This window comes from Ictalurus furcatus, chromosome 24, assembly GCF_023375685.1.
Source record: "Ictalurus furcatus strain D&B chromosome 24, Billie_1.0, whole genome shotgun sequence".
Classification (NCBI taxonomy): domain Eukaryota; kingdom Metazoa; phylum Chordata; class Actinopteri; order Siluriformes; family Ictaluridae; genus Ictalurus; species Ictalurus furcatus.
The window spans coordinates 5,916,405-5,988,493 of record NC_071278.1 but is presented as its reverse complement, the minus strand read 5'-3'; positions in this window follow the sequence as shown (position 1 = coordinate 5,988,493).

Here is a 72,089-nt window from a genome sequence, read left to right as displayed (position 1 = left end):
TTTTCATTTTTAGACAGACACTTTAGCCTCCACAAAAGAATAACTCAGATGGTCGTAAATGTAATTGTATTTATTTCAGTAAAAGAACACAAGTGTTATCATACTGTGCTGTGTGTAAAATTTCTACACTCCCTTGATGATGTGTTTCTCAACCATATATGCAATAAATGTATAGATTATTTCACAGACAACAGTCTGCTCATTTCTTGACAGAAGGATTACACATAGAATTGTAGACATTTTATGTATGTGTACATATGTGCATGATTTAACACGTCTGCCACATTCAGTCACAAGATCTAGTATTTTTGTGATAGAAGCCCAAATCGGATCGTGTGCATTAATACACATAGGCAACAAAGCTCACCAATCGCACACCGTACCTCGCACAAGACACATCTGATTCACGAGATTTGTTACACGCGTTTTCCCATCTCAAATGACTAGTGCGATCCCCTTCCAGCTGTCCCCGGCGTCATAGACAATCTGCTCGCTGCTGACCTCCAGAAGTTTCTCTGACTGCATGAAGCCTTCACACAATGTACACTTTGTTGCGTAGCTCGTGCAGAATGGCGTCCACCAATCCTTGAATCCTCTGAGGCTGAATCCTCAAGCCACACTGACTCAGTGATACAGTGATGAAATGTTTAAGTCTGGGTTTGAGCAGATCACGCGATAGTTCCTCAAAGTATTTCTCAAAGAAATACACATCAGGTTCGAACAGACACGAGTGTCTAAATTGACTCGGGTGATTCACTTCACACCACAAACAGAGCTCTTTTAGCTTTTTGATAAGATGTTCCAGAAGGACCACGACTGTCGCTTTTATAATCTTGAATGAGTCAGACCGAATAGAGCCGTCTGTAATATCAATACCGGTGTAGACAGATGCACCAGTTACCGGTGGTTCCGTACAGAGTTTTGAGGAAACTTAGGTTGTGATATCCTAATTCCTTGCAGAAATTATCTAGCCAACTGTTGTCACATGTTTGTGGGAGGGTTTCTAGCATTGTTCTCAGGCAAAGCGGTGCTGTTTCCAGGTTGTTGCTGTAGCAGGCATATGCAGAATCTTGAGACATCTTTTTAATATTTGTCCACTGTAACACTGTCCACCCTGTTTTAATCATCGCAGCATGAGGGTGGTCTTAAGCGAGGTTTTCCGGAGTTGGTAAGGCCCTGCTCAGGGTTAAACATCAGCTCCTTTACAATGTCATTCTCACGAAGAATTTTTGACAAAGTACCAGTTTTTTCTCTTGGAGCAAAAGTTAACTCCTCAAGCTTTTCCTCAGAGTCTCTTATAGGTATGATGCAGGACAGTCTTCTAGGGATATTAGGAGTTCTCGGAGTAGCCATTGTATCAGATAGTTGCAGACTGTCTTCTGTGTTTTAACCATAATGTCTTAAGATGATATTTAAAAGCAATTTACACCCCCAGACACTAACTCATTATCATAAACTGATAGGATTACTCCAGACCCTGGTAATAAAAGCACTGTCACCCCCAAAAACTGTGGTAAACTGAATTAAAACACATCTCATAAATTAGATGCGCATAGCCTACAGAAACCGTCTGCCGGTGAAACACGTGTATGGGCAGGGTTTAGAGAGAGAGACAGAGAGGTGAATGGTTTTAACATTACTGCTTTACCCCAGCGAATGGAAGACATCTCGTGAAAAGTTCTCTTCTAGTTTAAACAAAACGGGCGATTCTTTTAGCAAACACTAAAAAGAATGGTGCGTATTACATGACTTCTAAACAAAAGATTCTTATGAGGTAAAAATGTTAAACAGATTCTTTTATATATATATATATATAAAAAAAAGAAGAAGTTTTACCTCCTAAACTTTTTATTCAAAGGCAAACCGGGCTCCCAAAAAACATAAATCAACATTAATTTATTTCACAAACAAATATTCTACTCACATCAGGTACACATTCAAACATCATGCTTTTTCTAACAATGTGGTTACACAAATGAAATACCCCTCACATAGTAACACAAACGCATACTTAATATTAACCATTGACACGCTTTTTCAGATGTATTTTGGCCCCCCAAAAACCAGACTCAACACATAAATACCTTTTGTTCGTGGCTACTCACTCACACACCCCCTCCACCACAGCCCAGACACACAGGGGCCAGACTGACCCACTGATACAGTCGATAGGGTTACCCCCACCCCGGTCATAAATTAGGTTACCTACAGAAATGGCGGCCATGGAAGCACAAAAGGGCCATAAATCAACACACACTACTTTGATTAACATTTTATTTGTTTGACAAAGTGTACGATATAACTACTGTCTGGTAATGGACGCGCAGTGGGGTTGTGAAGTGCCACCAGCTGAAGTGCATGATTTTCGGGTAAAATGAGCAAGTTCCAAACGGATCTCCACTGTTATAATTTCAGGAACTTTTTCGGAAAACTTGCCGGTTTTAAGTGCTCTGTTGGTGGGCATGCGTGTTATATGAGCCAGCCTCTATTTTTCTGGGACTTTTCCAGGAAAACTTGCCCGTCTTAAGGACTCTCCTCGTGGATAGAGATTTCATGTAGGGCTGGGTATAATTTTGGGCACTTTTCTGAATTTTCTCCCCACCTGAAGTGCTCTGCTCTTAAGTATACACAAGTATAGGAACATCCCTCATAGCAAAAGCACACAGCTGAAACATTAGGTCATCTTTTAATGTTGTATAGTACATCCTAGTAGTTTTTTGGAGCACATCTTGAAGTGTGCAAATGTATAGGAACATCCCTAATAGCAACCGCACGCAACTGGGCATTCCTCCATGGTCCACTGTGTATGCTTCCACCCCAGGCCAAACGCTCTATTTATGGGCATGATTTTAATCAAAATAGTGCTTTTTTAGTCCCCAGGGCTTCAATATTCCTTCCCCCCCCACACACACACAGGAGGGCTCTTTTTCCCAGCCTGCATGGATTTAATGGGTTGCTATTTAAGAGCATTTTAAGAGCATAAAAATTAAAAAATGAATTATGTTTTAATGACATCCCCCTGTGCCCTACACATGAACGTTTAGCGGGGAATTGTTTATTTTTAAAGTGCCTGCCCTTAATTGGAACGTGCGGCTCATCGTGATTGGCTATGTAGAGCGCGATAAACTCTGCATCATAATGTGCAAAATTAATTGGGTTTTTATTGCACGATCCGCTGAATGCATCGCTGTCTACCATCCCAAAGATAATGATTTTAAGTAAGGGTCCTAGGAAAAGGTTCTCTTGTGAACAAATGTGGCTCCCTGCAGCTAGACTGAAGGTCTTCATACAAATTCTTTCGATCGGGTGCTTGGCTGTGGCACTGAGACGTGCTCTCCCATGACCGAGTTGTACAGACAGTGAGACGTTTACTTTCTTCACAAAAAGAGAAGCATTGAGTATTTTCTGAACGAAATTTGCATTTCCTTCCTTTATCAAGCAGAAATCATCTTTGCTGCAAACTATTTTAATCCTCAAATCGATACCGTTCAGTAAAAGTTTATCCTGAAAACATATATCCGAGTGAATGTGTCCAAAGGTGTTGCTTTCAGCATTGAAACTGGCCCTTTTTTGAGAACTTCGTTTCAACCGTCTGGGTCTGTGGCATCCTTCTGCCTCGCTGTGTAATTGTAGAATAGCCCGGGGCAAAATTGTGTTTCCAGGGTCTCTTTTCCATAGTTGAGAAGACTTTCAAAAGGTAGCACGGCATGGGTATGTACTGCTAGATTGTGAAATAAGACAATCCCCAAACATGACATCCATTTGTGAAAAAAAGTGAGGCTACAGAATAGTTAATTACCCCAACCGTTGCATCGTTAGCTATGTTGGAACTGTCGGGGTTCACCAGATGTAAAAAAAAAAAAAAAAAAAAAAAGTGTTCAAATAGAGGTAATCCTCCCCATTTCCAGCCACGTAGAACTCCAGAGGCCCGTAAGAGCAGGTATTTCGACATAAGTGTACTTTCAGATACTCGTTTGGGTATAAGGTAATGTGAAAATATCCAATTCTGTCTTGGTACATTCTGAGGATAGACTGTGTAAGAAAGCCATCATGTTAGAAAATGTTCAGGTGCTTTCTCTTGAGAGATGGAAGGATGTCTGTTGCCCATCTGCTCGGTCTTTTTCACACTGGTCTTGATTTTAGTAACCTTACGTCTTTTTTTTTCGGAATCACGTGTCGACACCCTGGGAGCCTTTTAGAATATTATTTATTTATTTATTTATTTACGCACAATCAATGCAAGGCCTGATCCGTCTTGCTCATAATGTTGCTCACTACGTCACTTACGAAACCTTTAGCTGCTGTTCTTAAATTTGGTTTTGCAATAGCAAACCCCCTTTTAGGGAACGGAACAGCCATTCTAAAAAAGACCCTTGAACAGACCTCCGAGTCCCGACCCATACATGGTGGGGGTGCCTTGAAATCCTGGAAGGCCATTTCCAGCCTGGTGGACATAATTCACATAGGACTGCGGATAAATGTAGCCCCATCCTTCATTTTTACATACGGAACGAATGTTTAGTGGGTCTAAAGTGTAGTTTAGCTATAAATTTCCCATAACTAAAAAAGGTATACTCTTATTCTGATCCATTTTGACTTCGATTACTATAATCGGTAATGTGGTTCTTGGTGAGAGGTACGTAATGCAGCTTATCATAAATAATTGTGATGACTGTTGTTTTCACCCGTTATATGTACCCATCTCAGTAACAGGATAGAACAGTCACCAACTCGTTGATGCTCAATAATGTCTGTATATACACATACATTGTGTAAAAGCCTGCATGAATATCAGCAGGGTTAGGCACTGGTTCTCGGGCTGTTAACAGACCACCGGGGTTCATACTGAACATATATGCTAAGGTTTCCATTAGCTTTGAACGTAATGTTTTTGGGACATGATGCGCATTTTATTTTTCATAGGGTTAAAGGTTCTCCATTCCAAGATCCATTTTCTTTATGTTTTTGTTGATTTCACTAACCAGTTCTTCAATACTTTTATAATATCCTGGAGTGATATTAAAGTAACTGTTGTGGTTTTTTTTTTCCATCCCTCAGGATATGACATGGACAGTCTTGCTCTGTTAATGAGTACCCACTCTGGATAAATTGAACCTCTGCGAGCGAGACTTTCCATAATCCGTTCAAATCAATTGGTTTGGCGAATTTAGTAGTGTAGTTTACGATATTATTAGGGTAAATATCCAACAACGCATTGCATGGAAGGGTCACAAAGAATCCACACTCTTCCATGGTTTAATGATTATAGATTTAAGGGGTTTTTTTTCACGACAGTCCTTTTGTTTTGTTAACTACGTCTTCGACTGAAACCCAGGAATTAAGTTTATCAGGCCACCCCACCCATTTCACCAGGCAGACTCTTTTCCAGTTTTGGGTCTTTTCAGATAATGCCTTGTCCTTCCTAATAATTATCTTTTGTAACTCTGGTTCATAAAAATGTTCCCTCAATTTTTTCACCATCATAGTCATGGACTATCCTGGACTACTGACACTTTTTGCCCCATACCCATACCAAACTGATCAATGTCATGTTTGAAAATTTGCTTTAAACAAAAAACAAAACAAACAAAAAAAAAAAACCACACACACACACACACACACACACACACACACCACCTTCCCTTGGTCAGTTTGTAGTTTTTTGGGGATTCTACCTTCCTTTAGAATGGAATCAAAGTCCGGTCTTGTTTTGTAACATACCCAGGCATATTTGGACAAAATCTTTATACACATGTTCATAAATTTTGTGTTCTTATTACTCTGACAGGTTGGTCATATGGACTAAATCAGCTTGCCATTGTTCATTGGTGTTCTTTACAAAAACCTTTTCCATTACTTTGTATACACTGGTTTATGTAGACTGCACGCATCCTGCTCTGCTAACCAGTTTATTTCATCATTAGCTCTTTTACCCATTTTCTCAATAGCTCTCTGCAAACTCTCAACGCCACCATATGAATCAGGTTCTGATGGGGTATAATATATATTCTTTAATCGTTCGGTCATTTTCGAGTGTCAATGCAAGAATGATCAAACGAAAGTGTAGATTAAGCATTTCATCTCAGAAACTGTGAGCATGGTATTACATATTCAACCAAAGTAACATTTTCCTTTCTAAACAATTTAAAATCACAGGTTTAGACATGATAAGTTTTACATTCAAACGTTTGAGCAAAACTTGATACAAATGTGTAAAATACACACATTACTTACAAATGTCTTCAGCATTTTTGTTCATGTGGCTTCAGGCTTTTCTCACAGTCAGAATAGACATGGCGTGTTTTGAAGTTTCCTGTGTATGCAGCTGTTCAATGGGTTCCACAGATGAGTGAAAGGTTCAGTAGTCCACAACGTCTTCATACAACTGTTCGTTGAAAATGTCTTTGGTTTTCTCTTTGACCGCGTTCAGCACGGTTTTGTTGCAAGGCTCGTCTCGCCATTCACACACGATGGCTTCAGCGATACCTTGAATTTTTTCCAGGGATGGAGTATGTTTGATACCACACAATTTCAGACCTCTTACCAAAGTGTATTTGAACCATGGTTTAAACAGTTTTTTTCAGCAATCTGTAGGTGTTTAGGTGCAGATAGTACTCATCAGGATCGAACAAACATGAATGTTGGAGTTGACTCGGTTGATCGATCGCGCACCCGCGGCAGTTGTCCTTCAGATCTTGTTCGATAATTCTGTCCAACAGTTCTCCCGTAGCTGCACATATGATGGCCATCATGGTGTTGGTTATACACCAGTCAGTTTCATCGATCGTTGTCATATAGGTCAGATTTCTTTTTCCTAGGTTTTCACCATCTTCAAAACCAAAACTGGTCATCACATCATCCAGGGTGGCATCAGAGTTGTAAAAAAATGGGACTGAGTTCATGAGCCATATGGCTTGTTGATGCTCAGAGCACGTTGACTCAATATGTACTTAGACTCATTTATATATTGTCATGGAAATTAGACAACACTCGAAGACTCGTCCTCTGAAGGTAAAAAGGCTTATTACAGAAAGATTGTTAATACAGGATAGAATAAAGCAGGATAGAATAATAAGAGTGCTCTGAAGCACTTGTGCTGAACCACTTATATATATATATATATATAAAATATATTTATATATATATATATATATATAAAATATATTTATATATATAATATATATATATATATAAAATATATTTATATTTATATATATATATAATATATATATATATTATATATATATATATATATATATATATATAAAATATATTTATATTTATATATATATATAAAATATATTTATATATATATATATATATATATATATATATATATATAAAATATATTTATATTTATATATATATATATATATATATATAAAATATATTTATATATATATATATATATATAAAATATTATATATATATATATATATAAAATATTATATATATATATAAAATATTATATATATATATATATATATATATATAAAATATTATATATATATATATATATATATATAAAATATTATATATATATATATAAAATATTATATATATATATATATATATATATAAAATATTATATATATATATAAAATATTATATATATATATATATATATAAAATATATATATATATATATATATATATATATATATATATATATATATATATATAAAGTGGTTCAGCACAAGTGCTTCAGAGCACTCTTATTATTCTATCCTGCTTTATTCTAGCAGAGCATGACACTTGTGTACTGATAAGAAGCAGTTTGAGGCAGTTCAAACAGGCTTTGTTTAAGGGTCTTGGAAGATATGCAGGTGAACCTTGAACAGAAGAACAAGTTTGTCTCTGTAAGCAGATAAACATTCTGTACTGATTTCAGTGACATGACATGGCCTTAAGCGTTATCCTCAGATGAACAGAAAAACAACAAGAACAAAACTATTACAAAGTGAAAATGAGTAATTTCCCTCACAATATCATGTGGGGAGGGGTCTTGGGGAAGGTGGAGTTTCTGCTCAAGAGTAGTATATTGATCTCAGAAGAGATCTTGTAGCCTTACTGTTATTTTTGGTGTTTTTGTTTCTTCCAAATTTTTGGAATAGTTCATTGATTTGTTGGAAGTAGCTTTCGTTCATACCTCACTTCACAGTTCTCTTTCTCAGGTGCATCGTCTCCGGTTAAGACAGCAACACAGTGCAGTAAAACCTGGTTCTTGGAGAAATTTGCTGGTCTGATGTGGTATTTGCATTGCTGACATGTACTGCTCCATTTACATGTGTACGCATCCAAGGAAAAGAAATCCGTTCTAACAATGTAGTCAAAATCCTTACACCATTTTCTGAACTTTTTCCAGTCACCTTCGCCAAAAGTTACGGTCTCTGTAGCACGGCTCCAGTGGATGTGACCCGGGACCAAGAACTTGGAAAGCACAACATCTCCTTTTCCTGCATTGAAAAAGAAAAAAAAAATCTGGCTGTACATCCATTTGACATTACCCAGTATTGAATCTTTTCATGCTCTAAAATTTTCTAATCTTCCCAAAAAAGAGAGCAAACTTTTTTCGGTGCATTAGGGCAAGCCCTGTTGAAAGCTCATACAAGTTGTTGTACATACAGAGTATTTAAAAATCAAGAGGGTGGGCGTGGTCTTCTGAAAACTTATGGAGTATATACTGCCACCTACTAGATGTAGCATTTTAATTTCTTTTGATCTGATTGGTCAGGGGGTATAGTCGCTCTGTATGTAGGCAACAGATTACAACAAACCTTTATTATATAAACCATTGTCCATTTTTAATTTTTACCTGTAAAGAAAATGACGGTTGGTGATGACCTTAGCGACAACTGTTAAGATAATGACATAAGTGCAGACCACATGTAACATTATCTTTGATCTACAACTCTCAATATAATGATTGATGACCTTTGACCTGCCAAGATAATTAAAATTGCTGATGAACTTTGGTTTTGACAGGTCTACGTCAATTAGTGATATGGACAATACAAACCAATCCTCTCTCTCATGACATTAATGGATGGTTTTCTATGGTTGATTCTCATGCCTGTAGTAGTTCTCCCTCACATACATATGTACATACACACACACGATACTTCCTGTAGCATTAAACTAAGAAGCTTTCACTGAATGAATGTTGGTGTGACTTGTTCCTGATACCAGATAAGAGGAATTCAGGGTTCACAGGGTCCAAATTCTGGTTCTGTGACTATTGGACAAAGAATTTAACAAGTAGAGATTGTAAATGTGAATACAGTGAGGCAAAATTGATAGTGGTTGTATCCAGAAAAACACAGTGACAATAAAAAAAATTACTGGTAATTCACTATTCTACAGTGCAGAATGTTAGTGTGCATATATATGCTTGTATATCTTACATGCACAGTTAAAGCATGAATAACCAGGACAATGTACTTTGCTTACTGCATAATGATGCACATGGCCAAATATGTTCAGTGGCATCTTAATACCTTAAATAATAATAAAAAATTTAAAATATATTGTTTTTAAATTTCATCAAAGCATCAAAAATGTGCATGCTCCACATAAGTCACGAGTTTGGGACCTTATAAGGAAGTAAATGATAAGAATTATGATTTTGGGTGAACTCTCCCATTAACAGAAATTCTAATCATGATGACTAAGTAGAATTGCATTTAGTTGTCTTCAACAGGTTGGTGAAATAATACTTAATAAATATTTCAAACTGCTTTTTGGAATAATTGTTTTACATTATTTTCAGTTTTTACTTTTACTGTAGCTTCCAATCTCAATGTAATATTACACAGTACCAATTTCTAAAGAATGTGTACTACACATTTAAGGAATGAAAATGCAAAAATATTTTATTAATATCCATGTTTAGTATTTAAAGTAAGCACAGCATGGCATGTTCATGGGCGTCATGTTAAAGGATAGTTCAATGTAGAACCAACTGTACAGTGAAAACCCTTGCTAGCTTATAAATACTAGAGCAAGCAGGGTTTATCTACATAAAGGTAATATGAAAGGTTAGGAGAAGGTTTGTGTATGCTTTGTGGACTTTGAAGAACATCCCCAGGTAGGACTCGAACCAGGGATGATCTTCTACCCTGCCACTAGGTGGACTTACTACTGATTGGACAGACATTAGTACAGTGCAGAGTGAGGGGAAGAAAGGTGGGGCACAGAAGTGGCATAATCAAAACAAAGCAGTCTTCATAATTACATAGGAACAAATAAAATCAAGAGTGTAATGTTTTCCACAACTTGGCGATGTTCAGGTTTCACAAATATTTATAATTCCAAAGATAAGAACTACATTAATTCACTCTTTTCAGTTGTCTTAGATGTTAAATTTTCATCTTCTTTATACTCCATTTTCCATTCGTTTCTTTTCTAATTTATATTTTCTTTCTCCTTTTACTCTTGCCTCAGGCACAGCCCTGACATATCATACCAGTCACCCCGCTACAAAGGTATGACAAAGATGAGTGTCAAAGTCTTGCCTTAAGTATCCTGCCTGGCACGTGCAGGCAATCCGGTTAATCAGCCTTTGAGAAATGTGGGTAACTGAGTTCCCCCACACGGCTACTCTTGCTGTGTGCCGCTGCTGCCCTCTACTGGCTGTGCGGGGTGTAGCACAGCCTCTTACACCTCACTTGTGCCACAATATGTCTTAAAATGCTACAAGCAACATATGGAGAAAAAGCATTTGTTTTAATCCTATGTGCAATGATATGACAATTCCATGGATGCAGCATTCCCTTTTATTGAAACATCATGAGTTTTAATGCAGTAAAAAGTTTTGTTGGAAAGAAACGGAATGGTAACGGAGGTGATTGGCCTACAGTGAGTGACATAGCATGTGTAAGTGAGTTCTTAAGAGCCCGACACTGCCAGTACCAGCAGTGTACTGGCAGAGCCAGTACACTGCCTGTATCATACAAGGCTTCAGAGTTATTAGCTAAAACAAAGTTATTTACTTGTTATAGTGCCGCCTTGTGGCCGATTTTCACAAAATTTGGTGCACATATTTGTTTTCACATGAATATATCAATTATTGTAACAGATATTCAATTCAGATGTCATTTTATTAGCCATTGAAATTTTATTGGCTGCTGGTGGCCATGTTTTTGAATGTATCCAAGTCATAAGAGGATACTTTAGGACATCCACTAAAGATGATGCATACCAATTTTCAACTTCCTGGATCATACAAGTTTTTTTAGTTGTAGCACCCTCTATTGGCGGAATTTGATAAAACTTGGCATGCATCCTCAGAATGTCCTGTTGTCTATGTTTGTCACCAAGTCTGGACTTTGTATTCTGGAAATAATAATAATAAACGTTATTTGTATATAGTGCCTTTATATAGGGCCTTTAAAGCAGCTTCTCAAGGCACAATAAGAAAATACCAAAAATAAATACACACAAAAACAAAACATACAAAAACAAGGAACAGACTTGAATACAAAATGGTTAAAACCATTAAGAAAAAGCTAACCTAAAAATATGGGTTTTTAGGTTAGACTTAAAAATGGTTAAATTCTGTGCATCTCTAATATGAGCAGGGAGTGCATTCCAGAGTCTATGAGCATAGGACGAGAAAGCCCTGTCCCCTACAGATCACAACCGTGTCAGTAGACCAGCTCAAGAGGAGCACAGATAACGCTCGGGAGTATATGGAGTTAAAAGGTGCAGACAGATACTGAGGGGCCAGACCATGCAGTGCCTTATATGTGAGCATAAGGATTTTAAAATCAAGGCGAAAACTGACCGGGAGCCAGTGCAAGGACTTCAGTACTGGAGGGATGTCAGGAGAAATGACCACACCACTTAGGATCCTAGCAGCAGAATTTTGCACACATTGCAATTAATTTAGTCTGACTTTAGCAACCCCAGCAAGAAGTACATTGCAGTAATCAATCCGAGAAAAAACAAAAATGTTGATTAGCCTTTCAGTCACAGGATAAGATAGCATAGGGAGAAGTCTAGCAAAATTTCTGAGATGAAAAAAGGAATTCTTTACAGTAGATTGTACATGTGGGTCAAGAGACAAACTCTAATCAAATATGACTCCTACATTTTTTTATTTTGTTTGGAACTCCAATGCAGAGCCGTTTACCTTCAACATTAGTGATCCAGCTTTTTGAAGCAGATGAGAAGAGACAATAAGCAAATCCTCAGACTTATCACTAGTAAGACACAAAGTTTTGGGTCATCCATGTTTTTATCTCAGAAATAAAATGTGAGAGAAAAGAAACATCCACATTTTGACCAGGCTTGGAGTGAATATAAATCTGAGTATCGTCTGCATAGAAGTGATAATTAAACCTGAGTGTTCTTAAGAGCAATCAAAGAGGATATATATAAATACTAAAAAGTAAGGGGCCTAAAATTGATCCCTGAGGGACACCAGTAGGAACAGAGCCTGTGTCAGACCTGAAACCACTCATAAAAACAAACTGGCAGTGATCAAAGAGTCAAGATCTAAACCAGGTTATAACAGTCTCAAACACCAGAGACATTTTCAAGTCAGTTGAGTAAGAGGTTGTGATTGACAGTGTCAAAAGCAGCTTTAAGATCAAGAAGAATAAGGATGGAAAGAGAGCCATAATCTGAGGCTATTAACAGATCATTGGTGACCACAGCTGTCTCTGTACTGTGACATTTACAAAAACCAGACTGAAAGGGCTTGAAAAGATTAACAGTAAGGTGATTGTGCAGTTGCAAAGCCATAACATGTTCTAAAATTTTGGCCAAAAAGGGAAGGTTTGGTATAGGACGATAATTATTTAAATTGTGCAAATCAATGTTATGCTTCATAACATTGTTATGCAACTATTCAATTGTTGAACTAGTCTCCATCCATCTTCTATACCGCTTTATCCTTTTCAGGGTCATGGGGAACCTGGAGCCTATCCCAGGGAGCATCGGGCACAAGGCAGGGTACACCCTGGACAGGGTGCCAGTCCATTGTGGGGCACAAGCACATACACACACCCATTCATACACTACGGACACTTTAGACATGCCAATCAGCTTACCATTCATGTCTTTGGACTGGGGAGGAAACCGGATTACCCGGAGGAAACCCCAACAGCACAGGGAGAACATGCAAACTCCGCACACACATGGCCCCAGTGGGACTCAAACCCCAGACCCTGGAGATGTGAGGCGACCATGCTAAACACTAAGCAATTGAATAGTATTTTATAGATACTATTTTAGTGACACATAACATAATATAAACTAGTTAGAAGCTGTTTTTATTTAGAACACAGATAAGGTAGTCTGACCTGGAATTTCAGCTCAGTCAGCTGGATCGCTGATAATTTTGACCCATTTCCTTGTTTTTGTAAAAAAAAAATAAAAATCACCTGTCTGAAACATACTAACATGTATTTATTTATTTTGTAAAAGAGGAAAATGGGTCAAAATTAATGCAATTGAATATTTTATACATACTATTTTAGTGACAACGTAATATAAACTTGTCAGAAGCTGTTTTTAGGGCTGGGCTGTGGGTGTGACTGTGGGCGTGACTGTGGGCTGGGCTCTCACTGTGAGTGAATATATAGGATGAGAATGCTATCCCCTTGTTACTCAAATTCTTTTTCAGCAGAAGGGTTGTCTGTCACTGAAGACTTTTGAGTGTGCTTCTGGCAACAGGCAGGGTGTTTAATTACGGCTGGCTGTGTCAGATTTTGGGCTCTGCTGACCCAATCAGCAGGTTGGTGAAAGATCTTTTCAGTCCTTTAAAAACTTCTGGTCTCCTTCTCCTTCCAGAGCCACACAGCCAACAGGGTTGGACAGCAAACCATCAGAGAGCTCCTCTGTCAGCAGTGGCAAAAGCAGCGGTGAGAGCAGTGGCGAGAATCAGTTTTATAGCTTTACCGATTGCGTTTCTTTTGAATAACTGCGTCAGACATATGCAGTTTTATAACCAAAACACCTTTTCCTCACAGCAGTTACCGTGTTGTGCAGTGGACCAACCCGGCAAGAAAGCTGATGACAGAGAAAGGGCTTTACAAGAAGCACTCCATCAACCATGCATTGCTGAAGGGTTTTTTTTTTTTCTCCCCCCCCCCCCCTTCATTTTTGCAGAGAGATCTTCAAAATGAGAACCCTAAACAGGAGGTGAGGACTACCAAAAAAACAGTTGTTTTGAGTTTGATATCCAAGAAAAATATTTTCACACTGCAAAATAGTTATGATGACAAGGTCATCTAACATGTCCTTTTTTCAGGTTGAAAACGTTGCACGTTTTCTTTTTGTTACATGGACCCATGGGCACCATCCCTGGAATTTGTCAGGGACAGGGAGAAGACTCAGCAGTTTTTCAGGGAGCTGACTGATGTGGGGCTTTCAAAGCAGACTCAACTTAACTACATGAAAAACCTGAAAAGGTTGGTAGAATTTGGTGTTTTCTTTTCCGTATTAAATCTTGTGCACACGTGAACTTAATTGTGCTTGAATACATATACATATTTTTACTTGCACTTTCTATACAAATTCCTCACCTACCAGACGATCACCAACCTGAAGCATGATGAAAAGGAACTCCATACAGACTGTAAGCAGTTCACAGAGTACCTCAGACTACTGCAGAAAAACTGCAGTAAGAAAGTGAGCAAGGAGATTACCCAAAAACAGTAAGTTTATTTTTTGCACCCATTTGACTGAATTACACCAAATATATGTGAGCAATGTGACAAATATTATGATTTGTTAATATGTTTGATCTTTTTCATAGGCACGAGAGGTTGACAGAAGATGCTGAACTGACAACGCATGACTGCACAGCTGTGCTCAGGGCCGCGCTGCGCTCAGAGAAACAGTTGGCCACCGACGAGTGCTTGGATTATATGTACTATCTCCAGGCACTGGTTATACTGAAGCACCTCTGACAACCAGGCGTGGTGAAGCACATGACTATGAGCACTATTGTTTCTCTTTTTTTTCTAAAATTTCATAGTGAATCATCTGATGTTTTTGCCATTACCAACATTAATCGTCGTGATATCCTTGTTTTGTGTAGGTTTGGGAGTGGCTGAACAAGAAGACCACTACGTCGGGATACACAGTTGTGGGTGTCAAGGAGCACAAGACAAGTGCTCAACAAGTGGCCACATTTGCCCTTTCCCAGGAAGAGGATACTATAAGTTGGAAATAAGTTTCCTGTCAGAAACAGGATGCATTAATTTATGTTAATGTTATTAATGAATGAATGTAATTACATAATATTTTCCTCTGCCAACAGTGGTTTGAGCTGTACTACACATGTGTGCGGCCACAACTCCAGTCCTGCATCAGGAAGCGGAATAAGGAAGATATGGATGAGACTGAAGAGAGATTCTTGATCTCATCCATGAGTGGACGAATATACAATCCCTCCAATGACTTGCAACGGGTGCACATAATGTAAGCTGACCATGATTAATTTCCCATACAATATGTACAGCGTCTGAGGGTAGATGTGTTATATATATATATATATATATATATATTAAAGAAAACAAAAAACAAACAAACAAAAAAAACATAAAATGAATATACTGTTTCAACTTACACTTTAGGTATGGCATCAAACCATGGGTGAACAGCCAGAGAACATGGCGGGCCTTCGAGACATTACCGCATGAAGCAGGTGGACAATGTAGTGAGGGCTAGTCAGCTCCTGGATTTGCTGGCTGGTCAGTCGAGGTAAGCATGTTTTATATTTGTTGACACAATTAATACAATCCACAATTTGTAAACAAATTATATTACACACACTTTGAACACTAGTCTTATACTCTTCTCCATATAAAATATATTTTTTTATTTAGCACTGATCCTTCAGAAGGGGAATCCGGCTGCGCTGCCTGTAGCATTGCTCGCGGTGCTGCCCAGCAGAAAGCAGACACGACAGATCTGCAAATGGATTTTGAGGCAGCATATAGCCGGCTTGATGAACAGCACCCGGTGATTCTGGAGGGTGAGGTGCCAAATAAGACTATGCGCCCTGAAATCGCACCCAACTTTAAGCGGAAGCGGTACGAGCGATGGTTGAAGGCACAGATGAAACTGCGCAAGTAGCATATTCACTGCAAGTATTTTTTAAAACTATATTTAAAAAGATATTTACCAAGTGAGATGCTATGTTTGAAGTTGTCAAGTATAGTCTTTAACAAAATCTTTCCATGTTTTCTTGACAACGCACTTTGGCCATCTTCTACCCAGTGAGGGAAAGGTCAGCAAGTGGATCTCTGATCTGGGTTGGAGGACCAACATACCCAGTGCAGCACAGTTCGTAAAAGAACGGAAGCCCCCTGGATCCGTGGACACAGCAATGGATGCTGAACAGATCCGGACACGCACCAGGACCCAGAAGTGGAAAGGACTCCTTGTGACGGAAGATGAAGGGAAGGGCGTCATTGCCACCCAAAGATTTCTGGCTGGTGAGGTGGTGTGTGACTACCACGGGCAGGTCGTCACAGCCTCAGAGGGACACAGCACTCACAGCACTGTAAGTGTGGAGGACGGTCTTCACATGTTTTTTTTTTCTCGAAAACATGAATGGACAGGCTATGTGCTTGTTGCACATTCGCCTTGCTGTGAGTGACATTCAGACCAACCGACTTTTGGGCAGTTGATCAATCACTCAAGGAAATGTTGCAACCTGAGGCCCAGAACATGCACTCTTCAAAACGGGGAGGACATTATTATTTTCCTGGTCACAAAGAACATTGCAGTAAATGAAGAACTTTTGTTTGATTACGGTGTTCAAAGAAAATCTTTTATAGGAAAGGGTTTAGACCCCCTTTGGTTATAAATATCTAAATACATGTGTAAATAAAATGTGCATGAGTGTATAAATACAATTTATAACAAGAATTTAAGTTTACACTGTAAAGATGTGCTCAAAGTTTATTATTGAAGTAGCATGGTCATTCCTTGTTGACTAATATAATGTATCTATCATGTATCTAATATCTATCATGCATCTTATGTATCATCTATCCAACATGTATCTAATTTCATGTATCATGTATGTAATATTGTGTATCAAACATCATGTATCTAATATGTATCTAATTTCCTGTATCTATTATAATCCATCATCTATCTATTATTAAGTAATAGATATCTAATATCATGCATCAACTATCATGTATACAATATCATGTAGCTAAAATCAAGACTCATGTATCTAATATGTATGTAATAGTGTATCTAATATCTTGTCTAAAATCATGTATCGATTATCATGTATCAAATGTCATGTATATGTATTTAATAACAAGTATCTAATATCGCATCATGTGTGTAATATGTATCTAAGTCTCATTTACATCCGCTGCTAATCTGGTGGTCTGTTCTTAGGATTTAAAGAGGTAAGAGATGCAATTCCACAATTGTCCACAAGATGGCAGTCCACTGTGCAGGCCTTTAGGTTTTAATTTGAGCTGGGGAGCACATAATTTCTGATAAGCTTTCTCCACTTTGGACAGGCATAGAGACACCATTCAAAAAGTTCCTGAAACTATAGAAAATGGGCTTTCCAACCATCCCAAACATGTCCAGTTTATTACATGAATTGCACTTAAAATGCAGGCGTCATAAGGCCTCTATGCTCTTTGCTGACTCTTAGCTGAGATTTTCACACTAACCAGACCCACCATTCCCCAGCACAAGGGCTAAATATATTGCTCTCCTTAATGGCTGTCTTTTGCTGACTGCTTCAAAAGGTGAAATAGTAAATCAACAATACTATAATATAGACATTGTGCATCACTGCATATAGTCACTTACTTTTAAACATGTTTACAGTGTTTAAATCACATTTACATCAGCTACTACTCTGTTGGTCTGTACTTATGATTTAAAGAGGTAAGAGATGCAATTCCAAAATTTTCCTCAAGATGGCATTCCAGTCTGCAGGCCTTTAAGTTTGGAGTGTACCAATAAATTCTGAACAATTACGCCCAAAAAGGTGTATGGCCTTCAGGCCTCAATAGCAGCTTAAGGAATTTTTGACTTTAATGCCTACTTTAACTGTATAAAAATAAATAAATAAGAAGTTCTGGATTGCTCTAAAAATTTTAAAAAGTCAAAAAAAATATTTATTTAGGATAATTTTTTCAAAGAAAATCTTTTAAAGGAAAGGGGTTAGACCTCCTTTGGTTATAAATGTGTAAATACATGTGTAAATAAAGTGCATGTGCATGAGTGTATAAATAAAACTTATAACAAGAATTTAAGTTTACCCTGTAATATAAATAAACTTTATTAATGATTGTTTGGTCATTCCTTGTTGACTTAATTCAAAACGGACAGATAATGAGTTGTGCAATACAAGTAAACTTGCTTTGGCCTGTGTTCTGACTAGTTCCACCGTAACCCGGGGGGAATAGTGCAGGCTAGTGATGACTTAGCAGATTAATTCGGCAAATTACGACCAAAATAAACGGTAAAACTTAATATAAAAGTTGGAAATTACCAAATCACCTGTCCGAAACATACTAACAAGATATAAACATATATACGAATTAGCAGTAATCTTATGCCGGTGTGCGTTGCTAATAACGGAATGTGCAGGAAACAATAATCAAACATTAGTTCCTAGGACAGACTTTCTGACCATTAACATATGAAGGCACCAATGATCAAAACGATCAGTCACATTTAATGTTTACACATTTATTTAGTCACACTGTTATTATCAAACAAGTTATTATATGTCTATCACAGAGAGCATCTCATCCCTTATCTCACCTAGCCCGACCCATTCCCCACACAGGGGATAAATCTATTGTTCTCCATAATGTATAAGTTGTCAAAAGGTTTAATGAAGACCTATGAAAATATGCTCTGGTGGAAGTCAGGATGAAATTAAAACATGGCAAAACTTAATTTCAGCTAGTCATAGCTGGCCAAATTCACTGGTCTATGCTCTGTGTGCAGAAGTCAGGATGTCAGAGAATAAACGCTCTGGTTGAAATAGGATGAAGAATTTGTTGTTTACCCTCTCCTATACAAGTTCTCTGTCTGTGTCTTGTTTCATGCGCAAGTCCTTCTGCCACCTACCCACCCCCATCCCCCACTCTTTTGTCTTCCTTAATGGCCCTCTGCTGCTGTTGATGGCACAGAAGATACAGGGTTTCCCCCAGGCTTTCAAGTTTGAATTTGAGTTAAATGACCTGAGTCAAAGATTGTGAGCAACAATGCTTATGTGTCTGCTTAATGGCCAACCTAAACTAGTACAAGTGAACAAAAAACACTCGTGTCACATTTTTATTTTGCTGCAAGAATCCTAAGTATGATGGGTTTGATAAGTGGGAGGAGAGGTTCTTCCTTTTAGGGTGGGATGCTATCCATCCTTTGCAAGGTACTGCTCTCACTTTTCAGCATCGCTCATGGTCTCAGAACAGGTTTAGTTATTTGTTTCCAATCCTGCACCGAGGCTTGGGAGCAGACAAGCAGGCTAATCTGATCATCTGTTTAATCAGAACAAAATAACGGTGGACACGCTCTTGACTTACTGGAGATGTAACCCTTTTTACAAGATGTAATATAAGTCTTGGGTGTCCCCAGAATGTGTCTGAAGTTTCAGCTCAAAATATCCCATGGGTCATTTATTCTATACCATGCTGAAAACTAATGGGATTAGTTTCGAGTTGACAAAACCAAACCAATCCAAATTAGGCTTGGCTTTGTCAACTCTAAACTAATCCCATAACCCTGAGCTTGTTTAACTACCTTCATGATACGGGCCCCTGGAAGGTTCCTGGGGATTTGGTAAACGTGCTCACCCAGGTTTGTTGACACTGGAGTGACCCTACAGGATAAGGGCATAGCTAATACTCTGCTCTGTCACTCCATGTTACTCCTGCTGTCTGATTGCTGCCTTCTGGTTCTGCCTGGCCCATCCTGATACTCTTCTTCTGCTTGGAACCTCATTCACCTGAGAAGCACTCACTGCTGCTGTGGATGGTACCACATGGATACCCTAAAAATGATTGTAGATTGTGAGAGAAATTCATTATTGTACTCATTCTGTATTAATATACTTGTTACACTCATAACTCTGTAGGCCAACATATTGTACATAAAGTGCTCTGCAAATAGCTACATACATAGTCGACAGATAAACCACAGGCATAGGGAGTAACCTGTTCCTTCCAAAGCTAGGCTTGACTTCTTACCAAGACGCACAGCTGCATGCTTATTCCCCCCCACACACACACACATATCCAGAAGGTCATTGTATAAATGGAGCTGTGAGAGAGACAGAGCACTCTTTTCTTTACCTCTCTTCTCATGCTGTTAATATGCTTCAATAAAGGACACTGTTTGCTTTCTTAAGGATTCCATTTGTTTTTCTAATTTCCATGACAGGATGTTCTCACTTCGAGAGTCTAATGGTTGCACCTGCTAATTGTGCTGAAGATTCATTCTACACTGAAAATCTTCACCTGGATATTATAGACTTAAATCTGAAACTCTACAATGAACCTGATGTTTGACAATATGGTATAAAATTGTAGAAGAGTAATGATTTATATTCTTATTATCCAGCGTCTCCCAGATGAGGATGGGTTCCCTTTTGTGTCTGGTTCCTCTCAAGGTTTCTTCATGTCAGAGTTGTGAAATATTTCAAGATTTTTTTTTTAATCTTGCTTATGACTCAGCACATGGAAATCAAAAATCCAGTATCAAAATATTAGAATAAAAAATTTAAAATACAGAAATGTCAACCTTCTGAAAAGTATGTTAATTTATGCACTCAATACTTTCTCGGGGCTCCTTTTACACAAATTACTGCATCAATGGGATTTGGCAGAGAGGCGATCAGCCTGTAGCACTGCTGAGGTGTTCTGGAAGCCCGTGTTGCTTTGATAGTGACTTTCAGCTCATCTGTATTGTTGGGTCTGGAGTCTCTCAGATTCTCTATGGTGTTCAGATCAGGCGAGTTAGCTGGCCAATCAAGCACAGTAATACCATGGTCAGCAAACCAGTTACTAGTAGTTTTGACACTGTGGGCAGGTGCCAAGTTCTGCTGGAAAAGGAAGTCAGCAACTCCATAAAGCTTGTCAGCAGATGGAAGCATGAAGTGCTCTAAAATCTCCTGGTAGACACTGCATCGACTCTCGACTTCAGAAAACACAGTGGACCAACACCAGCAGATGGCATGGCACCCCAAATCATCACTGACTGTGGAAACTTCACACTGGACTTCAAGCAACTTGGATTCTGTTCCTCTCCATTCTTCCTCCAGACTCTGGGACCTTGATTTCCAAATTATATGCAAACTTTACTTCCATCTTCCCCGTGATTGTGGTTGTGTGTACTGAACCAGACTGAGAGATTAAAGGCTCAGGAAACCTTTGCAGGTGTTTTGAGTTAATTAGCTGATTAAAGATCTTCTCAAGTCAACATTCTCTATTATGAAATCTTTATTCTAATATTTTGAGACTGCATTATTGATTTCCATGAGCTGTAAGCCCTAATTAAAATTAAACACATTTCAAGCCTTTTTTGTTTTATGTGTAATGAATTTAGACTATGAAAATAAAATGCACCCCTGCCTTAGAGGACTTGGAGGTTGCACACTTTCTTCCTCAGTCATGTGATGATTTTGCCTTCATCTGATGTCTGATGAGGACTGAGGTCTTGTTGGGAATAAAAGGTAACGTTGACAAACAGTAAACTGAAGAAAGTCATTGTTGGTGACTCTGGGTATCTGCTAAAGCTAGCGGCGTCGCATTACGTGCATATGATGTCACATGCCACTGATTAGGAAGCGGCTTATACTTCTAGTCAGTAAAAAACTAATGCGTTCCATTTGAGACTATATTACCTTTCTAAAATTCGTACACTAGACCAGTGGTTCGCGACCTTTTGTGAGCTCTGGACCCCTAGCATATTTCGAACAATCCACAAGGACCCCCTCATGCCACAACAATTATAGGCTATATATTTAACAGTCATTTCTATATATGTTGCTTTATTTTATTAATATTCAACATTAATATTAACATTGGACATTTATAATTGAATCAAAACATTTCAAGAATATTTTTTACATTTTATTGTTAGTGTCACATTAAATTTGGCTCTCTGAATTATCTTTTGTTTATTTTATCCGTCAGTGCAACACTTGAACTTCTCTACCACTCAGGTTTTTGAAAATAATCTTTTCATTTGTAAATAAATTTAAAATAAAATCCATCAATGAACCATTGTGATATTTGTGAATGCAGGCAAATAACCATCCATCCATCCATCCATCCATCCATCCATCCATCCATCTTCTACCACTTACTCCTTCTTCAGGGTCACAGGGAACCTGGAGCCTATCCCAGGAAGCGTTGGGCACAAGGTGGGGTACACCCTGGACAGGGTGCCAGTCCATCACAAGGCAACAATCACATACACACTCACACACCCATTCATACACTACGGACACTTTAGACATGCCAATCAGCCTACCATGCATGTCTGGACTGGGGGAGGAAACCGGAGTACCCGGAGGAAACCCCCGCAGCACGGGGAGAACATGCAAACTCCGCGCACACACAAGAGGAAGAGGAATGACTGTATAGCTGCTATAATGTAAGTGAGAACAGGAACTAAATTATTTAGCATGGAGACATGCTGTTAAAGGAAAATGATCAGCTTTGGGGTGGTAATCCTGCTTCATCACACCATCCTGTTGTGGATTATTTTTCAATAAAAGTGTTTTATTACTCATATATCCTACTAACTAATTATCAGAATACAGTCCTAAAGTCCATGAGCTGTCATGTAGGTGTCATGTAGGGCAGCCACAGTCGCAGCCTGCTACTAGGCCTGACCTGAGAATGGTCATAAAGGCCAAGCAGGCAAAGAGTGGTCCCGAGTGGCCATGGAGGGACGTATCAGGGGACATGAGGTTGTTAGGGCAGTTAGCCCCCAGTGCTACTGTAGGGCCTCCCCTAGCCAAGGTGGTCCCAAGTTTTCAGTGTTCTCTGGTCAGTGAGCTGTAACAGGGCAATGAAAATCTGATGCTTTCCCTCCAATAGAATGTGGAATAGTTAACATCACTAAAAGACCATCTGGCAATGTGGAAACTACTGCCAGATGTGTCTCTGTGGGTTCTGTCTACCATAGAAAAGGGTTACTGGGTCCAGACCCCCCTGGTTCAGAGGTGTGCTCACCACAGTAGTCAGTACAGATCAGAGCCAGACGTTAGCTCAGGAAGTAAGATCCCTCTTGGACAAATGGGCCATAGAACATGTACCCCATTCCCTGAGGGAGGGAGTTTTTTTTTTATTTATTTTTTTTAACAGCCATTATTTCCTGGTCTGTAAAAAATAGGAGTATGTGGCCAATTTTAGATCTGAGTCATCTGAACTGTACTCTGACATACAGGTTCAAGATGCTGAGGCCCAAACTTATCGTTCCACAGATTCAGTTTGAGGACTGGTTTGTGACAATAGATCTAAAGAGGTGCATATTTCCCCACATAGAAATATCGCTAGCTTTATCCCCTTGCACCTTCACAAAGTGCATGGATGTCACTCTGGCTCCATTGTGACTCCAGGGCATCCGTGTAATAAACTACCTGGACGACTGGTTAATTCTAGCATGATCCAGGGAACTGGCAGTTCAACATCGAGATGTTGCTCTCGCCCACATTAAGAGCTTGGGGCTCAGGTTGAACCTCAGAAAAGTATGCTTTCCCCAGTGCAGTGGACAACTTTTCTAGGGGTTATAAGGATTCTAGTATGATGAGGGCATTTCTATCCCCAACATGCATAGGGTCAATCCTATGCACACTGAGCAAGATAAAGTTGGATCTTGGAAGACTATTGGCACTTATGGACCCATTACACAGGAGACAGTTCAGTGGTGGCTGAGAAGTTGGGGGTTTCGTCCAAGGACGAAACTACTGAGAATAATCAGTGTCACGCGGCGATGCCTATGTGCTCTGAGAATTTGAGGGTCCCCGGTTTCTAGCCTTGGGTCTCACTCTAGGGGTGTCTCCTTAGCGCAAGATGGTAATGACTGCCACCTCCCTCACAGGCTGGAGCACGATCTTAGACAGCTGTCCAGTTCACCGTCTCTTGCCTAGAAACGTGGGCCATATTTCTACACTGAAATTCCTTCCTCAATTGAGAGGTCACCATGTGTTTACAGACAACACACCGGTGGTCTCATATTGACCACCAGGGAGGATTATGTCCGTGACCCCTGTTCAGGCAGGTGCAACTAATTCTTCTCTGGGCAGAAGGAAAGTTTGTCAGTGAGTGCAATGTACATTCTGGGAATATGGAGGCAGACATCCCATTGAGGCAGGGGCTGAGGCCCAGGAATTGGTGGCTCCATCCACAAGTGGTGGAGTCCATATGGCGTGGTTTGGCCAAGTGGGACTGCATGTGTTTGCCTCTGGGCAGACAACACATGGCCCGCTGTGGTTCGCCCTCACTCCTCCCGCACAATTAGGGCTGGACACCAATGGTGCACACGCCATGGTGTATGCTTCCCCCCCAATCGCTCTGCTCCCACAAGTTCGCCTAGACAGTCTATGTCTGCTTCTAGTAGCACCTTATTGGCCAGCTCAAATATGGTTCTCAGAGATATCCCTGCTAGATGGCACTCCTTGGGAGCTTCCCACCTGCAGGGATCCACTGTAGTCCCAGTGAACTGCACAATAGCTACAGTCCTGGAGTTCTTACAAGGACATTTCTCAACGGGGTGGACTCCTTCTACAATCAGGGTTTACGTGGCCACCATTTCGGCCAGCCACACCCCTGTTGATAGAGCCTCTGTGGGGCAACATCCTCTAACTTCGAGGTTCATGCGTGGTGTCAGGCGGCTGAGGCCAACCTGCAGGCTGCGCATGCCTTCCTGGGACCTTTCTGTGGTCCTGGAAGGTCTGTCAGGGGCCCCATTTGAGCCCTTAGAGTCAGCCTCTGAGAAGCTTCTGACTCTGAAGGTAGCTCTTCTGCTGACCCTGACATCTCTCAAGTGAGTAGGAGATCTACAAGCTCCTTGTTGCCCCTTCCTGCCTTGACTTTGCCCCTGGATTAACCAAGGCCTTCCTGTATCCTATGCCGGATTATATTCCTAAGGTGCGTACATCGGCTGCCCACCCTGTGGTGTTGCAAGCTTTCTGCCCTCCTCCATTCCCCACACCGGAACAAGAGAATGCACCTGCTGTGTCCAGTAAGGGCACTCTGTACTTACGTCCACTGTGCCGGCCAGTGGCGCAAGTTGGAGCAGCTGCTGGTCTGCTTTGGCGGTGACAGTAGAGGTGATGCTGTGTCAAAGCAGCGCATCTCTAATTGGATAGTGGAAGCAATCTCTTGCCTATGAGGCGCACGGTCTTGCTACACCTCTGGGGATAAGGGCTCATTCCAGGTAGGTGGTCACCTCCACGAAGGTTTTGTCCAAAGGGGTATCCTTACAGGATGTGTGTGCTGCTGCAGGGTGGTCTATGCCACATTCATTTGTTATTACAGCCTGGATATACATTCCACGCCGGGCTCGAGTGTCTTGCAGTGACCCTCGGGTTGGGGTCTTTTTGACAAGGCTGTACCCTCGGTATGATGGAATGGGTATTCTCGTTCCCATAGTGTTATGCTAAACGCAATGTCGAAGCTTCCTTTGAAAGGGAACGTCTGGGTTACGCATGCAACCCTGTTCCCTGAGAAGGGAACGAGACGTTGCATAGCTTTGTCATACCAGGGCAGGCCTGTGAATTGCATCTTCGCTTCAGATAATAGAGGCTGATGGCACGGTTCACAGGTGCCATATTTATATAATACGACGTGCTTAATTGCCATGTCACCTGACCATGGCAGGCCTATAAATAGGCATGATTTTACACAAGCTTCAGATGCCGGTCACATGCAAGAGGCGCTTCCATAGTGTTATGCTAAACACAACGTCTTGTTCCCTTGTAAGGGAACAGGGTTACATGCGTAACCCAGATGTTTTCTGACCTGTTATTGTGTTTTCTGTTATTGGTAGTTACATACCAAATCTACTACACTTTACATTTCTATCTATAATCATAGTTTGTCAAACACATCATCTCAGGCACAAAATGGAATAGGTTTTTAAATCCTGTAACTGTTTATGACCCTTCCTGAGTTTCAGAGTCATCAGCACATAGGGTGAAATTCTCACCAAGAGAAAATGCTAATTTAATCAGCAAAACCACTGAACAATGGATTTCAAGGCTGACTAATTAGGGCTGGGCTATGAGTGAATTACATGTGTACAGTATCTCACAAAACTGAGTACACCCCTCACATTTTTGTAAATATTTGATTATCTTTTCATGTGACAACACTGAAGAAATGACACTTTGCTACAATGTAAAGTAGTGAGTGTACAGCTTGTATAACAGTGTAAATTTGCGGCCCCCTCAAAATAACTCCACACACAGCTATTAATGACAAAACTGCTGGCAACAAAAGTGAGTACACCCCTAAGTGAAAATGTCCAAATTGGGCCCAAAGTGTCAATATTTTGTGTAGCCACCATTATTTTCCAGCACTGCCTTAACCCTCTTGGGCATGGAGTTCACCAGAGCTTCACAGGTTGCCACTGGAGTCCTCTTCCACTCCTCCATGATGACATCACGGAGCTGGTGGATGTTAGAGACCTTGTGCTCCTCCACCTTCCATTAGAGGATGCCCCACAGATGCTCAATAGGGTTTAGGTCTGGAGACCTGCTTGGCCAGTCCATCACCTTCACCCTCAGCTTCTTTAGCAAGGCAGTGGTCGTCTTGGAGGTGTGTTTGTGGTCGTTATCATGCTGGAATACTGCCCTGTGGCCCAGTCACCGAAGGGAGGGGATCATGCTCTGCTTCAGTATGTCAGAGTACATGTTGGCATTCATGGTTCCCTCAATGAACTGTATCTCCCCAGTGCCGGCAACACTCATGCAGCCCCAGACCATGACACTCCCACCACCATGCTTGACTGTAGGCAAGACACACTTGTCTTTGTACTCCTCACCTGGTTGCCACAACACACGCTTGACACCATCTGAACCAAATAAGTTTATCTTGGTCTCATCAGATCACAGGACATGGTTCCAGTAATCCATGTCCTTAGTCTGCTTGTCTTCAGAAAACTGTTTGCGGGCTTTCTTGTGCATCATCTTTAGAAGAGGCATTCTTCTGGGACGACAGCCATGCAGACCAATTTGATGCAGTGTGCAGCGTATGGTCTGAGCACTGACAGGCTGACCCCCCACCCCTTCAACCTCTGCAGCAATGCTGGCAGCACTCATGCGTCTATTTCCCCAAACACAACTTCCGGATATGACGCTGAGTACGTGCACTCAACAACTTTGGTCAACCATGGTGAAGCCTGTTCTGAGTGGAACCCGTCCTGTTAAACTGCTGTATGGTCTTGGCCCCACCATGCTGCAGCTCAGTGTCAGGGTCTTAGCAATCTTCTTAGAGCCTAGGCCATCTTTATGTAGAGCAACAATTCTTTTTTTCAGATCCTCACAGGAATTCTTTGCCATGAGGTGCCATGTTGAACTTCCAGTGACCAGTATGAGGGAGTGTGAGAGAAATTACACTAAATTTAACACCTGCTCCCCATTCACACCTGAGACCTTGTAACACTAACAAGTCACAAGACACCGGAGAGGGAAAATGGCTAATTGGGCCCAATTTGGACATTTTCACTTAGGGGTGTACTCACTTTTGGTATGGCATAAAACCATGGGTGACCAGCCAGAGAGCACGCCGGGTCTTCGAGACAGCCACCAAGAGACTGACTGACACAGATAAGTCTCTGGTGGCTGACTACCTGACACATTCGACTGATACAGCAGAGAAACATTACCCCATGAAGCAGGCCGACAACGTAGTGAGGGCTAGTCAGCTCCTGGATTTGCTGGCTGGTCAGTCGAGGTAAGGATGTTTTATATTTGTCGACACAATTAAGACAATCCACAATTTGTAAACAAATTATATTACACACACTTTGAACACTAGTCTTATACTCTTCTCCATATAAAATATAATTTTTTTTTTATTTAGCACTGATCCTTCAGAAGGGGAATCCAGCTGCGCTGCCCGTAGCATTGCTCGTAGTGCTGCCCAGCAGAAAGCATACATGACAGATCTGCAAATAGATTTTGAGGAAGCGTACAGCTGGCTTGTCGAACAGCACCCGGTGACTCTGGAGGGTGAGGCGCCAGATAAGACTCTGCGCGCTGAAGTCTCAGCTAGCTTTAAACGGAAGCTGTACGAGCTATAGTTGAAGGCATAGATGAAACTGTGCAAGCAGCATATTCACTGCAAGTATTTTTTTTAAAGCTATAGATATTTTCCAAGTAACATGCTATGTTCAAAGTTATCAAGTATAGTCTTAACTAACAAAATCTTCCCATGTTTTCTTGACAGTGTGCTTTGGCCCTAGTCTATCCAGTGAGGAAAAGGTCAGCAAGTGGATCTCTGATCGGGGTTGGAGGATCAACATACCCAGGGCAGCCTAGTTCATTAACCTCTTTTACCGGTAGCCGAAAAATAGCATTTTTGTCTGTTTTGGGGGTACCTGTGTTAAGCATTGATTTGTTTTGTGATCTTACACCACAGTAGTGGTTAATGGCTCATATGAAAGTGGATACTTAAGACTAAGAATTAACAGTTATTTCAAGTATTTCTTTTGACCTAACCTACCTGGGGCAATATATTCAGAATTAAGGGTTTTTTTTTACTTTTAACACAAATGTTATATCTGCACAGCAAATTATATGAACCCCATTCCTGGTCTCAAAGATGCACCAAGTACTTGTCCATGAACACCCAAAATATGAGGAAGTTATCTCTAACCACTAAAGTTGTGTGTAAGGTTATCCAAACACAGGTAAAAACCTCTCCAAAATGGCACCAAACGACTCTGAATGACATAAAACCTCTCTAACTGGCAAAAAGTCTGCGATATTTAAAGGCTTCTAGAAATAGTAAATTTTTTTTAAAGGCACAAAACCTCTCCAAATGGCACAAAATGAAAACAAATGGCAGTAGCATGAACTCTTACACAATCTGTTATTTCACACACACAAAAAAAGTCTGAAACATACTTATAAAAATATAATGTTTATTAAAAATAGTGCCAGAGCCCCCAGGTGAATGAGTACTTGCTCTTCGAAAGGCTCAAATCATACACACGAGTGACTTCTCTGGGGTGATAGAGCCCCTCAACTCAATCCACATAGTCTTCTCAAAAAAAAAAAAAAAAAAAAAAAATTAAAAAAATTTTTAAAAAGCGCCACTCGGTAATAACTGTTCCAGAAGCAGTGACGCATTCAGGCTTTTTTGGGAGTGCGCCGCCGCTATAAGACGCCTATAAATCGCACGCGGAGCAAGAACCAGAAGAAAAATAGCGATCAGAAAAAACTATCAAACATGCAAAAACCTGCTGTGTAAAGTTTTGCAGGAAGACCACTAGAGCGGAGCTGCCATTTCCTGATAGTTTCTCTGCACGGACCTGTACCGCTGACACACAACTCAAGATGCATGCATAAAATATTTGGTTGTGCTGATTACGCATTTGATTTTCTCAGCCTCTGAGTGGTCAATCATGTAGAGTTTGGGCTTGTTTCAAAGCTAGAAGTATCTACAATTGGTCCAATGGGTGTCAATCAAGTTAGACTGCCTGTTTATAATTTAGGAGGTGGATTGTTCAGCATTGCCAAAGCAGATTAGCTTTTTTTAGATGGTGTCTCAGTTTAGTTTATGGCTAATTACTAAATTCCAGAGGGGTGGGATACCAAAACACTTAATGTATTTTGAAGAGGACATTTGTGACCAAATATGGAACTTTGCATTTGTTTTCGTCAATAAAGCTGATGGACTTTATACCGATGGAAATGTGCATGATTTTTAAAACTGCGAGCGAACTGGATTTTCATCTATGTAGGTAATGTAAGGTAGTAAATGTTTATACAAGTCCGATCTTTGGTTTAAATGTTATAATTTTATTGTGGCAGTTGTATACAGTGTTTTACTATCAGAAAATCTTTAATTGTGCTCTGATTTATCTCTGTCTCAATGTTTTCGTGGAGAGGTGTGAATTGTTTGCCCAGCAGGGAGCTTAAACTCTGTGCCTTTCCCATCCCCCTGCTCACCAGCAGTTAAGCACACAGACAATACTGTACACACAGAAAGCCACAAGTGTCCTGACTAATCTTGTACCAGAACTGCAGTGATACAATAATTCATTTGTTTATACTAATTGAAAGTGTCCGATAAGTCGTTTTCCATTCCGCCGGCGGAATGAACGCTAGTGTCAGGGCGAAAGGGGTTAAAGAATGGAAGCCCCCTGGATCCGTGAACACAGCAATGGATGCTGAATAAATAAAGGACTTCTTGTGACGGAAGTTGCAGGGAAGGGCAAGGGTGTCATTGCAATGCGAAGATTTCTGGCTGGTGAGGGGGTGTGTGACTACCACGGGCAGATCGTCACAGCCTCAGAGGGATACAGCACTCAGTGTGGAGGTTGGTGTTCACATGTTTTTTTAAAAAACATGAATGGACAGTCCATGTGCATTGATGCACATTCACCTTGCCGTGAGTGCAATCCTAACCAACAGACTTTTGGGCGTTTGATCAATCACTCAAGGAAACGTTGTGACCTGAGGCCCAGAGCATACACATGCCAAAACGGGGAGGAAAAGAACAATTATTTTCCTGGCCACAAGAGACATTGGGGTCAATGAAGAACTTTTTTTCATTATGGTGAAATCTTTTATAGCAAAGGGTTATGTCCTCCTTTGGTTATAAGTGTGTAAATGTGTGCAAATACTCCTCTGTAAATAATTTGTTTATGTGCATGAGTGCATAAATGATTTGAATTGCATTCAATATTTTACAACATGCATTTCACAAGAAGTTTACCCTGTAAAGATGTGCTCAAAGTTTATTAGTGATGTAGCATGGTCATTCCTTATTGACTTTCACACACACACACACACAAGTTATTATCTGTCTGTATCTTGTTTCACAGAGCACCTCATTCCTTCTCTCACCAATCCAGACCCATCCCCAGCACAAGGGCTAAGTCTATTGTTCTCCTTAATGGCTGTCTTTTGCTGACTGCTTCAAAAGTTGTGTGCTGTGGATGCAGTCTTGGTAGGTAAGAGAAGGGATGTTGTGCTCTATATGAACTCAGACATGCACTCAAAGCATTTGTAAAGCACTTTGAATTGCCACTGTGTATGAATTGTGCGATATAAATAAACGTGTCTTGCCTTCTGACTGTGAAGGCATATAACTGAAATGTTTAAAAAAAAAAAAAAAGTCCCAGTTATACCATGGGCTGACCCCTGGCATAACTAGGAAATGTTAAAAAAAAAAAAAATTTAAGAAAACTCTAGCTCCTGTCAATGGAGAAGCAGGACAATCAGCAGTGATTGTGGACAAGACTGGCGTAACTGCCCCACCAATACATGGCAACAGCCTCCCGGGGGTAGAGGGAAGGGTAGCTAGATTAAAACCCCTTGAGGACCTCCACAAGGCCCATCAATCTGTGGGGAAGGCCCAATCAGGGGTACTAGGGGTGCCCAGGGAATGCTGATGGGGAGGGTCAGCTTCCACTTATAACAACCGATGCTGATCAAGAACCTATGCTGCAGGTTGATCTTGAGGGCAAAATTACACCCATGATGGTAGTCACTGGAGCTACTTACACATGTGTAAGTCCAAAATATGCCTCTCACCTCCCCATGTCCAGTAGATTTGTTAAGACTGCAGGATTCTTGGGACGTACACAGCTAATTCCTATGACAGCTCCTGTTTGTCTACAAACCAAGAACACAAAAGGTTAAGATTTTGTTATCAGATCACATTCCTTTCAGTGTATTGGGCAGAGATGCACTTTTTAAATTGAATTTCCAAATTTGGTGTTCCCCAGTCGGAGTATACATAGATAGTAAGGGGATCAACACACAAATGTTTCCTTCAGACCCAAAAGCAAATGTATATTGGTTGGGTAATTTAGAGTGTGATGTAGAGAAAAGCACTAGTAAATGGAGGATGTACACTGAGGCTCAGATCCCTGGGGCGAAAAAGCCAGAAGTTGAACTCCATTGCTCAATGATCTTTGACGTAGGCTGTGGTTTAGAAATTGAGAAACGGTGGTTAAGTGGAACAAAGGGACAGAAGGTTCCTATGATGTCACAGTACATAGTCATATGGGCACAGGGTCCAGCCACACAAATTGACAATTGTGCATTTATGAATAATTCGTTTCTGGTTTCAAATTCAGTACCACATGTGGCACTTTTTGTAAACAGAGGATGGGAGTCGAAAGATTTAGGACCAATGATGAAGGAGGCAGAAACAGCTAAGTGGGAGACTACAGACAATCTTTTGATTTATCAAACTGCTGATAAATCAATATTCTCTGTGCTACTGTCATGATAGGAACCCCACAGGAAACAGTGATGGATGACCACACCCAAATTCAGATGCCAGAAATACAGGTGATGGAGACTAAGACAGCTGAATTACTAAAAGATGTGGGAAAACAGGTGCCAAATGAAATATGGTCTCAGCATGACACCAATGGGGGGCTGGTAAAATCTGCCAGACCGGGTACATAAGGAATAAAACCAGGTGCATGCTTGCCGTGCAGAAATCAGTACCCATTACGTCCTGATGCCGACCGGGGTATTAAGTCAACCATTGTAGGATTAAGGCAGCAGTGTTGATTGAAACATCAAGCTATTGCAACACCCCAATTTTACCTATTGCAAAATCAGACAAATCAAGATGGCATCTAGTACATGATTGGTGAGCAGTCAATGATGTTGTACAAGGTTGGCCAGCTGATGTTCCCAATCCACACACATGCTAATGACTAATGTTCCTCCTGAAGAAAGATTGATCTATATTCTGCTTTCTTTAGTGTTCCACTGGCAGAGGAAAGCAGGCACTTCTTTGCTTTTACGTATGCTGGAAAGCAATACACATATACCAGAATGCCTCAAGGTTTTAAACATTCTCCACATGTGTTTGATCAGGTTTTAAAAGCTGACCTTGATGACCTTTGTCTGGACAGTTGTCTCCTCATGTATGTAGACTTGCTCTCCGACACTCAAACAATGCCACAGAGATTCTATTAAGGTACGGACTAAATTAGCTCAAGGAGGGAATAAAGCCTCCAAAGCAAAATTGCAGTATTGTCAATCACAGGTAACGTATTTAGGCTGATTGACTGCATACAAAACTAACGCTATATCCAATACAGCTTGGAGGCACATGTAAAGCACCACTGCCACAGACTGTAGGAAAGATGACCTTTTTGGGCATGACTGGGTTTAGTTCAAACTAGATAGCCGATTATGCAATCAAAACAGGTCCATTGAGGGCACTCATGAAACAAGCTGGGCATCAAAATTTCAGTGCTCCGTTACAATGGAGCACTGATGCTCTAATAGCTTTTGAGTCATTAAAAAGGGAGCTTTAAGTTGCACCTGCACTAGCTTTCCCAGACTACACCAAACTGTTGTTTCATTTGTATGTAGCCGATAGGGCAAACGTTAATGTGTCTGCAATATTGATGCAGGAAACGTAGTGGTAGGGGAAAACAGCCCATTGCATATTATAGCACCAGGCTAGACAGTGTAGCTCAAGGTTACCCCCCATGTTATCAACAGGGACTTGCTGCCTTATACTATGTATATGAAAAAGCATCCGACCACAGGACACCCAGTGATCATATACACCCACCACAAGGTGGCAGAGTTAATAGACCAAGGGAGATTTGTTTTAACTCAGGCATGGTGTTTAGCTTACTCCACTCTGACTTACCTTGTATATTATATTCTGGGGCATCATGCCATGAACCAATCAGATCCCTTGAAAACCAGTTTGGGGCTGCTACAGTTTGTTGATGGGCCATTAAGGTAAAAAAATGTGGGTTGAGGTCTGGAGGGATACACCTTCTCTGGGGTAATGCTTCACATTTCACTTGGTCTTTCTCCAAAACTTTGTTTCTGGTTTATGTAGATTATATTTTATTTATATAGACATAGATTGTAAAAATGTACACTGGCTTTGGTTTGTAAAAGCTGTTTATTTACTGGACTAATGCTGAAACAGAATAGAGTTCATATTGTCTGTTTTGGCTTGTCACGGTAAGGTGGAGCCAGAGAAAACTCTGGTGGAGGGCCGCAGCAGTCCTGACGTGCAAATCGGTCATCCAACCTGGGTATAGGGGTGAAAGACTAGTCAAACCATCTAGTAGCTGGTTCCCTCTGAAGTTTCCCCTCAGGATAGCTGGCACTCAGACATCGGTTTTATCCAGCAAAGCTAATGACTAGAGGCATTGCGGCCAAAATTATCAAACTTTTCCTCAAACTTTAAATGGGTAAGAAGCCTGGCTCACTGGCTTGGAGCCGGGCATGGAATGAGAGTGCCCAGTGGGCCACTTTTGGTAAGCAGAACTGGCGCTGCAGGATGAACCGAAAGCTGGGTTAAGGCGCCCGATGCCGACGCTCATCAGACCCCATAAAGGGTGTTGGTTGATAGACAGCAGGACGGTGGCCACGGAAGTTGGAACCTGCTAAGGAGTGTGTAACGACTCAATCAGAGAAAACTAGCACCCTGGTATAACGATCAAACAGGTACCTTTAAACAGGCCACTCGACAACTAGAACGTAAATGGCATGGAAGGAGAGCCTACTGAACTATAGAAAACCTTAGCGATGCTAGAAAAGGCCATCTCTCCACCTTAATAGGAGAGAAAAAACAATTCTAGATTTCTATTCAACACAGTAGCAAAATTAACTAGGAATAAAATCACTACAGAAAGAAACACTCAGCCATTACATAGCAGTGAAGATTTCATGAAGTTTTTCATTAGTAAGATTGAGAATATTAGATGTGAAATTCAGGCTATTAAATTAAAACCAGACAGTATTATAATTAACCCTATGGACGATAATATAGCAATATCTGATCAATGTTTAGAACGTTTTACTCTTCTTAGAGAGACCAAACTAGCTTCATTAATCTCTTCAGCAAATTCATCAACTTACATATTCGATCCTGTACCTACATCTTTCTTTAAAACAGATTTGTCCTGGAGTAATTGAACCATTTTTAAATATAATCAATTTTTCCCTTAGCACTAGCTATGTACCCAAGTCACTTAAATTAGCAGTTATTAATCCCCTGATTAAAAAACCTGACCTTGACCCCCTCAACTGTCCAGCTATAGACCTATATCAAATCTCCCTTTCATTGCCAAGATCTTAGAAAAGGTTGTAGCACAGCAGCTATGCTCATACTTGCATAGGAACAACATTCATGAAATGTAGCAGTCAGGATTTAGACCTCATCATAGCACAGAGACAGCGTTAGTTAAAGTAGTAAACGACCTACTACTGGTCTCTGATCAGGGTTGTGTCTCATTGCTTGTATTACTTGACCTTAGTACAGCTTTTGATACTATAGATCATACTATTCTCCTTGATAGATTAGAAAATGTTGGCATTAAGGGAACAGTCCTCTCCTGGCTCAGGTCCTATTTGTCTGATCGTTATCAGTTTGTAGATGTAAATAGAGACTTCCCCACGCATACCGAGGTTAAATTTGGTGCTCCACAAGGTTCTGTTTTAGGCCCACTGCTTTTTACTTTACATATGCTACCTCTAGGTCAAATTACTCATAAAGATTGAATTAGCTTCCACTGTTATGCTGATGATCCAGTTGTATGTTTCAGCAAAGCCAGAGGACAGACAGCAGCTTAATAAAAGAGGATTGTGTAAAGGACATTAGACATTTGATGCTAACTAACTTCCTTTTACTTAATTCTGAGAAGACAGAAGTACTTGTACCACATGTAGCTAGAAGTAAGCTTTCTGATCACAGTTTCTCTGGATGGTCTTTATTTCATCATGTGCAGCAGTAAACGACCTTGGTGTGATTATTGACTCCAGCCTATCATTTGATGCTCATGTAGATATTACTAGGATAGCCTTCTTTCATCTCAGAAATATATGGTCACTACATGATGCAGAAATATTAGTTCATGCATTTGTCACCTCTAGACTAGATTACTGTAATGCCTCACTGTCTGGATGTTCCAGTAGGCACATAAACAAACTCCAGTTAGTCCAGAATGCAGCTGCTAGAGTCCTAACTAGAACCAGCAGATACGACCATATCACCCTGATCTTATCCACACTGCATTGGCTCCCAGTGAAACATTAATTCAAACATTGACAGCTCACATTGATTATAAAATGCTATTATTAACCTATAAAGCACTAAATGGTCTTGCACCACAGTATCTAAGCGACTGTTTGGTTTTCTATGATCCGCCATACCTACCTAGACGAAAAGATGCAGGCTATTTGGTGGTACCACGAATAGCGAAGGCTACAGCAGGGTGAAGAGCTCTCTTATAGAGCCCCACAGTTATGGAACAGTCTTCCAATTAGTGTTCGGGACTTAGACACAGTCTCAGTGTTTAAGTCCAGGCTTAAAATGTATTCGTTTACTCAAGCCTACCATGACTAGACTTTGTTACGCTAAGCACAGTCCCAATTTTTTCTCTCTCTCTAGTTCTGTCGAGCCACACATGACTTCATGGAGATACTAGAGATCCTGATCCTTTCTGCTCTCCAGACCTTCCTGATACATTTCAGATGTCCTACCTCTGGATGGAGCGCTCACCTACTCCAATTACAGATTACTGGGACTACGGCTGCTTCTAAGAACAAACAGACTTCATATAAATCCATAGTGAACTTTTTCACACTATCTGTTGTTACCCAGATGAGGATGAGTTCCCTTCTGAGTCTGGTTCCTCTCAAGGTTTCTTCCTCTTAACATCTTAGGGAGTTTTTCCCTTGCCACCGGCTTGCTCAGTTGGGATAAATTCACACTTAATATCTGTATACCATGTTGATATTTTTGTAGAGCAGCTTTGAGACAACATCTATTGTAGAAAGTGCTATACAAATAAAAATGAATTGAATGCTTTTCTACCCTGCCACTAGGTGGACTTACTACTGATTGGACAGACATTAGTATATTGCAGAGTGAGGAGAAAAAAGATGGGGAACACTAAACAGAGACACACACACAAGTGGCACAATCAAAATAAAAGCACTCTTAACAATTAGATAGGAACACATAAAATCAGCAATAGCAGTGGTCTTTCACAACTTAGCGAGCTTCAGGATTCACAAGTATTTATAATTCTAAAGATAAAAACTATATTAGTTCACTCATTCCAGTTGTCTTAGATCTTAATTTTTCATCTTTCTTTTTCCTCCACTTTCCAATCCTGTTTCTTTTCTAATTTATATTTTCTTTTACACCTTTTCTTTCTCCTTTCACACTTACCTCATGCAAAGCCCTGACATACCATACCAATCACCCTTCTACAAAGGTATGACAAAGAGAAGCGTCAAAGTCTTGCCTTAAGTATCCTGCCTGGCAGGTGCAGGCAATCCCGGTTAATCAGCCTTGAGAAATCTGGGTAACTGGAGTTCCCCCACACGGCTACTCTCATTGTGTGCTGCTGCTGCCCTCTGCTGGCTGTGCGGGGTGTAGCACAGCCTCTTACACATCAATTGTGCCTTAATATGTCTTAAAATGCTACAAGCAACATATGTAGAAACAAAGCATTTGTTTTAATCCTATGTGCAATGATATGGCAATGACAATTCCATGGATGCAGCATTTCCTTTTATTGAAACACAACATGAGTTTTAATGCAGTAAAAAGCTTGTTTTTTGTTGGAAAGAAACGGAATGGTAATGGCCTACAGTGAGTAGCGTAGCATGTGTAAGTGTGTTCTTAAAAGAACCTGACACTGCCAGTACCAGCAGTGTGATCCTGACTCCAGGACATGAGTCAAAATGGTAAAGGCACAGCTACACAATAGCATTCCAAATAGTGTCCCCAGTGAGACCCCTTGCTCACAAAAACAGCACATAGGCCAGTGTCTATACTATTTTCCAAAGCACCAGCTCAGCCCAAAACATCTCTTTAAGTGCCTGATGAATGTGAAGGTGTCAGGTTTGGACTGAAGTCAGAACAAACTGAACCAGTGGACACCGAGTATCGTAGCGCACTCGCTCACTCAAAAAAACAGACATGGAAAAGCATTAAAGTACATTGGTAACTGTTCTATAATGCAGAAGAGTGACACAGCACTACACACAGCCTGCTGCTATTACTGGGACAACACCACCGATGGACCCTGCATGGTCAGATGGGGAAACTATACAATAATAATAATAATAATAATACATTTTATTTGTTGCCACCTTTCATAACACTCAAGGATACCTTACAAGAAAGACAACATACAAATATAGCCACAAGCGGTGATTATCGGTGTCCAAGCACAAACGGCTTGTGTATACAATAGAGTTATACGGTTGGCCATGTCTCTTTTCAAATATAATACAAGTCTAAAAGTGACTCTGTATGGAAGTGTTGTTCTTTGTACTATATTACAAAAGACAAACATTATTGTCTCTTAATTTTAATTAGACAGCAATACATTCAGTCATGTCTGTCAACTCGACAAATATGTTTTCAGTATTTAGGACATATAAAAATACGAAGGTATTTTGGAGATCACAGATTTCTTTGCAAATTGATTAGAATTAGATTGTTTTAGACTTTATTAAACTTTAGGAAACTATAGTGAATTTTATGCATAGTGGACCAATTGAACCATTTATACAGAGATTTTAAACTATGAGACCTAAGTGGATTTGTTATCATGTGCCTCCGTCTGGTGGACAACATTAGAATTATGGCCTTCACCTCTCATTCTCATTGATATAAATGGTAGATATTTGAAAAATTGTTGTTTGCACTCAGAGCCTCAGAAATCCATGAAACATGACATGTTTACTCAGAATGTCTAATTCTCCATGTATAAGTTTGAATATTGCGTTCAGGAGATATAGGCCAATTAGTCATTATGGGCCAGACCCAGAAACATATCAGCCTTTATCTCAGATAAAAATGATAAAACAAATTATTTTGATAAATTTCATGAGGATGTTACATGCCAAGTTTTGTAAGAATTGAACATATGACCTAAGATGAGTTAGAAAAAGTATTTAATTTTTTTTTAACAAATTAGAATGGTCAATAATTTTTTTATAGATAATCATAAAAAGTAGATTTATTCTTGATCAGGCTTAAAGCAGGGATTCAGAAGTTTGATTCTATCATACAAGGCTTACATACATACGAAGGCTTACAAAGTTGTTTACTTGTTATAGTGCCACCTTGTGGCCGATTTTCACAAAATTTGCTGCACATATTTGTTTTCACAAGAATATATCCATTTTTGTAATGGATATTCAATTCAGATTTCATTTTATTAGCCACTGAAATTTTATTGGCTGCTAATGGCCATGTTTTTTTAATGTATCCAAGTCATAATAGAGGATACTTTAGGACATCCACTAAAGATGATGCATACCAATTTTCAACTTCCTGGATCATACAAGTTTTTTATGGTTGTAGCACCCTCTATTGGTGGAATTTGACAAAACTTGGCATGCATCCTCAGAATGACCTGTTGTCTATGTTTGTCAAGATTCACTAAGTTTGGACTTTGTATTCAGGAGATAATAATAATAATAATAATAATAATAATAATAATAATAATAATAATAAAGTTTATTTGTATATAGTGCCTTTATAGAGCACCTTTAAAGCAGCTTCTCAAGGAACAATAAGAAAATACCAAAAATAAATAAATAAACACATAAAAAGAAAACATACAAAAACAAAGAACAGACCTGAATACAAAATGGTTGAAACCATTAAGAAAAAGCTAAACTAAAAATATGAGTTTTTAGGTTAGACCTCAAAATGCTTAAATTCTGTGCATCTCTAATATGAGCAGGGAGTGCATTCCAGAGTCTATGTGCATAGGACGAGAAAACCCTGTCCCCTACAGATCGCAACCGTATCAATGGGACAACCAGTAGACCAGCTCGAGAGGAGCGCAGATGATGCTTGGGAGTATATAGAGTTAAAAGCACAGACAGATACTGAAGAGCCAGACCATGCAGTGCCTTATATGTGAGCATAAGGATTTTAAAATCAAGGCGAAAACTGACCGGGAGCCAGTGCAAGGACTTCAGTATTGGAGTGATGTGTTCATTTCTCCTGACACCAGTTAGGATCCTAGCAGCAGAATTTTGTTCACATTGCAATTAATTTAGTGTGGCTTTAGGAACCCCAGCAAGAAGTACATTGTAGTAATCAATCCGAGAAAAAACAAAAATGCTGATAAGCCTTTCAGTCACAGGAGAAGATAGCATAGGGCGAAGTCTAGCGAAATTTCTGAGATGAAAAAGGGAATTCTTCACAGTAGATTGTACATGTGGGTCAAAAGACAAACTCTAATCAAATATGACTCCTACATTTTTAAATTTTGTTTGTAACTCCAACACAGAGCCCTCTACCTTCAACATTAGTGATCCAGCTTTATGAAGCAGAAGGGAAAGCCAATAAGCAAATCCTCAGTCTTATCACTAGTAAGACACAAAAAGTTTTGGGTCATCCATGTTTTTATCTCAGAAATACAATGTGAGAGAAAAGAAACATCCACATTTTGACCAGGCTTGGAATGAATACAAATCTGAGTATCGTCTGCATAGAAGTGATAATTAAGCCTGAGTGTTCTTAAGAGCAATCCAAGAGGAAATATATAAATACTAAAAAGTAAGGGGCCTAAAATTGATCCCTGAGGGACACCAGTAGGAACAGAGCCAGTGTCAGACCTGAAACCACTCATAAAAACAAACTGGCGGTGATCAGAGAGTTAAGATCTAAACCAGAATATAACAGTCTCAGAAACACCAAAGACATTTTCAAGTCAGTTGAGTAAGAGGTTGTGATTGACCGTGTCAAAAGCAGCTCTAAGATCAAGAAGGATGAGGATGGAAAGAGAGCCAGAATCTGAGGCTATTAACAGATCATTGGTGACCACAGCTGTCTCTATACTGTGACGTTTATGAAAACCATACTGAAGGGGCTCGAAAAGATTATTAACAGTAAGGTGATTGTGCAGTTGGAAAGCCACAGCATGTTCTAAAATTTTGGCCAAAAAGGGAAGGTTTGATATAGGACGACAATTATTTAAATTGTCAATTGTCAAAATCAATGTTATGCTTTTTTGGAACTGGGGTTACAGCAGCAGTTTTCAATGCTGCTGGTACAACACCAGTGTGCAGAGAGTCATTAATAATGCTGAGAACAATCAGGCACAAAGAGTTAAAGCAAGATTTAAATAAGCTTGTAGGGACGGGATCAAGCATGCAAATGGTGGCTTTCATACGTCATACCTCCCTGGTAAGCAACTCTGAGTCAATTTGAGAAAAATTAATTAAAGATGTGCCAGAGAAATTAGGCAAGTAGAGTGTTGAAGAGGAAACAGGTGTAGTATGAATAAGGTTATGAACATTGTCAATTTTAACAGTGAAAAATGAAGAAACTTATTACATAACTGATTTGAAACAGGCAAAGAGGTGCCAACATCAATTTTGAAGGAGTTTGTTTATAGTACTGAAGAGATGCCTGGGATTGCTTTGATTATTCTCAATAATCTGGGGAAACAGGCAGATCTTGAACACTCAATTGCAGCTCTATATTCCCCCAAGCTGTCATTCCAAGCTTGAAAAAATAGTAATGCCACTTGCTCAAATTTATGACAAGGTGCCTTCATACAGCGCAGGTTGTCATTATCCCAAGGAGCAGAACGTGCAACAGTGACATTGTGTGACTTCAAGGGAGCAACGGAGTCCATATTAGAGGTGAGAACATTATTCAACTGTAAAATCTTATCTTCAAGAGGAGCTGATGAGAATCCATGAAGAGAGGAACAGAGTCTGCATAATCTGTTGGATTAATTGATTTCCATTTATGAAAATTAACAGTGTGTGAAGATGATGTACAAAGAAGAGGCCATTCCAGATTTAAAAAGATTGCCAAATGGTCAGAAAGACCAATATCAACAGAAGACAGCTGAGACACAAATTAATCATCTGCAATCACAAGGTCTAGAGTATGACCTTTTCTGTGTGTGGAGCCACTAATAAATTATGAAAGATTAAAACAATCCAGTAAAAATAAAAAGTCCTTTGTCACACAGTCATTTTGGTCAATGTGTATATTAAAATCCCCCAAAATAAGAATTCTCTTGAATTTACAACACAACATTGATAACAAGTCAGCAAGCTCAGACACAAAAGCTTCATTTGGCTTAGGTGGTCGATAGACTGTAGCGATGACATATGCTTTGGAGGCAGAGAGACTCAACACAAGGCAGTCAAATGATGTAAACTGTGGTACACACAGTGCTGATGTCAAATTGCAGTTTGTGCACTACAATGATTCCCCCACCTCTTCCAGTGAGTTGCGGGAGAGCAAACAGCACATAGCCCTCTGGAGTAATCTGGCTAAAGAGAAGTCCTTCATTTTGTTTGTGCCATGTTTCAGTAAGAACAGTAAATCCAGTTTTCTATCTGTGATGATGTCACAAAAGCAGAGCCTGTTGTTTACTGAATGAACATTAAATGATGCAGCAAGTACCGGGCTCTGGGACACCACAGAAGGCAACTCCGATTGGGCAAGCGGAGATAAATTACTGAGGACTGCACCAGTTTGAGACACTCTTTTAATCTGTCGCCAACTCATAAGAACACTGGTGTTAGAGGAAGAAGAAGAAGACAAAAGGCTGTAACTGTGTCCAAGACTCCGATGTATATACCGCCTTTGTCTCAACAGGCCAGCATTTCAACAGTGTTCATAAGCATCATTTTACAAATGATAATTCTGTTTTAAGTTCAACGGCTGGTGTGCAATGTACCTTAAAGCCATATTTCATGAGTCCAGGACCGAGCAGTCCCAAGGCAGCGTATGTTCTCGGTAACGCCACAGGGTAAACTCCTCTGATTAAGCTCCACTGTCCTCCAGAGAATGCAAGCAGATAAAAGCAAGAATCCAAGGTATGTGTAATAGTCCCACCACATCACAAGTGTACAGGATGACTTGAACAGCAGGATTACAGAACCTGCATTAACATGAAAACAAACAAACAAACAGACGGTGAGAGGAATGGCAGCCAAAACGCGCCAGCGTGCCCAATCGACCACAGATATAGGTTGGTTTGTAAAAATGGGCATTGGCTGACCAACTAATTAACTAATATCTTCAAAAAGCATTGACAAATCAAAATTATTTTGATAACTTTTTGTTAGGAAGGTCTTGCGATGATGCATGTCAGGTTTAGTGTGAAAGGGATCAACGGCCTAAGGGGAGGATGAAAAGTACAAAAACAAAAAAGTAGATTTTTCGAATTAATCAAAATGGTGGAAAATTTTTCATGATGGAAATTAAATCAGAAATATTCATTTTGTTCTTGACTTGACTAAGTTCTTGCTTGACTAAGAAAAAAAGAGAAAAAAGAATTTTGATTCTAATCTGTATGGTTTCAGAGGTATGAGTGAAAACAAAACTACTTATTATGGTACCACCTATGGTCTGACTAGTGTGTGTGTGTGTGTGTGTGTGTGTGTGTGTGTGTGTGTGTGTGTGTGTGTGTGTGTTTGTGTTTGTGTGTGCACCTGAGTAGTGGAGGGAATTTGGGACCATCCTGCCAAATTTTGTGTTTCTAGGACTTACTGTTTTGGTTAGCCAGACACGTTTAGGCCAGAAAAAAGAACTATAATAATAAATATAGGTGCAACAGCATTTAAGGGGCCAAGCACAAGGAGGCTAAATGAGGAGCTAAACAAGCATGGCAGGGAGCATCAAGACCAACTGTAAAAGAAGAGCAATTTAGATATTTGTATATGATTTTAAGCTAAATGTTTCATGTTTCAAGTCATAAATACAATCAATTGTTATATGATTAAATGCTTATCATGGTTTACCAATAGGTGGCGATGGCACCAAATTGATGTGGAGTGGTCAAGGTGGGGTGTCAATGCCACACACAAAGTTTGGTGTGAATTTGCCAATGTGTTGCAGAGATACAGCCTCAGATTCAGTTTGACATCATGCCATCATTTTGTTGATGCATTAAATAAGAATGGTTTGGTATAAAAAATCTTTTGATAAATTTTTGCTGGCATGGTCTGAAGATGATCTGAATCAAATTTGGTCAAAATTGGGCCAATGTTCTAGGAGGAGTTTGAAAAAGTATGTTTTCATTGAAATTCAAAATGGTGGACAGCAAGTTCGACCGACTCTGGCATTATTCATACATCATTGTTCTCAGCATGACACAGAATTTATCAAGCCAATTTTCATTACAATAGGCAAGATTATTCAAAAGCTATATGCATGTAAAAAAAAATAATTATAGTTTTTGACCACAAGGTGGCACTTTCTCAAAGCTTCTTGAGTACCTTCATGGCATGGTGCCAATAACAAATACCAAGTTTTGTAAGGATATGCCAATGCCTACATAAAAAATAGCATTTTAAAACAAAATTATAAATGGCTCCAATGCTCAAAATGGCCAACATGAGAAAACTGGCTACCGTTCGAGTCGGGATGCCATGCCGAATCTAATGAGATAAGTCAGGTCAATCTAGTCAGAAGTTATAAGCAAACTTGGCTATTTTTAATATCTCATGCCCACTGTCCAGCTACCCTCAGGTAATGCTTGTGATTACAGTTACCAAGTTTCGTCTTAATATGCCAAACTGTTGCGGAGATATAGCCTCATGTCTATTTTGGGGTGCACTTACTTGAATTTGTTGATACGCTATACAAGAACAGTTGGGTCTATCAAAAAGCTTTTGATAACTTTGTCAGCACGGTCTGTAGATGATTTGATTCAATTTTTGTGAAAATCAGACAAACCACCTAGGAGTAATTCGAAAAAGTAGGTTTTTCGGAAACTTCAAAATGGTGGAAAATGTTTCAGGATGGAAAATGACGTCATATTTTGTGGAGTAGGATGAGCTAAGGAATGAGGGGAAAAAGTTATTAACATAAACGTGAGTGCAAATTTGAGCTGCTGGTGGTGCTCGAGGGTTTGAGAAAGAGACTCCAACATTGCTCTGGTTAATGTTGAGACTGTCCTCTATATGTGCAAATTTAATAACTTTCCCACAAGCAATTCTATGGGCTGCCATAAACTGAACAGCAGAAGAAGAAGAAGAAGAAGAAGAAGAAGAAGAAGAAGAAGAGGAAGAAGAAGAAGAAGAGGAAGAAAGAACACTAACGAAGAATGGTTTGGTCTATCAAAAAGCTTTTGATAATTTTTTGCGAGCATAGTCTGTAGATGACCTCTTTCAAATTTCGTGAAAATCAGATGAATGGTCTTCTGGATGGTGGAAAATCTGGTCAGCTGGAAATTAAAACTATGGGGTCCATTTGGTTCAGCACTATGGGTGCCAGAGCTTTCAGTTGCTCTGCACCCAAACCCAGCTTTTCATTATCATTCCATTTTTTTCCAAAGAAAAAATATATTAAAATGCTTTTAACTGCATTAAAACTCATGTCATGTTTCAATAATAGGGAATGCTGCATCCATGGAACTGTCATTGCCATATTATTGCACATAGGATTAAAACTAATGCTTCTTTTCTCCATATGTTGCTAGTAGCATTTTAAGACACTTTAAGGCACAAGGGAGGTGTAAGAGGCTGTGCTACACCCCCAGAAGCCAGCAGAGGGCAGCAGCGGCACACAGTGAGAGTTGCCTGTGGGGGAACTCAGTTACCCAGAACACTCCAGGCTTGATAACGGGATTGCCTGCACCTGCCAGGTAGGATATTAAGGCCAGCCTTTGAGAGGGCTTTCTGTCACACCTGTGTAGAAGGGTGACTGGCAAGGCAAGGCAAGGCAAGGCAAGGCAAGGCAAGGCAAGGCAAGGCAAGGCAAGGCAAGGCAAGGCAAGGCAAGGCAAGGCAAGGCAAGGCAAGGCAAGGCAAGGCAAGGCTTTGTCTAATGTAATAGTAAAAGGTGCAACAAAAAAAAAGGAATAAAAGAAAATATGAATTAGAAAATAAAATAAAAAGGAAAGTGGATGAAAGAATGTAAAGAGTGATTTAAGGCAGAACAAGGAAAAGAGCCAGAACTTAAGACAAACATCTAAGATGCAATTGAAAAGAGCAAACTAACAGACAAAAAGTATGTTTTGGGAAGTATAAATATTGGTGAGAATTGCAGATTGCTTTAGTTATGGATAACCATTGCTATCTTGATATTTTATTTGTCCATATTTAGTAAACAAGACTTCTTTGTTTCATTATGCCATTTGTTTGGCTTTTCCTGCCTTTTTTTCCCCTCATTCTGTATTGTTGCAATGTCTGTCCCATCAGTAGTATGGCCACATAGTGCAAGGTAGAAGAGCATTACTGGTTCAAGTCCTGCTTGGGACTGTTTTTCAAAGTGCACAAAACATACACAAACCCTTGATCTTGCCTATATGTAGGGAACCCCTGATAGCTTATGAATACATGGGCAAGCAGGGTTTTTCACTCTGTAGCTGGTTCCACACTGATCTGTCCAATGAATCAAATGAAGAGGTCATGTTGAGAACTTTAAATACTTATTAATATGGATATGAATAAGATATTTTTGTATCTCTAGTTCTTAAAATTACAGAAGACATGCCTTAGAAATTGGTACTGTGTAATACTACGTTATGATTGGAAGCTGCAGTAAGGTTGAAGACAAACTGAAAACAATGTAGTACTTTTATTGCTTTGTGCATCTGAACCTGCTTTCCACGTTATTTCACCAACCTGCTGAAGACAGTTTAATGCAATTTCATTTAGTCATCATGATTAGAATTTCTCTTAAAGGGAGAGTTCACCTAAAATTATAATTCTCTCATTATTTACTTCCTTATAAGGTCCTAAACTCAAGACTTTCTTCTGTGGAGCATGTACGCGTACACAAACTTTCATAACTGAGTTTTTGTTTTTTAAAAGGTATTAAGATACTGTTGAACATATTTGGCCATGTGCTTCATTATGCAGTAAGCCAAGTACATTGTCATGATTATTCATGGTCTAGTTAATTGTGCATGTGTGATATACAATATGTACAAGTAAATATCTACACTAACATTCAACACTGTAGCATAATGAATTACCAGTAATGTTGTATCACTTTTTTTTTCTTTCTTTCCTGGATACAGTCACTATCAAAGTTGCACCATTGTATTCACATTTACAGTACCTGCTTTTCTTGATCTGTAAGGAGACTCTGGATTTAAGATGTAGGTAAAATTAGCTCTTTGGGTTAAATTGTTGCACTCTCCACAATTATATGTAACAAAAAATAGTTGTTTAAATTGAGCTACCTGTTTTCTCTATCAAATATGCAGGATGATCCAGCAGATCAGCTCGAAATGGGAAATTTGGCTAATTTAGTATTTTTGATCAACTGTTCGTCCAGTAAGAAGTTGACGTTAGCATATTCATTAATTATGCATTAGATATTACCTTTAGGGTCAATGGCAATAATATCCTAAATACAGTGAAACATTATTTGAAGGGCATGTAGCAAAGCAACAGACCTCAAACAATAAGACATGTATGTTTTTAAAAATGGACTAAACTTTATTGAACTATTCTATGACTGAAAGTAATCTAACACATGCGCACATATGCATGCAAGCAGAGGTGAAAATTGTTTTAATCGAGTGAAGGAAGTTCTGAGTTTATAACAAAGGATGTAATTTCACAGAACATGACCTGAACCAACCATCAATTTTAGCAATCGAATTTCACTACTTTTGTAGGGCTTTAAGCATTATTATATGTACCAGTTTTGGCTAAATTCTGGGATATTGCTTGCCTGTCCATGGTTGTGTTGAAGGGATTTCCTTATGTTGTGGTCTGGTTGGCATTTGAGTGGCATCTCTGAAAACTAACTGGAATGATGAACAAAATGGCCTCTAGTATGAGGGATGTTTGGAGAGATGGCTGGTGAAGGTTCGAGAAGCTGGGCGCTCTAGGCTGGATCTCCAAGCAGATGTTGACTGGAGCCTTCCCTCCCCCTTTGATGAGGTGAGATGAGCTAAGCTGAGCAAGCCAGGGGCTGAAGTCAGCTGATTTAAGATGTGGCTTGGCTATGATACAGTATCTCTCAAAAGTGAGTACACCCCTCACATTTTTGTAAATATTTGATTGTATCTTTTCATGTGACAACACTGAAGAAATGACACTTTGCTACAATGTAAAGTAGTGAGTGTACAGCTTGTATAACAGTGTAAATTTGCTGTCCCCTCAAAATAACTCAACACACGGCCATTAATGTCTAAACCACTGACAACAAAATTGAGTAGAACCCTAAGTGAAAATGTCCAAATTGGGTCCAATTAGCCATTTTCCCTCCCTGGTGTCATGTGACTTAGTGCTACAAGATCTCAGGTGTGAATGGGGAGCAGGTGTGTTAAATTTAGTGCCATCGCTCTCACACTCCCTCATACTGGTCACTGGAAGTTCAACATGGCACCTCATGGCAAAGAACTGTCTGAGGATCTGAAAAAAAGAATTGTTGCTCTACATAAAGATGGCCTAGGCTATAAGATTGCCAAGACTCTGACAGTGAGCTGCAGCACAGTGGCCAAGACCATACAGCGGTTTAACAGGACAGGTTCCACTCAGAACAGGCCTCGCCATGATCCACCAAAGAAGTCGAGTGCATGTGCTCAGCGTCATATCCAGAGGTTGTCTTTGGGAAATAGATGTATGAGTGCTGCCAGCATTCAGGGGGTCAGCCTGTCAGTGCTCAGACCACACGCATCACACTGCATCAAATTGGTCTGCATGGCTGTCGTCCCAGAAGGAAGCCTCTTCTAAAGGTGATGCATAAGAAAGCCCGCAAACAGTTTGCTGAAGAAAAGCAGACTAAGGACAAGGATTACTGGAACCATGTCCTGTGGTCTGATGAGACCAAGATAAACTTATTTGATTCAGATGGTGTCAAGCATGTGTGGCGGCAACCAGGTGAGGAGTACAAAGACAAGTGTGTCTTGCCTACAGTCAAGCATGGAGGTGGGAGTGTCATGGTCTGGGGCTGCATGATTGCTTCTGGCACTGGGGAACTACAGTTCATTGAGGGTACCATGAATGCCAACATGTACTGTGGCATACTGAAGCAGAGCATGATCCCCTCCCGTCAGAGACTGGGCCGCAGGGCAGTATTCCAGCATGATAACGACCCCGAACATGCCTCCAAGACGACCATTGCCTTGCTAAAGAAGCTGAGGGTGAAGCTGACTAAACAGTATTGAGCATCTGTGGGGCATCCTTACACGGAAGGTGGAGGAGCACAAGGTCTCTAACATCCACCAGCTCTGTGATGTCGTCATGGAGGAGTGGAAGAGGACTCCAGTGGCAACCTGTGAAGCTCTGGTGAACGCCATGCCCAAGAGGGTTAAGGCAGAGCTGGAAAATAATGGTGGGCACACAAAATATTGACACTTTGGGCCCAATTTGGACATTTTCACTTAGGGGTGTACTCACTTTTGTTGCCAGCGGTTTAGACATTAATGGCTGTGTGTGGAGTTATTGAGTGGACAGCAAATTTACACTGTTATACAAGTTGTACACTCACTACTTTACATTGTAGCAAAGTGTCATTTCTTCAGTGTTTTTTCACATGAGAAGACATAATCAAATATTTACAAAAATGTGAGGGGTGTACTCACTTTTGTGAGATACTGTAGCATAGCCAAGCCACACCTTAAATCAGCTGCAAAAAACATACTAAGCGATGTTGTTAGCAATACATTATCACATACGCTTAATAATAACAATAATAACAGTCAAGATGGGTCCAGACTTCTGGTGATGGCTCGCAGAAGAGCATCTAGACCGCCAGGGGTTCGGAGGAGTGGCCAAACGATGAAGAAAAGAAAACCTAACACCAAGAAATCGTCAGTTGTAAAATGCAAACACAAGAAGACACCAACCAGCTCTACAGCAAAAAGACCAAAGACCTGCGTTAAAACAATATTTTAGACCATGTCTTTACTACACAATATGTCAGAAGAATACTTAAAAACCGAACTGGATCTATTCACAGTATCGTTGACTCAAACCGTTATTGAAAAAATTACATGTATAGAAGTACCCCTGTTGTCAGCCATATCAGAAACATCACCTCTGGAGTTTTTTATAGCTGGGACTGGAGAGGATTATGTGGACGTTAACAACACCCTTGTTTTTTTTAATGTCTCAAAATCACTAATGCAGACAGTACAGACATTGCAGATGGAGCCCCCATGGGGCTTATTAACTATGCCAGATCTACAATATTTTCACAAGTGGACGTGTCTCTTGAAGACTGTCTCATATCACAAAGCTCCAACACATCCTTATCGATGTATAGTGTCTTACCAATTACGGTAAAGACTCTCTTGAAAAGCTATTCTCAGCGGGGCTCTTTTACAAAGACACGGCCAGTCACATGGACGTGATTGACCCCGCTGGTGGTAATAGAGGTTTGACCAAACGATCTGCATTTACCAACGCCAGCAATGTTGTTGAACTACTGGCACCCATTCACAGCAACATATTCTTTCAAGAAAAACTAATGCTTAATGGTGTGGACATTAAAATTCACATGACGTGGGCAAAAGATGAATTCTGTTTAATGCTGAGCGACGCTTTAGCCTATAAACTAAACATCGTGTCAGCTTCGCTGTTTGTGAAAAAAGTGTCTAACACCAGGTGTGAGATTGGGGCACGCACAAGCATTGCTCTCAACTCTAGCCAAATACCCCGTCGACAGAGTATGTGTGAAAAACTTCTCAATTCCTGTAGGCTCATGTGTTTGTAATCAAGAAAACTTGTTCTTAGGAACTCTACCAAAATTTGTGGTTCTGGCTATGGTTGATAATGGCGCGTTTACAGGCTCGTATAATAAAAATCCGTTCGCATTTAAAAACTGTGACCTGGAATTTTTGGCAGTTTATCTGGACGGCCAGCAGCACCCCGCTAAACCTCTGCAGCCTGAATATGGAAGTGGATCTGCAGTGCATGAATATTTTTCCAATTAGCGCTGGCTTCTGGAAAGCATCTTAAAAATCAGCCTCTATCTATTGATGGGGAGGATTTTCTGCACGGTTATACCCTTTATGCGTTTAATCTCATGCCAGACGGAGACTGCAGTCAACATGTATCGCTTATCAAGTCTGGAAATATTAGACTAGCACGTTTTAGACAACCTCTACCCCGAACGATCAATTTAATTGTTTATGCCATGTTTGATAGCATCATCGAAGTGTCAAATCGCAGACAGATACTGGTTGATTACTATTAATGGGCAAAATGGACACCATCCAGCTTACGACTATAATGGATAAGATCTCGTGTAATACCCATTTTCTTGGCGTACTCCCATGTGACCACCTACCAAAAGCTCCCTTAAGAAAATTTCCATCTATGGTGATAATCAACACACATCCTTCAGGACTCCCGGGTGCACACTGGCTAGCCACCTACATAAACGAGGTCAGCGTGGGTTGTTTTTCGACAGCTTTGGTAATAAACCACATGAAAATCGTTTTCCGCAGAATACCAAAGGCTTTCTAAACCACAATTCTAGAGTGGTTCAGCGTTCAGCAGTACAAGTCCAAGATTTTTCATCAGAGACCTGTGGGCAGCATTGTGGGGTTTTTTTTTCGTTTTTTTTCTCTCTCTCTCTATCACATGGTAAAGGGGTATAATTATGACTGTGTGTTGAAGATGTATAATTTTATTAAAAATGACAAGATGGTGTCAGCATTTATGGAAAAAAACTAAAAAAAAAAAAAGGTCGTTGTAATGAAAATGTTTTCAGACAGGTGAAATGTTTGTTTAATAATAGATTTTTTTTCAATAAAAACAAGGAACAGAGATTTCTTCTTCTTTTGATTATTATTATTATTATTATTATTATTATTATTATTATTATTATTATACATACACCACATCCAGCAATACAGATAATAACAAGATCATAAACATTAGAAAACTCGTGGATTAAAAACAGCCACTGACTCACGTCAAGAGTGGGTGATTTGAATACAGGGCTATCTGTATAATTTGATTGTGCTGATGGTGTGCTCTCAATATTTTGTTTTTTACGCTTCTTAGACGAGATGGTTATAGGCAAAGTCGATTTGGTTTTGAAAGAGTTAATTACATGTTTGACATAATGGTTCCGTACCGTTGAGTATGGTATGTTTATAGTAGCAAAAGCCTCCAGAAATTCAAGCCAGCCGACAGGTCTTCGGGCATCAGAAATCTTTTGTGGAGCCGTGATGCCTTTAACTAAATCGAGCATGTGTGAACCAGTGATTGTTCTACCTTTAAACACAAACTCCCACGAATCGTCCCAAGATGTGACCTCTTTCATTTTAGACATTTGATCTAAAATGTATCGAGCGTTTTTCACACTCCTCTGTGGAACATTCTTCAAAATATCGTCCACTATGTTCTCTAAATCGTCGTGGTGGTTTATGCCGGGTGGCGCAGGAGGCTTTTCTTTTTCAGTGTGATCAGTCTGCGGAAGTGTCAATGTTAATGTGCTGTTTTCACGGTCCCCTTGTCTAGCGATGGTTGGTTAAAAAGTGCTGTAAAATGCTTGTGTACAGCTTTGCCTTTTCATAATTGTCAGTCAGATCGGTGCAAAATATTTCTTATAGCTATGTCCAAATCATTCTCCACAATTTGCTGAATAGAATCACCGGTTGTTCCGGTCTTTAGTTTTATCCAACTGATACTGCGGGACTAAAAACGTTTTCTCTGCGTACTCCATTCCCTGTTATCTAGAAGCAATCAGGCTGGAGATGAAAGGAATAGCCACACTTGGAGCGGTAGAAGAAAGCCCCCCTGTTGGTTTATTACACGTCTCTTTCTTTTAAAACCAACCATCTTATCCACAACAAATTTGATTATGCTTTTCTTTTTTTCTCAGTTTCTGGTATTGTTGTGATGTGAGCAGAATATTACCATAGAGAACATTAAGAGCTACTTCACACAATGTCACAATGAGTTCGTCTGAGGCAGTTTGTAAAATCTGTCTTTGTTTGAGTATTGTTTTTAATAATAATTTTAAAAGCAGCAGGTTTCTACAAAGTCTGGCCGACACTTTCGCTATCTTCTTTTCTGGAGATATACCACAGGGTGTGGTGCAAGTAAGTCTGTTCTGAGCCGATAGTGTTTGGGTGTTTTTTTTTTTTGTTTTATAATCAATCAGCAGATACCCGAAAGGTTTGCTGGTTGCGTCTTGATAACACTCCATAAATTTTGTGTTGCCGGGATACATTTCTCTTCCTAGAACACTGAATTGATTAGCGTCATGGGGGGTTTTAAACAACATCAGATAATTTGTGTTTAAGCTGATGGTCCTGCTGGCTTTCCCTTGGAAAAATAAATTCTGCACAATATAAATAGCACTAAGATTTCTATGATGTACATACTGGGTGAACACTCTTTCCACCTCGTTGCTCCCGCTGGCCTCTTTCATCAGATCATCAAGGATCAACAAACTAGTTGTGTTGGCCGGAAACAGAGCATCATCATTCAGAGTCTGGTAGTCCTTCAACAAATTTTATTTTGTACATTTTCAACAATTCATCATACAACGGTTGCCAACAATCATAAATATACACTACTTAAATTTTTTTTTAGAAATCAAATCAACTGTACAGCATTTTGCAACAACATTTTTATAAAATATCACTTTCCCGAGTTTGAAGGGCCACTTATCACACATGAAAACGGGTGTTGTAATCTAAAATCAAAACCATCTGTGTCTCGCACACCCCTGTGTCCAAAAGGATTGTCAGAAGCCATATGGGAGCATTGTAAAATCAGGGAGCAGCACGCGTTTGTTGTACAACACCTTAAATCTGCGATCGATTAGCGACCGACGTTTAGTAGTTCCCACTCAGCGTGGCACAAGAACCTTCACGCTAACTGTTCCTCAGTGGTGGAATGAACTTCCAATCTCAATCTGTAGCACAGAATCTCTCACCATCTTCAAAAAACAGCTAAAGACCCACCTCTTCCGTGAACACCTAACCAACTCTACTCTACCTAGCACTACTTGTATTGTTCTCTGCTTGATATCGCTTTGCTTGTATTTTTCTCATTTATAAGTCGCTTTGGATAAAAGCGTCTGCTAAGTGAATAAATATGTAAATGTAAACTTTTTAACAACTGACCTATTGTGTAGTGTGAAATGTTTATTACGTACAATGGTGTTTGTGTATGCCAGTATATGACGACTATTATCCGCCCCCTCAATGTGATGGTCAACAAGTCCAATCAGTGTGTCTAATCTAATGGTTTTTGAATTTACAGCGTTGAGTGGTGATACCTTTTTGGCTTACATGCAAACCTTGACCTTCGCAGTGTGATAACCGTATGTTTTTGGCCCGCCTGAACAAAATTTGATAATGTGATCACCTTCTCCAACCTCATCAGTTATATTGCCGAGTTAGGATCCCAACAGAGGTTCCCTCTCTTGATGTAAAGATCACACTATCTGTGTCACTGTACAACAACCTATCACCCAATTTGTCCATCAACTCATACAGCTCTAGACGTGCATGAGCTGTTGTAAAAGCCCCAAGAAAGATGTTGATGTTACGAGTCTGACCCCCTTTCCCATCTGCATAACACCACTGATTAGCGCGACGCTGTCTGACACAAAGGAAAAGTGTTTTTACGCCGTAACCGTCGCCAAATATATATTGGGTAAATTGTTTCGGGTCCGAAATTAGTCCTGTAGACGGCAAGTTTTCACACATCGAGAAACGACCCCAAAGTGAGTTCAGCAGAAGTTTGTTAATAGAATGCCGTGCTGAGTTATGACTTATTTTATCAACATCCATATTAATCCCCTCTTTCTCAAAGTAATCTGAGATGTACGATTCCTTGTCTGCGTCTGTCACAACGTGTGCGGGGAACTCGCTGGCCTCTTGTTTGTATTGTAAAAGTGTTTTAACATAGTCACAAAACAAAGTTTCTGACCATTGTGGAAAATGCCACACCTCGTCCACTTTCGTTACAACATAACCCTTTTCCACACGTTTCAACAGCTCGATGCTGACCCAACAGCCTGAAATTGCTCTTTCCTCATCAGTATGGCCACACGGGACTGTCTGAGTCTGCTGTTGAGTGCATGTACGACAGAGTGGAAACATAAGCTTTACCACCAGTCCTATAGGGAAGGGCAGGGTGAAGCAGTTTTTGTGGCAGTAGGACACCGCCGCGCTCAGGACTTCAGTGTTCAAGAGAAGTCTGAAAGCACGGATTATATTCGCATCTTCGAATGTTGATTTTACTCTGAAATAATACGAGAGTGAAAATACAGGAACAAGCAGACGATGTTGAATCCCTGGTTCAAAGGGAAAGGGAATTGTTTAAATTAATCGCATCGCGAAGAGGAAGGCTGGGTGTCCTCACGCGAAAACGTAATGAGATAAATGCTCTTATCGACGCTGGTGACACAAAGGACGAAGTAAAACAACAAACTGCTGTCTATATTCAGTATCTGGACGAGTTTATGGAGTTGCAAATCACGGTTCATTCCTTATTGCCTGATGAAGAAAAGGGGCATGATCATAGTGACTGGTATGAGCCTAAACTATCACAGTGCAAAGAGTTCCTCAAAGGTGTTGAACTTTGGCTCAAAGTGGGTGACGTGGATGGTGCACTCGAACAAGTGTCTGATTATCTGCATGGTGCTGCTGTTCTGGAATCTGTATCGCCACACGACAGCGTTTCACAGGCCGCAGAAAAGGCCCGAAGCAAGGCCTCCAGTCAGGGCAGCAACGCGTCTAGCGCTCTTTCTGAAGCTCGAGTACAATGCGCTATATTGATGGTGCAATCAGAGTCGTTGGAGGAGCAACTGGAGTTGGACATGGAAGAAGTGAGAATAAAATCAAAGAAAGACAAACTTAAACTGAGAACGAAAATAGCAGAAGCTGAAGCCAAAATAAATGCTCTTACGGAGTCACAGTTCTTGCACTCCCAAATGAGTAACACCACAGCTTCATCTAGAACTTCAATTGAATATATTGTTCCAGTGCCAACGAAAAGGGTTCAAACGAAACACAGCATACTCTGACCAAAATGTCACTAACAAAGCAACACATATGCCATCACAAGTGAAACTGGAGACCCAAGACCCATCTTCAATCACTATCAGAAGGCCTTTGCAAAGCTCAATACAAGAGGAAGCTCAAAGAGATGTCCTTCGTTTGGATGATGATTCCCTCACGGATGTCATGAAAAGGCAGAATGTAATCACAGAACTAATGATAAAGCAAAGTGCATTGTCGCAACTTCCACAAAGAGAAATCTTAGTCTTTCATGGAGACCCACTGCAGTTCAAAATAACCCAAACAAAGAAAAGGTGGAATTCTTGAAAGTTAAAGGACTGTGTTTCGGGTTTCTACAAAGAGGACACATGAGCAAGAATTGTAAGAAGCGGCTGTCGTGTCGTGTGTAAAAGGGGTCATCCAACCATGCTACATATACACACCAAGGAAACCCAACAGCCTCAGGATCACGCTGAAGAATTCTCTGGTTCCAATGCAGTCGTTTCTTTAGCAACTGGTAGCCATAGTGGGGCCGGCACAAAAGAATGTGCTCTAGCAATTGTGCCCGTCAAAGTGAAGTTGGAGAAAGGTACGAAATGTATCCGAACCTACGCTTTCCTAGATCCGGGGAGCTCTGCAACATTTTGTACCGAGGAATTATCCATGCAGCTTCACGCACTCTGTAAGAAAACAGAAATACTTTTGAAAACAATGGGTCAACAGAAACCAATAACTCTTTATAAAATATCTGGTATAGAAGTAGCAGCATTTGACAGTAACTCATTTCTCAAAATCGTTTTCACACAAAAATCTATTCCTGTGACACACAACAACATTCCGAAATTGGATGATATAAGACAATGGTCTTACCTTAAAGAGGTCGACTTGACCCCAATCGATGTAACCATTGGCCTACTAATAGGTGTTAATGCACCAAAGGCTCTAGAACCCTGGAGAATAATTAACAGTGGAGGTGATGGGCCCTATGCTGTTAGAAACCCTTCTTGGCTGGGTTATCAATGGTCCACTTGGCCAAGGCGGGATCGAAAATGACAAGGATAGCTCTGTTCAAGTCAATAGGATATCTGTTGCTAACCTGGAAAACCTTTTGATGCAACAATATAATCAGGATTTCATGGAACAGCACTATGGAGAAAAGAAAGAACTGTCGCAGGAAGATCACCATTTTATGAGTATCATATCTACTTCAGCTGAACTTAAAGATGGTCATTACCACTTAAAATTCCCCTTTCGTAACAGCAATGTGATTATGCCCAGCAATAGGCGAATAGCCCATCAAAGAACTCAACATTTGCTGAAGAGATTCGAAAAGGATCGGATGTTATATAATGACTACAAATCCTTTATGGACAACATCATGAAGGGTTATGGTGAAGTTGTTCCTCAGAGCGAGTTGCAGGCTGAAACTGGCAAGGTGTGGTATTTGCCTCATCATGGTGTCTACCACCCACACAAAAGGAAACTGTGTGTGGTGTTTGACTATGCTGCAATATTCGGTGGAACTTCTCTAAATAAGGAACTGCTTCAAGGCCCTGACTTTACTAATACACTACTTGGCATATTGCTTCGCTTTCGGCAAGGCCTCGTAGCCTTCATTGCCGACATAGAGGGGATGTTCCATCAGGTTCGAGTGGCAAAGGAAGACGCTAATTTCTTGCGCTTTCTTTGGTGGCCAAATGGAGACCTCTGTAAAGAGCTTGTGGAACACAGGATGCTTGTGCATATCTTTGGTGCAGTGTCATCACCTAGCTGTGCAGCATGTGCTTTATTGAAAACAACAGATGACAATCAGGGGAAGGATCTGGGAGAAGTCACGAATACCATCCAGCAGAACTTCTACATAGATGACTGCCTGAAAGCAGTCAACAGTACAGAGCAAGCAATATTTCTGTATCAACAGCTAACAGAAGTATGCTCAAAAGGTGGGTTCCACTTAAACAAATGGATCAGTAATGATCGTGCCATGCTCTCTGTAATTCCTGAAGAAGATAGAGCAAAAGAAGTGAGAGCTCTGGATTTTAATAAGGAGCAGTTCCCAATGGAAAGAGCTCTTGGTACCCAATGGGATGTTGAAAGAGATGTCTTTACTTTCAGTATAGCAATCAAGTCCCATGAGGTAACCCGGAGGGGCATTTTATCCATCATTTGTTCAATCTATGACCCCTTGGGCTTTTTGGCTCCTATTATTCTCGTGGCAAAGAGGCTTTTACAAAGCCTATGTAAGATGAGATTGTGTTGGGATGAAAAGATCCTGCTCGACGTAGCTCAAACCTGGGAAGAATAGCTTCGCTCGCTCCATCTACTGGACACTTTAAAGGTAAACCGAAACTTTATTCCTAAGGGCTTTGAAGACTTTAAATCTGCACAGCTGCACCACTTTTGTGATGCTAGTGAAGTAGGTTATGGTGCCGTCTCCTACCTTCGGCTCACAAACAGTTTGGGTGAAGTCTGTGTGTCCTTTGCCTTTGGAAAAGCTAAAGTTGCGCCTCTTAAGTGTACTACCATCCCTAGAATGGAATTGGCAGCAGCAGTCTTGGCTGTACGAATGGATCACATGCTGAAGACAGAGTTACAACTCTCATTATCAAATTCCATTTTCTGGTCAGATAGTATGACAGTTCTGCAATATATCGCAAACACAAGTAAAAGATTTAAGACGTACGTTGCAAATCGAATTTCAATAATTCACTCTCTATCAAAGGTAGAGCAATGGCGGCATGTCTCTTCAAAGGAGAACCCCGCCGATGCAGCTTCACGTGGCATATCAGTCAAAGCTTTTCTTCAGTATAAGACATGGATCCAAGGACCGGAAATCCTTCGCAAATGCACTCAGTGGCCAAAGACACTTGGAGGCATGGATATCATTTCAAGCGACAACCCTGAGTTAAAGCAGCAAGCTTCCGTTCATGTCACATCTGCCAAGCCAATGGAAGAATCTTGTCCTACCAGCAAGTTGCTTTCATACTTTTCCAAATGGAAAGACCTCAAAAGAGCCGTGGCATGGCTTTTGAAGGTCAAAGAGACACTTAAACGAAGATGTGATGAAAAGACGAACAACACACAATCTGATAAAACCATCCAAAAGAAAGTGTAGACTCAGACTCTCAGTGGTGGATCTCGATAAAGCCGAAAAGGCAATTGTTAGTTTTGTGCAAAATCAGCACTTTCCTGAGGAAATCTCATGCTTGAGTAAAGGAAAGGTTGTAAGGAAATACAGTTCGCTATACAAACTGGATCCAACAATTGTCCATGGCATTATAAGAGTAGGTGGTCGGTTAAGCAAGTCTGCATTACCCAAGGAGGCAAAACATCCTGCTATCCTGCCAAAGGGTAGCAACGTCTCAGAACTCATCCTTCGTTTCCTACATGAAAAGGTTGGGGTCACGTATCGTAGGTGGCGATGGAGGCAGTCGCGGGTAACAGGAATCAAGGCAGAAATATCCAAAGGGGACAGACAAAGTTCGTGGTCGATAAACAGGCGAGGATCAGGCGATCGGTCAAATAAACAAAAGGAGGCAAGTCAGAGCTTGAAGTCAGGGGCGGGAAAAACTGGTCAAAAGGTAGCTTCGTCAATGTACGAGAAACGGCTTAGGAAATGACAGAGAAACGAGTCAACTGAACATTACTTCGCGAACTCTCCTCTCTTCCACAGTCTCTCTAATACTGTGGTGTGATTGTCCTTGTAATGGCTTTCAGGTGTGTGCTTAGAACTCTGGGGAGGGTGAGCGCATGCGTGAGCGGGAGGTGTCGTTTGCAGCAGTGATGTTGGGAGTGAGTGTTGCCTCCTGGGAAATTGAGTCCTGGCAGGGCTGAGACATGACAGAACCCCCCCCAAAGGGCTCACTCCGGGAGCCGAGGATCTCCTGGGCCTCCCCCGGGGTCGTGGACCCGGAAGATTAGGGTGAGTTGCATGCAAATCATTGATGAGCAGCGGCTCTAGTATGTCCTTTCTCGGGACCCAACACTGCTCCTCCGGTCCGTAGCCTACCCACTGGACCAAGTATTCAAGCCGGCCCCTCCTGCACCTAGAATTTAGAATGTTCTCGACTAAGTAGGCCGGTTGGCCCTCAATTTCCATGGGAAATGGAGGGCTTTCGGAGGGCACCTCCGTGGCTAGAGGTCCGGTGACGACCGGCTTGAGATGGGACACGTGAAATGATGGGGCTACGCCGCTGTGTCGGGGTAACTCCAGACGATAGGTAACGTCATTGATCTGTTTGCTTATCCTAAAGGGCCCAGTGTATCGTGGCGTGAGTTTTCTGCAGCCATGAGGCTGCTTTAAGTCCTTGGTTGATAACCAGACCCTATCGCCGGGTCGGTAGCGGGGATGCTCACTGTGGCGGCAGTCAGAAAGGTGTTTGTATGTGGCTGCTGTTTGACTCAGGTGTTGGTGTGTGTCAGACCAGACCTGTTCACTTCTCCTGAACCACTGGTCTACAGCTGGAGATTCCATGGGAGTCACGTTCCATGGAAACAAAGGGGGCTGGTACCCAAGTACGCACTGAAATGGTGTGAGTTGCGTGGCTGAGTGTTGGAGATAGTTTTGAGCATACTCGGCCCACGGAAGAAATCTGCTCCAATCCTCGGGGTTGGAGGCGCAGAACGTTCTGAGAAATCGGCCCAACTCCTGGTTGATCCGTTCTACCTGGCCGTTAGCTTGGGGGTGGTAGCCTGACGTGAGATTCACTGTGATTCCCATCTTCTCCATAAAACAGGACCATGGTCTAGAGATGAATTGAGGTCCACGATCGCACACTATCTCCTCCGGAATGCCGAAGTACCGGAACACATATTGAAATAAAATCTCCACAGTCATAAATGCTGTTGGTAGATGGTGTAGGGAAATGAATCTCACAGACTTAGAGAATCGATCCACCGTGACCAGAATGGTTGTATTTCCCTGGGACCTGGGTAGGTCGGTTACAAAGTCGATCGATATGTGTGACCAGGGGTGTTCTGGTGTGGGTAGTGGCTTGAGTTTTCCAGCTGGAAGTTTCCGTGGTACTTTACTTCGTGCACATGAAGAACATGAGGCCACCACACGGTGTATGTCCCTCTCCATATTGGGCCACCAGTACTTCTCCCGTAGCAACTGATACGTGCGTTGGGCCCCTGGGTGACCTGTACCTACTACCGTGTGGGCCCAGATAACGAGTTCTTGTTGGTGACATTCAGGAATGAAGAGTCTTCCCCGAGGGCAGTTCTCGGGCACTTGAGATGTGGGAACCTTGCCCAGAACTTGATCCAGCTCCCACTCTAGAGCTCCTATGATACATGAGGGGGGAATAATGTATTTTTCGTGGCTGTTCAATACTTCCTTGTGGTCTAGACGAGACAGGGCGTCAGCCTTGGTGTTCTTGGACCCGGGACGGTACGACAGGGTGAACTGGAACCTGGTGAAGAACAACACCCATCGGGCTTGTCGAGATGATAACCTTTTAGCCTTATGTAGATATTCGAGGTTCTTGTGGGCCGTGAAGATGACAAAGGGGTGTGTGGCTCCCTCCAACCAGTGTCGCCATTCCTCGAGTGCTAGTTTGATGGCCAAGAGTTCTCGATTCCCCACGTCATAGTTTCTTTCAGCAGAGGATAATTTGCATGAGAAAAAGGCCACCGGGTGGAGCTTGGGCCTCTCTCCAAAACGTTGTGATAGAACGGCTCCTACACCTGTCTTGGAGGCGTCCACCTCCACAATGAAAGGTTTGGATGGGTCTGGGTGTTTAATGATGGGAGCAGTCGTGAAGGCCTTCTTGAGTTGATTGAATGCAGCCTGGGTAGCGTGGTTCCAGGACAGGCATTTGGGTTTTCCCTTTAACAAAGACGTCAGTGGATTTCCGATGGAACTGAAATTCCGAGTAAATCTTCTATAAAAGTTAGTGAAGCCCAGAAATCTTTGGAGCTCCTTCACCGTCACGGGTCTGGGCCATTCTACCACGGCTCGGACTTTGCTGTGATCTATGGTAATCCCCTCTGGGCTGATGATATAACCCAAAAAGGAGATAGTGTCTCTGTGGAATTCACACTTCTCTGCTTTGATGTATAATTGGTGCTGGAGTAATCGTTGCAAGACTTGGCGCACGAGATGAATGTGTTCCTCCTTGGAATTGGAATAAATCAGGATATCATCAATATACGTGATAACATAACGCCCCAGCATTTCTCGTAGGACGTCGTTGATCAGACACTGGAAAACGGAGGGAGCATTAGAAAGTCCGTACGGCATGACCAGGTACTCATAGTGCCCGGAGGTGGTGCTGAACCCCATTTTCCATTCATCCCCTTCTCGAATCCAGACCAAGTTGTAAGCACTGCGCAGATCTAGTTTAGTAAAAATGGTGGCAGTACGTAGCTGTTCTAAAGCGACGGGGACTAGTGGTAGAGGATAGCGATACCTGCTGCAACATTGGTTTAGGCCTCTATAATCTATGCACGGTCTCAAGCCCCCTCCCTTCTTCTCTACAAAAAAGAACCCGGCTGATGCTGGCGACGTGGAGGGTCGTATGTAACCCTGGAGTAGGGCTTCTTGAATGTAATCCTCCATTGCGCGCTGTTCCTTCTGTGTTAGGGGGTAGACCCTTCCTCGGGGTGGCGTAGCAAATCAATAGTGCAGTCATAGGGCCGATGAGGGGGTAAGCCACTCGCCTTTTTCTTACTAAATGTCTCGCTGAGGTACCGGTACTCCATGGGAATGTGGATGGTTGGGGTACAGTTCGGACTTTCTATGGACGTGGTAGCTAACATGAGTACAGGTGCCCGAATACAATTCTTAATGCAATGAGGGGACCAGTGCGTGATCTCCTTCTGAGTCCAGGAAATGACTGGATTATGGTGATCTAGCCAGGGAAGACCCAGGACCACTGGGTGTCGGGTGGAAATCATGACATAAAAACGATACTCTCCTGATGAAGTGCACTGGTTTGGAGGGTGATTTGGTTCGGTGCAGTGGGTGATGAGCCCCATCGATGGCTTGGATCCGGCGTGGAGTATGTAGCGGTCGAACGGAGATATTGTATTTCTGGATGGTGGACTGGTCAATGAAATTCCCCGCCGCTCCTGAGTCGATTAGTGCCTCTAGAGTACAAGACAGGTTTGAGTATTCTAATACAACAGGCATGGAAAATGCGGATTGAGATGAGCTAGGGTTTCTGAACCCACACTCACCCCTGGCTGATGCTGCTTGGCCGCAGTGTTCTCTCTTGTGGCTCTGCGTTGTTTGAGAGGGCATTGTGGAATGAAATGCTCCTCCGCACCGCAGTAGAAACATCGAAATTCTCGACGTCTTCTTTCTCTCTCCTCCTTACTAACCCTCGATCGACCTAGCTGCATAGGTTTAGCCGGAGGAGCTTGTACCACCAGATGTATGGCAGATGTATGCGGGACGGCGACTTTCTAGCAGTCGGTCAAGACGGATGGCCAGGCTGATGAGCGAATCGAGGGTTAGTTGATCATCGCGACAGGCAAGTTCAGTCACAACGTCAGGATTTAATCCTCTGCGAAACATGGTTTTTAAAGCGGGTTGGTTCCATCCACTTCTAGCTGCTACAGTGCGAAATTCCAGCGCATAGTCCACCACGCAGCGGGTCCCTTGTTGCAGAGTTAATAGTTCCTGCCCAGTCTCCCTGTTGTCGGGAGAATGATTGAATACAATCCGGAATCGCTCGGTTAGCTGATCATATGTAGCGATGGAACCATCTGCCTGCTCCCACTCGGCTGTGGCCCAGAGTAGTGCTCTTCCGGTTAACAACTCCATAAAATGGATGATCTTGTGATTTTTTTTTTTTTAGTCATGTCGGGGTATGTAGAAAAAAACAAAGAGTACTGAAGGAGGAAGCCTCGGCAACGGGTCGGATCTCCGTCGTACTTTTCCGGTGCCGGGGTGGGAGGAAGACACGGAGATGCTGTAGTAGCGGCTGGCGTGGCCTGGTTTAGCTTAGCTACCTGTTCGTTCAGGTTGGCTATTTGTTGCATATGGCTGCTTAGAACCTGGCCGTGGCTTTCTATGGCTTGTTGCACACGCGGATCACCCACTGCTTCCATTGTAAAGGTGAAGTAATCTGTCAAGTACCGTAGGTGGCAACGGAGGCAGTCGCGGGTGACAGGAATCAAGGCAGAAATATCCAAAGGGGACAGACAAAGTTCGTGGTCGATAAACAGGCAAGGATCAGGCGATCGGTCAAACAAAAGGAGGCAAGGCAGAGCTCGAAGTCAGGGGCGGAAAAACTGGTCAAAAGGTAGCTTAGTCAATGTACGAGAAACGGCTTAGGAAATGACAGAGAAACGAGTCAACTGAACATTACTTCGCGAACTCTCCTCTCTTCCACAGTCTCTCTAATACTGTGGTGTGATTGTCCTTGTAATGGCTTGCAGGTGTGTGCTTAGAACTCTGGGGAGGGTGAGCGCATGCGTGAGCGGGAGGTGTCGTTTGCAGCGGCCATGTTGGGAGTGAGTGTTGCCTCCTGGGAAATTGAGTCCTGGCAGGGCTGAGACATGACAGTTGGACATAGTGTGGAAAGCATATAATTTCTTCCACTTTGACGACAGTTTTGGATTCCTCGTGCCAATTCATTGGCTAGAAGGATCATTAGAGAATGCATGACATGTCGCCGTCAGCATCAAAGACATGGAGAACAGAAAATGTCCGATCTCCCTTCTGACAGACTATCAATGGACCTCCCTCCATTTACTCTGGTGGGAATGGATTATTTTGGACCTATTGAGGTGAGCAGAGGAAGGAATACTGTTAAAAGGTATGGTGCTATATTCACTTGTCTAATGTGCCATGCCGTTCATCTTGAAGTGGCCTATACACTTGACACAGATTCCTGCATTAATGCTATAAGAAGGTTTATCTGTCGAAGAGGACAAGTCAAAGAAATAAGATCAGATAACGGAACTAACTTCGTGAGTGCAAACCGAGAACTGAAGCAGGCACTACAAAGCTTGAATCAAACCAAAATCCAGAACACTCTCTTGCTGGATGGAATAAAATGGACCTTTAACCCACCCCATGGAGCTCACCATGGTGCTGTCTGGGAACGTCTCGTACAACAGACTAAAAGGATCCTTTGCTCGATCACTGGGCAACAAATGGTTGACGACGAAGCCCTCCGTACCATATTTTGTGAAGTTGAGGCTATTTTGAATGACCGACCAATAACACCTTCCAGTGATGATCCTAACAATCTCGAAGCGTTAACACCAAATCACCTTTTACTGTTAAAAGGAAAGCCCAATCTACCACCAGGCTCGTTTGATAAACAAGAAACCTACGGAAAAAGACGCTGGAAGAAAGTACAATACCTCAGCGACATATTCTGGAAAAGATGGACCAAAGAATATCTCCCCATCATGCAACAGCGTCAGAAATGGAATAAGCCCCACCGAAATTTCTTAGTCGGAGATCTGGTGCTTATTATCGATGATTCTGCCCCCAGGAACTCGTGGTCTATGGGGCACATTATAGAAACTATGGAAGACTCCAAGGGGTCTGTACGTAAAGTACGTGTAAAAACACAAACCAACAAGCTTGAAAGACCTATTACTAAGTTATGTCTTTTGCTTGAGGCGGAATAAGTTGTATGTAAATATGATGACTTACAGAAGATGCATAATAATGTATCCTGTAATGGATAATATCATTTACTCAGTCTATGCATTTTGAATCCTGGTCACAAGGTTTTGCCAACATGGACTATTTGAATGAACATTCTTTTTGCTGGCCTCCCCTCCTTTTGATGTACTATTTTTCATACACACACACACTTGGGCACATGCGTTGAATGGACTCTAATATTCAACCAAAATCTGTTAGCCATAAATCTGTACTGACTGTTACATAATACTCAAATGATTCATGTTTGTTCGTGGTTAATGCATGTTGATGTTTGAATGGCTATAAATGTATGTTTTATAATTGTTTGTTACACAAAAATTAGTGGCCGGTATGTTATAGCCATTATGCCATTTTTTTTGTGGAGTTGGAATTTGGGGCTGTTTTTGATCTGTTTGTTTGGGATTGTGTTGTTTGTGGGGTTTGGTGGTGCGTTTGCTCCTGGGTCATGGGTCACGTGTGGTATGGGAGGTGCATATAACGCGGGTTAACCTTCCAACAGGTGCGGATGGAAATGGAGAGCTGGGAAGCACACCTTTTTTGACCACGCTCCTGCATGCCAATTCACAATAAGTCATTTTACGTTAAATTCAATAGTAAGGTTTCATTTCAACAAGTTTTCATTCATTATTTGTTTTTGTCAAGAAAAATAAAGGTCTTTTTATCTACGGCATGCGAGAGAGTGCGTTAATCCATCCCTAGTTCCCCCGTTTCCCCTGCATGGAACAAATCGCCGAAACACTGTTTCTGAAAGTTATTACTCTTGTGGCCTCTGATGGTAATACCTTCTAGTGATGATGCAATATTTCTGAGCAGGGTAATGAAATCTGCAAGAGGGAGTCGGACCATGAGCAAATGAATAGTAGGCAATTTCACTTTAATATAGACGAGACTTTATTGCACTGTTTTACAACATGAACTAATCTAACTATTACACAAAGACTATTCTAACTAACACACACACAGACTGAGAAGAATGGACTTGTAACAGAGGCAAAGCATACACTGGGAGTGGAGGTGGCGCTGCGCATGCTGCAACTGGCAACAAAGATTGTAAGCACATGTGAACGCATTGTGTTGTGTTTATTGTGCATTTGTTATTTTGGAAAAGTGGTACTTAAAATGTAAACCGATGCGCTTGCGCTATATCCATGTGGAAGGTGAAGATGGAGTTAACAGTTATAGCTACAATTTGAATTTTACTGTTTCTCATGCCTTCATATAACACCTGTGAGACCTACCACAAAGCTCCAGTACAGCGGTGTATTTCTGCTTCAGTGGCATCGGCCTTGCTATGTTCAATGTCCAGTGGATTTGATAAGATCGCCACTTTCTGAACGATGGTGGCTTTATGGAAAATGCCATTCAGAACAATGACGAATCAAAAATATGGAAAACGCAGAAAAGAGTAAAGAAGGGTGGCCTGCGTCAAAGATTGAAGAAGCAGCATCTTTCAAGGATTCCCTTGCCGACTATCATAATGGCAAACGTTCAGTCTCTAAGGAATAAATTTGATGAACTACAAGCCACTTTACATGTTCACCATGCATACAGAGAGGCCTGCATTTTGGCCTTTACAGAGACCTGGCTGAAAACTTGAGACAGCGATTCTGTTTTATTCAATTAAATTTTACGTGTATAGCGCTTTTAACAATGGGCACTCTCAAAGCAGCTTTACAGAAATATATAAACACAGGATACAGATTTTAAGTCTGTGAATTTATCCTTTTTGAGTAAGACGGTGGCAAGGAAAAACTCCCTAAGATGATATGAGGAAGAAACCTTGAAAGGAACCAGACTCAAAAGGGAACCCATCCTCATCTGGGTAACAAAGGATAGTGTGAAAGTAGAAGAAAGTTCATTATGGTTTTTACATGAAGTCTTTGTTGAACTAGTCCACTGTTCACCAAAGGAGACCTCAGTGCAAAATGATGTGGTAATTGCAGTCCTAAGGCCATAGCAACAACTGTAGTCCCAGCAACCAGAGTGAGAATGTACATGTGGAATTGAGGTCCAAAACCACTTCATAGTACTTCAAGCGGCACCATCCTCAGCACTCTCCAGGCTGTAGCCTCCAGTTGATGAGGGCTCCCTCCATAGGCTCCATCAGGATGGATCGGGTAGGTCCAGAGAGCAGAAAGGGTCAGGATCACTGGCATCTCCATGTGTGGCTCGACAGAAGGAGAGAGGTAGCAATTATTAGGTATGCTTACTATCCCATGATGGCTAAGACTGTGTACTCTGTGTGAAAGAGTCTAAGTCTAGGCTGTATACATTGGTTTACTCAAGCCTACCATGAATAAACAGAGACTGTGTCTGAGTCTTGAACACTAATTGGAAGGCTGTTCCATAACTGTGGGGCTTTAAGAGGAAAACTCTTCCCCCTGCTATAGCCTTCATTATTCAAGGTACCAACAAATGGCCTGCAACTTTTGACCTAAGTAGGCATGGCAGATCATAGACCAAAAGTTTGCTTAGGTACTGTGGCACAAGCCCGTTTAGTACTTTATAGGTCAGTAGTAGTATTTCATAATCGATGTGAAATTTTACTGTGAGCCAATGCAGTGTGGATAAGATCGGGGAGATGTGGTCATATTTTCTGGTTCTATTAAGGACTCTTGCAGTTGCATTCAGGACTAACTGGAGCTTGCTTGCACCTACTGGAACATCCATACAGTAAGGCCTCAAGATTTTCTATTCTATCAAGGAGAATAGTATGATTTTATAGTATCAAAAGCTGTACTAAGGTCAAGTAATACAAGCAACGAGACACAACCCCGATCAGAGGCCAGTAGTAGGTCGTTTACCACTTTAACCAGCGCTGTCTCTCTGCTATGATGAGGCCTAAATACTGACTGATGCATTTCATGAATGTTCTTCCTATGTAGGTACGAGCATAGCTGCTGTGCTACAACCTTTTCTAATATCTTGGAGATAAAGGGGAGATTTGATATTGGTCTATAGCTGGAAAGTTCACAGGGGTCAAGGTGAGGTTTTTTAATCGGGGGAAAACTGATAACTGCTCATTTAAATGATTTTGGTACATAGTCAGTGCTAAGGGAAGAATTTTTTTTTTTTTTTTTTAGAAGGTGTTCAATTACTCCAGGAAAAATCTGTTTAAAGAAACATGTACGTAAGGGATCTAGTATACAAGTTGATTTTGCTGAAGAGATTAATAAAGCTAGTTGGGTCTCTCTAAGGGGAGTAAAACATTCTAAATGTTGATCAGAAATTGCTATTATCATTTACAGGGTTTGTTATAAAACTGTCTGGTTTCAATTTAAGTCAATTTCACAATTAATACTTGCAACTTTACCAATGAACAAATTCATGAAATCTTCACTGCTATATAATGATTGTGTGCTTCTTTTTGTAGTGGATTTATTCCTAGTTAATTTTGCTACCATGTTAAATAGAAATCTAGAATTGTTTTGTTTTCCTATATTAAGGTGGAGAGGGACTTTTCTAGCATCACCTAAGAGATTTTCTATAGTTCATGAGGCTCTCTTTCCATGCTGTTTGAAATGCTAACAGTTTGGTTTGACACCATTTACGTTCTAATTGTCGAATGGTCTGTTTTAAGGTATGCGAGTACTTATCATACACTTTGTTAAACTGTCAAAGAATTGTGCTGATTTATGACCCTTTGTGTTCCCCTGACCGACAGTTCTGTAGGTACACCTAATTTATGACCAGGGATGGGGGTTAACCCTATTGACTGTCTCAGTGGCTCATTCTGGCACCTGTATGTCTGGATTGTGTGCTTCCTTTCCTGGGGTGGAAAAGGAAACAGAAAGCCAATGCTAGTTTTCTGGCTAGGATTAAGTGTTGTATGTGCTGTTTTTTTTTAACCTGGTGATGAAATGCTTTATTTTTCACTGACTTGATAAACATTCTCAAGATTTAAGAAGTTACTATTTTGAATGTTTGGTTAGATGTAGGACTTGATCAGAGATAGATATGGGCTATAAACTGTATTAAAACCTGTTATGCCCCTACTTTTTCACGAAGTAGAACTGAAAACTTTACAATGTACATCTCCTCCATTTGACTGTTGTTATTATGGTAAATGACTTTCTTTCTTTTTATTTATTTATTTATTAAGTACCATATGCCACTTTGGTCTTTTATACTGCATGTGCAAAAACAAAACAATCAACCAACAAATAAAGAAATAAATTAAAACATCTGATCGAGAAAGGAGATGGGCTCAAGCCACCATTCCCTGAGCCAGATTACTGTTGTAGTTTCACAATCATTTCTAGATGTAGACTAATTTTCTGCCATTCACTCTGCCAATGTATTCTCTATGGAGCTGTGGAGCACATCATTTTATATGACCTTTCTCAGATTAGCGGTGGCCTAGAGCCACCATTCAAAAAGTTCCTGAAAGTAGAGAAAATGAGCTTTCCACTGATGTCATACATGTCTAGTTAATCACAGAAATTGCATTCAAAACAAATGCATGATTAACCCTCTATGTTGTGTGCTTCATGTGTGTCTTGGGCCTGTCATAGATTAGTTGATCTATGCTCTGTGTGCACAGAGACAGAAATAAATGCTCTGGTGGAAGTCAGGATGAAAGTAAAACATGGATAAACTATTAATTTCCACATATCTACAGATCACCACAGATGGAGTATGTATCACAATCCAACATAATTAACATAATTCAGTTGTCACAAGTTAATTCATTCAACTCATTGGCATCAAACATGAAAAAAATGTGCACACCTTTTGACTTCATGACAGGTATGCACAGTCACTATTTACATGTTTGTTGATGGGCCATTAAGGTAAAACAAAGCTGGGTTGAGGTCTGGAGGGATACACCTTCTCTGGTGTAATGTTTCACATTTCACTTTGTCTTTCTCCAAAACTTTATCCTGGTTTATGTAGATTACATTTTATTTATAGTCATAGGTCATCAAGCTTAGCTTTTAAAACCTGATTAAACATGTGGAGAATGTTTAAAACCTTGAGGCATTCTGGTATATGTGTATTGTTTTCCAGCATAAATAAAAGCAAACAAGTGCCTGCTTTCCTCTGCCAGTGGAACACTAAAGAAATCAGAATATAGCTCAATCACAGTGAAATATCTTGCTTCAGGAGGAATGTCTGTCAGTAGCGTGTGTGGATTGGGAACATCAGCTGGCCAACCTTGTACAACATCATTGACTGCTCGCAGATCATGTACTAGACACTATCTCGACTTGTCTGATTTTGCAATAGGTAAAATTGGGGTGTTGCAATATCTTGATGTTTCAATTAACACTTCTGCCTTAATTAATCCTTCAATGGTTGACTTAATACCCTGTTCGGCATCAGGACGTAATGGGTACTGATTTCTGCATGGCAAGTGTGCTCCTGTTTTTATTCCTATTGTATCTGGTCTGGCAGATTTTACCAGGCCCACATCGGTGTCATGCTGAGAGCATATTTCATTTGGCACCTGTTTTTCCATATCTTTTAGTAACTCAGCTGTCTTAGTCTCTATCAGCTGTGTTTCTGGCATCTGAATTTGGGTGTGGTCATCCATCACTGTTTCCTGTGGGGTTCCTATCATGACTGTAGCACAGAGAATTTTAATCAATGTTTTATCAGCAGTTTGATAATTCAAAAGATTGTCTGTAGTCTCCCACTTAGCTGTTTCTGCCTCCTTCATCATTGGTCCTAAATCTTTTGACTCCCATTCCCTGTTTACAAAAATGGCCACATGTGGTACTGATTTTGAAACCTGAAACCAATTATTCATAAATGCACAATTGTCAATTTGAATGGCTGCACCCTGTGCCCATATAACTATGTACTGAGACATCATAGGAACCTTCTGTCCCTTTGTTCTGCTCTGAACCACAGTCTACGTCATAGATCATCGTGCAATGGAATTCAATTTCTGGCTTTTTCGCCCCAGGGGTCTGAGCCTCAATGTACGTTTCCCATTTACCAATGCTTTTCTCTACATCACACTCTAAACTACCCAACCAATATACATTTGCTTTTGGTGCTGAAAGAAACATTTGTGTGTTGATTCCCTTACTATCTATGTATACTCCCTCCGGGAAACACCAAATTTGGAAATTCAATTTACAAAGCGCATCTCTCCCCAATAAATTGACAGGAATGTGATCTGATACCAAAAAAAAAGCTGTTTTTATTTAGAACACAGATGTGTGAGCATGAGTGTATAAATAAAACTTATAACAAGAATTTAAGTTTACCCTGTAATATAAATATAGATAAACTTTATTAATGATTGTTTGGTCATTCCTTGTTGACTTATTATCTGTCTGTTTTGAATTAATGAGTTGTGCAATATAAATAAACTTTCTTTGCCCTGTGTTCTGACTAGTTCCTCTGTAACGGGGGGGGGGGAGAA